Source organism: Callorhinchus milii, unplaced genomic scaffold, assembly GCF_018977255.1.
Source record: "Callorhinchus milii isolate IMCB2004 unplaced genomic scaffold, IMCB_Cmil_1.0 Scaffold5, whole genome shotgun sequence".
Classification (NCBI taxonomy): Eukaryota; Metazoa; Chordata; class Chondrichthyes; order Chimaeriformes; family Callorhinchidae; genus Callorhinchus; species Callorhinchus milii.
In genome coordinates this window covers 21,125,354-21,197,442 of record NW_024704746.1, presented here as the reverse complement: position 1 = coordinate 21,197,442, position 72,089 = coordinate 21,125,354, and the positions used below count along the sequence as shown (strand labels likewise).

The window sequence follows — 72,089 nt, the reverse complement described above, 5'->3', positions numbered from 1 at the left end:
GGAAGACAGTACCTTTGGGGAGAAAAGGGAAGAAACTTAACAACCAAAAGGTTCCCAATGGTGGGCTTCCTACCTTTTGATTTACATTTTAACTTATTTTATTTGGTCCCAAAGGTGAAAGGTGTTATTTTCGGAGAATTACAGAAAGGGCAATATATGAACGTAGTTATACAGGCACAGCAGAGTAAAACTGTCTGTGCTTTACCATGAAACAGAGGATTACCCTGAACCGTTGTATCTTTCCTATTTTTGTGGCCTCAATTTATTGTTAGTGGTGCCGATGGCCTTTTGTTGTGAACCAGAACTCAGTACGAACTGGGCTGAAACTCTCCCAAACTCATTTCATTATAGCCATCAGAGAGAAGAGATATTGTCCCAGAGGTGAAATTGCCAGTACTGCTCCCGGCTACGCTGCCAGACCTTCACAAATTACTCTCTTTAAAAATCTCAATATTTTCTAAATCTTTCAACAATTTCTAAATCCCCGCATTAAAAAAAAAGAGGATTTCCCATTTCAGAGCATTTGCACAAAAAAAAATCCCATAAATATTGAACCTTTCTGGTCAAGTGGCAGTGCATAAAATAGACTCGCAAATCTTTGCAGAGGAGCAGTTCACTTGTTCAGCCTCATTTGACATTTTGTCAGGGGCATAGGACAAATGGAGCCAGGGAATACACCGCAGAAAAACGTCTTTCAATGGGTATTTTGGAATCGTATGTAATTTGCTTTAAAGATTCACAAAAAAAAGCTTGTAATTGTCGTTGCCCTTGCCCCAATAGATGAAAGAATTCAACTAAATGAGAAGAGGCATTCAGCAAATCGAGCTTTCCTATGGCTTGCATCTCTCCCAATCAAACTATTTTCTTCCTCCCTCTTTGCCTTTCAACAAGCATGTGTCCTTTGCGCTATAATAATAATACTGATCCTTGCATTTGATATAGCACCTTATCATGTCTTTGAGACGCGTCAAGGTCTCTATCGAATCAGGGATCTCTCTATTCCAAATAAATCTGAACGTAAAAAGAACACAGTTCACTGACTGGTCCTACTGTGGAATTCTTAAAACATTTGGGTTAAATAGGCAATACTCCACTTGATAACTTATCCTGTATCAGCTAAGTCCACCTTCGTCCCATTCAGCTGCTTTGGCAGTTTCTTTTGAAATAGCAATATTTCACTATTACGTTCTACCTCTGATGTAAATGATCCTGGTCTTTCACCCTCAGTGCCACGTTTGGCCCACAAAATATACAGTCAATTCACTTTATGGGTATATTCTGTGGAGTGCTTTGAGACGTCTCGAAGATGTGATAAGGCGCTTTATCAAATGCAAGAATTATTATTATAAAATTCCACCTACATTTTGGTAGTCTCTCTTGATCAACAAATTATTCGCCTTGTTAAAGTCAGAAGACAAATGCAGGAAGGGGCATAACTCAGATTCAGGTTTAACATATGTATTTGGCATTTTTAAATGTTACATTATTGTATTAAAGGGAGGTGATATTACCATGTTAGTGCATCTTTTAAGAAACCTGGTTGTAATTTGATGGAGAGCTGAGATTCTGAATAGCCAAATTGCAACAAAACGGGTGCTTTTATTCCTCCTCACAACACCGACAATTCGAGACGGTATCATTCGAACTGAAATTTTCCATAGCTCTCTTCTCCTGACTTTTCCAAGGACTCAGCTTCCACCACCCTCACCCTTCGTTTATTAGGGCACCTGTTAATTGTCAGAACACCAAGTTTGCAGCCCAGTCATTAGCACAGGGGAGTCACTTTAAAGAGTTAATGAAATAGATAATCTTCATTGCCTTAGGACAGGCAGTGGAGAATTATTTGATCCATAAAGGATCACTCTGCTGGAAGCCCTATCAGTCTCTTCAGCGTGAAATTACACCACAGCAGGGGATCTGTTCTCAGTCTTGTAAAGACATTACAGAGCAGCATTCTCACATAATGGTTCCAACTCAATGTAGCAAACCCCCAGCTTCAGTGCCCTAGTTAGTGAAATTATTGCAGTTGTGTACCTGTTAAGTCTCATTGACACCACAAGTGCCCACATCAAGAATGAGCTCAGAATGACACTGTGATCCCAGTGATGCCCGTTTTGTGTCAATGTAGTTATTGCCATAAGTGCTGTCGAGGTCATTTCACGATTGTTTTCATAAAATCCACAGCTGTTGTTCCTCAAGCTCAATGGTCAAAACTTGACGGAGTAAAGCTCCAGCCTAAAGCCTCCTCAGATTTATTCAAATTAAGAACACAATATTGACACACATCCGTGTTAAACCAGATCTATGGTGAATATGATTTATTCAGCAGGTTTATTGCATTTAATTCTATCTACATTATGCACCAAGTCAAAGACAATAATTTGCTCCCTTGTGGAACTATGTGGCATATGAAATGTTTCTCTATCAACGTGTGTGTGTGTATACAATACACACTGAATAAGAGGAAACTATTTAAATGGCTTGACTTTATTACTTTGTAATTGAGCTTTATCTACTGTACATCTATAGTAATAATTGAATTTGATATAGTGTATGTAGTTCTCAAAGTGCTTCAAGTAATCGCAAAGTAAAAAACATTGATTACAATTAATATTTGGCCTTTTGTATCCATGTCGCATTGGCTATAGGTAATAGTTGAGTGTCTAGTCTGTAAACTTTTTTTTATCTTTCCTGGTAGAATACTACACTTAAAATGCTAGAATAATACGGCATTTAAGCCTTTCACATTCTTTGAGTGGTTTGGAAAGGAAAAAAGCTGACTCCCTACCAACCTGCTCGCTCCCTCTGTTCAGTGGGCTCCGGACTGCTCCAGGTCTCCCGCCCGACCCGCCCTACCGTCGGTGGCTGGGCTTTCAGCCTCTCTGCCCCCACACTCTGGAACTCCATCCCACGGTCCCTTCGCCTCGCTTCCTCCCTTGCCTCCTTCAAGGCCGGCCTCAAGATCCTTCTCTTCGACCGTGCCTTTGGTCTCCCTCCCATCTCTCTGCCTTCCCTCACCTCTACACCACCCCTACTCCATGCTCGGAGCCCCGACAACTGATTGTTCAGCGCTTTGGGACGTCCTCCCGACGTGAAAGGCGCTCTATAAATGTAACTTTGTTGTTGTAAATGGAAGTATTACACAATTTATTAGATGCAGGATATCCTTATTTGCTTAGATCCTATCACAATATTACTTTACTTTATGTGGATTACCAAAATAATTTACTGAACTGAATGAAATAAAGAACCATGTTTTCCCCCCAAATGCTGAAAACCAAATGCCATTAAAGATAATGTTACACCATTCTCCAAGAGGATTTTGGTTGAAATGTAACGAATGAGTTAACCAGTAATGTTTGCTGTATACAGCCCTGGTGATTGAGTTTATGCACTCACACACTGCGCCATGAAATGATGCGCTGCTGATTTGTTGGTTTGATTGCACATGTGTCAAGTTTCTGGTCTGGGTCCATGCATGTTTGAAAGGACAGATAAAATAAATGCCCTGACAATAAATTGTCAAGGAGATCCTTGCATTAATCTTTATACTCTGATGATTCAATACTCAATTGCAGTGAGACCCTAGAATTAGGGACATGGCAGTATCAAATTCCATTCTTGTCCAGCACTGTCTAATCTTGTCTGGGTCTGTGAGAGATTATGGAAGGGGTGACATCTCCTTCACTTCCTGCATTGTATCCAGGGCCAGAAGGGCAATTGGGATACGTTAGCCAATCCTAACTGAGGAAGACATCAGGAACCCAGGTGAGTTTGGGGAGGGAAGGTGAACTAAAGCGAGAAAGAGAATGCAGAACAAAACTTTCTTCAAAAAGACTGACAGTCAATTGGCCTTCTGAAGCATAATAATGTCATTTACCGATTAGAGCATGTCTGCTATGGAACTTGTTCTAACAAAGGGAATGTTTATTACACTTTTAAATTAAATTAATGCTGTGAGTATATTGGGTTGCAGGCCCATATCCTGACATTTGAAGAAAAGAATTTATCTGTGGGACTGTGGGTCAATGCAAAACACTTACTTAATTCCTATTTCAGTGCTCCAGCAGACATAGTTTTTTTCCTTGACAGCCCTCCTTGTTTTATCTATTGTATGTTTCTAAGCACTCTTTGATGCTTATCAGTGCCGTAATGCTGTTTGAGGGATTTGGTAAATGACAGGCTGAAGAATGCAGTAGAGAATTGCCACGCTGAATGACAAAAAGGATGTTCGAAACAGGATTAATATCATATTCTTACAGTGCTTGACAGCTTGTGAATAGAGGGAGAATTCCTCAATGGTCCACATTGGCCTGGTTTCCTTTCTTCTCACTTTTCTTAGCTTAAATCCACTGCAAGTACTTTAGAATTTAACTGTGTGGCGTTATTATAGAGTTGTGCATTGAGTACAGTGCTAAAGCTAGTTTGTGAAATGAATGGGCCATCACTTCTCTGCTGTTCTAGTTCCTTATCCTTTTCCAACCCTGTGCTGCTAACTTTCCTCTCAATCATCCTGGGATTTTGAACGTAATTGAACGTTTACGTTTTAAAAAATAAAAAGTAGAGTCTGGTGGAGCTACCGTTATTGTCGTGACGCCCGACAAACTTTGAACTGCATTTTCTCTTTTTAAAGTGCAGGAACTCTCTTTGTTAAACGGCACAATTACCCTTAATTCTCTCCATATCGTGTGTCGTGTCTGTCGGATGTTGGTATGATTTCAAATGTGCGTAAGACACAGCAAACTTTCTTGCTTTGTAATTGAGTTTATTGTTGTTCCCTAACACCCACCCCACCCCCCCACCCTCCCCTATCTTAACTCTCAATGCCACAAGCCTAATCTGTCCAAGATGACAGGCTGGAGACTGGCGTCCAGGTCTCTGCTAATCCCACTGTGAGACTGGTCACTTGAAGATTTACATGTTCAGACCCTTGGGGGTGACTTTCTCTCCTGCAGGTATAAAGTGAAGTTCTATGCTTTGTGGTATGAAAAATGGACATTATTCAGTGACTTGAGGCAGATATTCCACATCTAACATGAATAGCTGGATTGCAATGCAATGTGAACATCCCATGCAGTCATGCTGCCAGGTCATTGTAATTCATATCTTACCCTGTGCCCATGGGCACAATGTTTGGGTCTTTTCGTTGCTAACTTGTCATGTACAATGGAGAGATATGCAATACAGTTATCTTTATGTGAAGAAGGGTTTATGACCAGCTGATCTTTGACTTGTGACTGTGGATGACCTGCCTGTGGCCCCTGAGGATTTCTGTATGAGCAGAGGTACATTTGATTCAGATCTTTGGGGCATTGGGTCTAACAAAATTAGATCCACATTATAGACATCCGCAAGTGTGGCTACACCATTTATTGCACATAGCACTAATATACATTTCATTTGCTGCGTTATTGTCAAAATCCTCTCAAACAAACTTTTTGCTGGAAGATATTGAGCACTCTTGTCTACTTTCTAGTGATCAGTTCAAAAGTAGCATTGGCTATGGAAGCAGTTGTCTCCAAAGGTGCCTAGAAATGGGGGAGAGGAATCCAATGGATGGGAAAAGAGAAATTCTGAAATCCGGGTTGCAATGAGTTCACACATCTCGTCTGATTTAAAATGTTACTTTTGCAAAGCTATAAAATCTTACCATCTTTAAAAATGAGCTTTGTTTAAATTTTTTCTCTCTCTATTGGTTATATAATTCCTTCAAAAATGATAATAATGATCATAATAAATTGGTCACTCGGTCCACCACTCTTTGTGGGATGCTGCTGTGTGCAATTGGCTGCTGAGTTTTGCCCACAAAATGTATAATTAATTCAGTTTATTGGATGATTCTGTGAAGCGCTTTGAGACATCTCGAAGACGTCATAAGGTAACAACAAGATTACAAAGGCACTGTATCAAATGCAAGGATTATTATTATATATTATTACTCTTAGTTTTTTTTGTCCAAATGATGAATGTCATTGATATTATCAGCCTGGATCAAGCCTGGAGGAGTTTCTGAGCCTGACACTGTGAGCAAGTTGCATTAACATGAGCACAGTTGAAAATGACAAGATCGCTGAAGCACAGCAGGTTAATGACTGTGTCTTGGCTCACATTAATTGATCTCCTTCGCACTTTCAGGCTCAATTACTCCCAGGCAGTTCCTTCGGTGATGTTCTTCTGATTTTTTTCTCTTAATTGGTCAGAATGAAAGCGATTTAAGATAATCCATTAGATTGCATTCCACAAGGTGTGTGTGGTGGAGAGATTGGCATTTGCGGCAGTTGGAGGAGCATTTGTTGGGGAATGCGTTAGTGTTTATAGGTATATCTTGCCCCTAGTTCTCTGATTTCCCTCTGTGACTCGAGTCTTAGATCTTCCTCAATGACTCATTTTACAAGATTACAATTCTCACTCGAGGCTCTGGGTTTTCAGTTGTCTGGCGACTCTCTTTCTCAATCTCAGTTCTTGTTTTCACTCTCCGTCTCAGCACTTTTTCTCATTTTCTGAGTCTCAATCTCAGCTCTTTCCTTAGCTTTTGCTTTCAGCCCTGAGCTTTCAGTACTTGCTCCCTTTCAGCAGCGAGTTTATTTATGCTAAGAGAAATCCTGGCTTTACTTGGGTTTGAGATTGGAAAATCGAGCATCAGTGCGATTAAGAAGGCTTATCTGTTCCTCTTCTGTTGCTCTGCTCCTCTGTCTCCACAAACAGAGTGCTGGCAGTCAGTAACTTTGTATTGGTTTGGGAAGGTGCATGAAGAAGGGAGTTTTACCTTTGCCAAGAATATTTTTCAAGATGTGTTCATACTGGCACACACATTGTTACACTCCAGCTCCAAAAAACATTGTGCTATAAGATAAATGAATAATTCAAATTCATCCCTTTTTATGTCCTGTAAAAAGATGGACTTATTGATCCTTGTTTACATTTTTTTTAAAAAATTGTGGGCTTCACTGTTTTCTCTGATTCTTTCGTATTTAACAACTTCTATTCAACTATTGCTACTAAAATAGTTGAAGTACTTGGGTTCGTGGTTTCTCAATATCTGTCGCATATTGATACCACATCTGGGATTCAGATAATGATGATAATCATTAGTCCTGTAAGAGTCCTGTAGCTCAGTGGTTAGAGCACTCGCTTTGCAAGCGAGAAACCTGAGTTCAATTCCAGGCAGGGCGAAACCTTGGGCAAGTTTCCTTACTCCACACGCCTAATAATAATCCCTCCAAAAAAAAAAAAAAAAACAATAATAAATTGGTCATTTTCAATCTACGACTGTTTGCGGGACAATTGGCTGCCGCGTTCGCCCACAAATATATAGTCAATTCACTTTACAGTGCGTTCTGTGAAGCGCTTTGGGACGTCCTCCCGACGTGAAAAGCGCTATATCAAATGCAAGGATTATTATTATTATTATTAATAATAATAATAATAATCCTTGCATTTAATATAGCGCTTTTCACGTCTTCGACACGTCTCAAAGCGCTTCACAGAATATACTGTAAAGTGAATTGACTGTATATTTGTGGGCGAAATACAGCAGCCAATTGCACACAGCAGCGTCCCACAAACAGTCATTGATTGAATGACCGAATTATTATTTTTTTAAGGATTATTATCCCTGGAAAAGCGATCCACTAATCGACTAACCACCAGGTTCCTATTTACTGCTGAGTAAACAGAGGCGTGTGGTGTAAGGAAACTTGGCCAACATTTCACTCTGCTGGGAATAGAACCCAGGTCTCTCGCTTGCGAAGCGAGTGCTCTAACTACTGAGCTACAGGACTAAATATCTGGAATGTTAACAGTATCGGGTCTTTCAGTTGGATAGGAGATACGGAGGCACTCACTTTTTATTTTAATGCTTTGTACCGTGACAGGCCTATATAATGAAGGAAACATTGATATTAAACAATCTCTGAATGTCTGCCACATCACTTTTGTTTTCAAACCCACTGGCACCAAATCCGCATTCTCGCAAATCAGATGTAAATACAATACAATTTTCAAAAATTGTAGAAACTATGACAGATCCATTAAGACACTTACTGAGCTCATTATTCTTTCTGAAACATCTGCGCTGTGTGAAATGAGTTTATGGACATCTTAATCTAACTCTGGAATGGACAGCACAAAACTGCCCAGAATTGGCAATCTCACTCGGGGGCATTGATGGAGATGGGCTTGGCTGAAGGATTGGGTGTGTTTATGTATAGTAGAAGATTGTGGCAGTTGTTAAAAAGTTAGAATGAGATTTACTCTGTGTCTAAAAATGATGTAAAATGATCAATTAATTTGGAGGATTATTGGCCTGTACACCAAGAGAAAACTCCTTTCCCTTTTGGAACAGTGTCATGGAATCTTTAAAGACCACTTGAACAGCATTTCAGCTTAACATCTCATCACAATGATGCCACCTGCAACAATGCAGTGATCCCCCATTGATTCACTGGAATGTAAGCTAATACTATTAGCTCAAGTCCTGACGTAGGGTTGAACTCAAAACCTGCTGTCACAAAGGCAATTGTCCAAGACAACTGAGCCAAATGAAGGACTCACTGAGATGGTGAGGTTACAGAGAATGAACGTTCAGTGTTGTCAGTGTGACGGATGACCACTGATGCCATTTGTACATTAAATGGCCCATGCCACTTGACGGTATATTTTGTATAAACCACCACTTCCTGACACATATCCTCCAGTTACTCACCTCATCAGAAAAGAGAATACGCTTTTTTTAATAGCGCTGTAATCATTGCCTCGGGGACTTATGCTTCACTTAATAGCTCAGTGATTCATCACTGGTGCTTACTGGTATGTCCACAGGTTTAGTTTCATCTCATCTGCCAGATCATTTGATCCCTGTTTCATCGAGGATGCAATGATTATTCTTTCCTATCTAGTCTACTTTCATTGTCGGTAACCTGCGTTTGGGGTCCAGTAATTACAGGCTAACTGCTGGTTGTCAAAGGGATACTACCCAGCTAATTTGTCCGGTCTATGCCTCATTATGCTGACACTGACAGCAGGTGCTTTGCATTGTGTAAAGCTGCAGGCAATACCTGCTACTTCTCACAGGCAAGTGGGAGCTGAAACAAAAAAAATTCCTCGTCTCAAAGAGGTCCATTGCCTGTAAATAGTAATCACAAGGAGCCTGGGGTGACTTTGCTGGAAGGGTATTCCCTTGGTACAGGTGACAGATAGCAGAAAGGATTGGACAGCACAGGGATCCAGAGCCAAGGCTATTTAACTTGTGACTAAGTTGGCTGAGAGTAAATTTGTCCCATTAACAATATATATGCTGTACAATAGCTTTTTTGTAGCACTAAAATTCTTGAAAACTGGGACCCATTTTTAGGCGTCAGTGAGTGTCCTAGTCACGTCGAAAATGCCAACGCAACTCCCAACCAAAACTATTAATACCCTCCCTTTTTTTGAAAAGAGATAGATTTTGTTGGGAACAGTATTAGAGGCTGTCGAGACAGATTAAGATGGAATGGTATTCCAAAAGACACGTTGGTTTCTGTTTTGTTGGGGCTTGAAAAGAGGGAAGAATACTAGTTGCAGAATAAAGCAGGAAGGTAATATAAGGATGAGTGAATTATCTGTAGATTTCCCTTTGAGGTTTAGAGAGTATCTATGCAGAACTTTCTCCTTTGGAGATGGTGAGTGACTGAGTCCACGGTAGGATAGGCTTTCTGTGGATTAGAGAAAATAAGACTTGATGGGCTAAGTAGCCTCTCATGTTTTTTTTCAGTATTTTATAAAAAGCAAAACATTACCACAATTGTCATCAGTTTGGTACAATTTATTGTGCAGTATCGTTGTTTTGTAGGGTGAATTATTTTGAGTTGAACTGTAGGTGGTGATGAGATCACGGAGGAAACAAAATGTTTTAAAGGACTGGAATGAACATCAAACAAAAGAGCCGGTCATTAAGCTAAAATATTTAGTGTTTGTGTCAATTGAATTGTACAGCTGTGTGTGCCAATTCATCTCTCTTGTCTGTGGATCTTAGTAACTTTCCTGCTTTAGTTTCCTTGACAACAGGACAAGAAACTTTAAAAACTCCAATTCAGAGACACGTGGCCAAATTTTATTTTCCACCACTGCTGTTGTGTAAAAGGTTAAATGCACATTCAAGAGGTGTAGCAGTAAGTGCAAGGGACATTTTCCACAGAGGTGAATGGGTAGATGTGCTAGAACATGCCAAGAGGAAAATTAGAAGTTCTAGGTGACTCCTTGAAAAAGAGTTGTCTGAGGGAACCTAAACAATATATGGATGATATTTAATGGGATAGGAAAATAATGAGATATTTCCAGATTGACCAAAACAGCAGGGCAGGAGGACACAGGGCAGGGAAGGTTAATGTACAAATCTAAAACAGACCGTCAGTTTTTTTTTNGCATTCGATAACCAGATTACAAGGAAGAGTGGTGGAGCCCAGGACTTAAGGAGATTTAAAAGAACTACTTGATGCTTTTAATAGGAAGACATTACGGTTGGTGGAAGGATGAGATCAAAAGGACTGAGACATCCTTCAACCAAAGTTTAAAACATTGTAATTGTTCTTCCTATTCACATCAGTACAGTCTCTAGTCTGGTCACCAGCCTCACTCCTTGGGTGCAGATCCACAGGTTCTGTTTGCTCCCAGTATCCCAATTAAGGGCATTATTCATGTGTGAGATTTGGCAGTGAATGTTGATAGGCCATTTGACCGCAAAGGGGATCACAGCTGAGCCTGACCCCTCCTGATCCAGCTGTGACACATACATGGCACAAGTAAAGGATGCTTTAGAGGGACTAGGAACAGGAACCCCAGCTGATTATCCCCTCCCCATCCCTGGTTAATCCTGAGCCAATTCACCCGTTTCAAGTGAATGGCATTAAAGAGTTACAGATCAGCTATAATCGAAGAAAATGGCAGAGTGTGCTGAGCGGCCTTCTCCTATTCCTCCGCAGCCCCAGTTGCGAGTACAACAACTTGCATTTATATAGCGCCCGCCGTTCATTCCGAACAACATCCTGGAGCATTGAAGCTAGCAAACTCAGTACAAGTCAGGATTCAAAACTGTGATCTCCTCGCCGTTAAGCAACAATTCTACGTGGGCTATTCCAACAGGAGAAGAAATGGGCCTGGGACACATAATTAACAGCAAATGGAAAATTCATGTATCATCTTAGAAATTCAGGGCTTGTGAAAGCCTCCAAGAATCTATCTCTAGTGTTTACTGTTTGTATTAAGGTGAACGGGTCTGCGGAAAATCAAAGCATAGATGTTAAATTGAACAATCTATTGATTTTAGGAGGTTAGGCAAGGAAACACCTCGTTTAAATTGTGCCGCTGTTTTTGTGTGATCTATACTGCAGGGTGCAAAGAGTTAAACGCTTGCTAATAGTTCAGAGCTTATACCTGAGGCTTTAGATATTACCTTGTGGAAAGTTAATAATTTAAGTCTTCAGAGAGAGCTTAGACATTAAGGAGACTGAAATAAGTTGAGGTGCGATCACGGGGCTGTGAAAAAGGGGATCAGTACAGCTTTCGAGCGGCAGATAAAACCTCGTTATTTTCATCCTCTTAATCCTGACCTCTGCAAATCTCATTCAGACTAGTGGGAGGCGAAAAAAAAGGAAATTATGTTAAGGTAATCTACAGCCAAGGTACACTGCCCTCCTAGGGGTGCACCTGGTCAATCCCACCCTCCGCAGAATCAATTTCTGAGCCACATTGAAAAGAGTTGGATTGAGTGGCTCAGGTATTCCAGCAAACAGCCCTCTCCTAATTGGCCCCCTTCCATCCCAAAACTAATTTAGTGTTATTTCTGCTCCTGCTTCCAATCCACCGGATGCTCTTTTTCCTTATTGTTAGTCCTTAATGCAATTTAGTCCAGTCTCTCAAACACTTCTGCCTGGGAAGTGGCTTTAGAGTTGAGAAAGGGAAATTGAAGTGTTTAATGAGGCTTTGGAAGTTCTTAGGTTTCAATGTGCATGAAGATTGGATTCTTTCGTGCGATTGAGGGGATAATGTGTATACCTGACAAGCTTTCTTTTTTCTTGAAAAAAAAGAAAATGTTAGAGTGGTGGGAAAAGGATAGTATCTCTTTGCCCTGGTTTGGGTAGAGGAGACTTAGCAGGTTGCTAGGGGCACACTACATGTCAGCGTTTTTGTGTGAAAATACTGGAGGTGCCAACTTTGTGTTTAAAAAAAAAAGCAACTGAGAAAAAGAGAGATTTTGGAGTCAAATCCTTTTGGTCACACACACACTGCTGCTGGGGCCTGTTTCATACTCATTATATCACAGATTTGCAATTTATACAGCGATAGAGAGAGAAAGGCCATCGAGAGAAAGGGGTCAGTCAGCACTTAAGTAGACCTTTCCTTTATTTGTTAATCTTGTGACAGTAGACAAATAATGGTGAAAAAATATTGTGGTTCACCCCACGCCCCCACCACCCTCTCCCTCTTCTTCAGCTCCCCTCTCGACTCTGTAACCCCTCCTCGCTCCCTCCCTTCACCCTGACCATTTACCCCCCGATGCTCGGCTCCCGACCCAACTGTCCAGCGCCTTGGGATGTCCTCCCGACGCGAAAGGCGCTCTATAAATGAAATCTTGTTGTTGTTGTTCCTAGGAGGAGAAGGGTTTGAAATGCTTGTGTACAGATAACGAGTTTAGGAGATACATTCGAGTTAGAGCCAGGAATCAAAATACTTTATCCTTTTTTTTTGCTTCTGAACCATCTTTAGATCACAGCTTCTGTAATATTTGATATAGTGCTTTTCACATCTTCTCGACATCTCAAGGCGTTTCACAGAATAGACTGTAAAGTGAATTGACTGTATATTTGTGGGCGAAATGCGGCAGCCAATTGCGCACAGCAATGTCCCACAAACAGTCATGGATTGAAAATGAACAATTTATTATTGTTTTGTTATTTTGGAGGGATTATTATTAGGCGTGTGGAGTAAGGAAACTTGCCCAAGGTTTCGCTCTGCCAGGAATTGAACCCAGGTGTCTCGCTTGCAAAGCAAGTGCTCTAACCACTGAGCTACCAGACTCCACAAATAAAATATTTACTCATCCACTAACTCACAGGACCACCGACCTACCCTCCTCTAGACAAATTTATACTCTGTTATTCTTATAGTGTTCATATTTTGATCTATAATATTTTGCCCACAAGATACACAGTCAATCACGTTACTGTATATTCTGTGAAACGCATTGGGATGTCTCGAAGACGTGATAAAGCGCGATTTCAAGTGCAAGGGTTATTATTATTACGGTTATTCAGGAATGGGTTGGCTACCTACACCGTTGTGTAAACTTGGAGTCCTCTGTATAAACCACAAAGTGACATTCAAATCTCAGCTGTGCATTTAGATGAAGGAATAAAACCACCAATAATACATTTACAAATCAGTCAAGCTTTTTACAATATTTCATAACAATTTCTGTTGCTTTTATATACATATTTGATTAGGCAGCAAGTACTGATGACTTTTGAAGAGTTATGAGGTCTATTATTTGATTATGTTACACAGTATTCTATGGCAATGAAGAGAGACTTAAACTTTCAAAATTCATCTTTATTTTAGTGTGAAAGAGAAACAACACGCAATAGCTATAGACTGCCACAACTGCTACATGTTATCATGTTACAATTTTGAAATAAATTTCATCTCAATTACTTACCTGCTGAAATAAATGAATTAATGATAGTGTGTGTGATTGTTTCTTGGATGTTAAATATGGTAAGAGTTTGCACAAATGCAGATGTGTTAAGGTGAAGCGTTTATTGGATTGTAACTTGTAATTTGATTATACAATCATGTGCATATTGAGCATCTGTAGAGCCTTGGATTCCATATCTACTCCCACTGTTTGTGGGGACGCTGCTGTGCGCAATTGGCTGCTGCGCTTCACCTACAAAATATACAGTCAATTCACTTTACAGTATATTCTGTGAAGCGGTTTGAGACGTCTCGTGATAAGGCGCTATATATCAAATGCAAGGGTTATTATACTCCACTCCCATCCCAGCAAAATAATATCAAAACTTTGACCATTAGAAATTTCAACCTTTACTCTTCAGGTTTTCGTTTGGATACTACAAACTGCTCTACTTGGCCATCACGCTTATTTTATTGGTTACTGATGGACACTGTGAATTGTGGAATGTCACAGAAAGCCATATATTTTTATTCTAATTAATATTTCATCAAATTTGTTGTTTGGTTTGAAGTCATTTCAACAACCGTAATAACTTGCATTTATATAGCGCCCTTCACCCACATCTTAGAGCACTTACGGAGATGGTGGTGTAAATTTTCCTATGTCCTCTCTTGTTAGTAGCCTCCGGTGTCCCTATACGCAGTGTCTGGCTCAGGCGGTGGACTCGAGACAGACTTCCACACCTGCGTCACCGTGTAAGATCCCACTGGGATACGTGCAGAAGTGGCCGGGTTTTAAATCCTTACTTCAGAAAAGAGTTTGAGCTTACTCAGCAATGCTTCACGCCTCACCACAAAGGCGCAGGTGAGATTAGGAACTCACACAATTGCGGCTACAAACTTGCATTCTGTTCCGTTGCACAGAGCTTAAGGGAGCATGTGCACTGCACCATCTATGTTGAGGCAACTTTCTAAAAAAATCCTTCATCGTAAGAGGTGAGCTCGGGTCATCTATTACAGGCTGTAATGCAAAACAATCATCATCACATACTCCAATATGGCAGAGCAATAGGGGGCCAGCTCTCCAGAAGGACATTGCAGAGTATGGTCAATAGACTGTAATGTAGAACAATCAACAGTGCACACTCCAATAACAGTCGAACAGTAGGGGTCCTTAACTCCAGTAGGACAGGACAAAATATTTTCCTGCATAAAAGAGCTCTTATTGTGATGTAACGTGGACACAATATTGGGCAAAAATACCCAAAGAATAAGGAGCTGCTGTTTTTTAATCTCATTTTTTCTATGTAACATAAAGCAAGTGTTAATTGCAACCATGGCAACCTTTGACACTCTTTTGGAATGACAGTTGTGTGGATTCACCCACTGGGAATTAGATTGAGATTGCCTCACCTCATTTCACTTTGGACCCTTAACAGACATAGAAAGGAGAGTTTTGTTCCAAATGTCTGGACTGGATTTCAAGTGATTGGGGAGGAAGCTGTCTTGCTGCGTCGCTAAAACTAGGGATCTTGTCTTTGTAATGGGGAAATCCAAATATACCAGAGAAATTATGACATTATTTAGAAAATGAGCATTCTTATAAACCGTTTTTCAGTGAACTTTAATTCAGTATTGCCCTTCCAAACTCTGAGAGAGTGAAAGAAAAAAGAATCACCTATTTGCTTGGGATATTGTGTCGTTTATTCCAGATTTTAAAGCAGTAAGTCAGTTTTTTTGGCCAGTGGTGATTAATTTCCTTCTTCCACCTCAAGTTGTATTATTACACAGTTGATAGTAAATTCGAAGATTCCCACTGCACCAGTTACAAATTTCTTTTCTTCAACATTTGGATTTGGGTAATTTACAGAAGAGCCAAATTCAGAGCAAAGCTTTTCCTTGTCATGATAGGGATACATTTCATATCAAAACCAAACCCTATGAAACTTCACGTCTTCCAAAGCAAACCCATATAACACCGCAATAAATAATTTTCTGACATATTCACGGAAAATGTTTGTACTGAGCTGAGTAATCTGGAAATTCTACACTGTTCATTTGGTTTCTTTTGAGATCAGGAACTTTTACTGAATTGAAATCTTGTGGAGATGGCTCACATTGTGCTGGTTCTCCTATTGATTTAACAGGAAGTGTGCAGTCAAATGGTATTGTGCCAAAAATAATGTTAATTTATTTCCACTCAGTGATGAGCATCAGCAATGTGTGCAATATCTCTGATCAACGTTTTGAAGCAAAATGAAACATCTTAACGTACATTTTGCTTTTACTAAACTTGTCGTTCCTTAAATTACAGAGAGCTACACAATAGTATTTTGTTGTTGTTTCGATTCCAATGACAGTAACTGATCCTGTAAAACTGCAGGGCTATTTCTGTGCCTCTGACATAAGACTTCACAGACTTATTATTGTGTGACTGAATGTCCAGAGATAACCAGATCAGGACAATCATGAGAATGTAGATACTGTGTCGCAAACCAATCTTTCCACTCAGTTTATATATTTAATTTACAAGAATGCTCTGTGCTTCACAATTGTACTTTGTGGATACAAGAAAAACATTTATTGAAATACTGTGTGGGTACAGTAGATAATATACATCATGAGAATGTAGGAGCGGAGAGGTTATGTACAGAAGTCCTTCGGTGCAATGGTTCTGCCAGGACTTTCCCAACACTTCAGTACTAAACAGACCCCCATTGATATCCATGATATTGTGTAGGATTGATTGGTATCAGCAGATTCTCAGTCGTAGCTGGAACAAATGATGTTGCTCAAGTGTCCCAGATTGCTGAGTGCGATGCAAATAGTTTTTTTCTGTGTGGTTATGTGGATAGTGCTGGATTAGATGGGCTGATTGTTTTGCTCAATATTATGCTATGGTACACCCGGTAACTGCAAATGGAACTGCGCACTTGGTCACACACCCTCCCCCTACCCCACTACCCCCACCCCGCTCGGTGTCTGAACCCACCACCAGGAAGTGCTCCAAGACGGTATCCTACGTGAAGGATGCTTATATTGTTGTCATCATCATTTACATTTCTAAATAGATGCCGATATATTTTAGAATTTCCCACTGGAATGGAGAGTTCCTATTTTACTACGACACTGGAAAGTGCACTGCTACATGTTACTTTGATCTTACAGCAGTTGATCTGGTTTTACTTTTTAAAAATGTAAATATGTGTAAAAGGAAACTAACCACCTGATTGTGAATGTTATATAAAGGGAGTTATCTGCACATTTTACTGCTCCCACTTTGCATTCTTTGGAACTTCTGATTTAAAAAAAAATGCTTTCCTTCCAGCAGTATTATAGATATGGGTTGGTACCCACAACCCACTGTCTTGAAGAACAAACAGTCTCAGGGATATGTTCTAACAAAATGTGAATTCCCAAGGTCTGCCTCTAAAAACAAAATCAAAGGAAGGCGGAATAATACCTGGAGGTCGCTAGATTTTGCCCTTTAGATAACATTTCAAATGATATGGCAATTCGGATGAATAGTTTCCCCTTTTTAAAAAAATTAAACAAGCATTTTTTAGTGCCTACAATAAAACATGTCCACAAAATTTGTCTCGACGTTTGTTGCTTTTTTTACATTTTGTTTTTTTTTCTACATAACAAACACACAGACACACACTGTGATCTTACATGGCTCCATAGAGCGGTTGAGACATTCACATACTCTGCCTCAAGAAACAGAGCCTACGAGGGAACAATTACCAACCGAACTTCTGGAGTTCATTATTGGATCGTGTGACTTATACATTACTTACACACTAACAGAAATCTTTTTTTCTTCTTTAAGGTTTTTTTTTAAGTGACCTTCACAAAGTGCAGTTTATCTAATTAGCTGCAGAAGCTTTTTATAATGAAACATTTTACAAGGCCACGTAGCACAATACAATGAAAGGAAATCACTTGTCTTATTTTTATTTTAAATAATTGCTTTGCACTTTCCCTTTTTGCGAGAGGTAAGCTTCTTCATTGGTGATACATACTACAGTTCATTTACTAAACTGTCACTGGTAACTTAGGTATTTACAAATTCAAGCATTTCAAGATAAAGCACCCAGAGTCATCAGCATTTTTGAATTAAATGTAGCCCAGTGTTGCTTGGGTGGAATTTATTAATGCAAAGCTTGACTATTATTTGCTTATTGTTCTCTTCTGATGCATAACATCATCTGGTGCATTGACAAACAAGTAAGATTAGAATTTACATAGTGGAAGTGCATCTTTCGAAACCCTATTGTTAGACACTTCAGCAATCAGAGGAAATGAGAACCTCATCCCCTATAAAAATTAAAGACATTTCTTAATTTCATTGAAAATGGTAACATTTACAGAGAATCCTAACTCGGGATGGAGGTGAGATATTTCATCAGAATCAATGACCTCACCAGACAATAATTACACGCTCCTCATCTGATCCTATTTCTAGGGATTGTAAACCCAGACAGGACCAGAAGAAATTGCACTGTTCAATGCGGATTTGATATTTGCTACACACTTGGTGTGATGGGGGATCTGCGTCATATATGAATCTGCTATCTACTTTCCTGCCCACGTGAAATCCACAGCAGTTTAGAAATTCATAAACAGTTTTTTCTTCTGCAAAGCTATCTTAATCTTTACCTCAAACTCGGTTGGATACACATGGCCTTCCCCATTGCCTTGGACCCATTTTGTTCCAAAGAGCAGATGTTCCAAGAACAATAATCCAGCGCTCTGGGACACTACCCTGTGTGAAGGGCGCTATATAAATGCAAGGTGTTGTTGTAATTAATGGTCAATTTGGCCATCTGATTGGCCTCCAACCACAATTTTGGGGTCTAATTGAGGTGACGCCTGCAAACTGGGCCGTGGCTCATAGCAACCTGCTGCAGCACTTCTATTCTGAAACAGAAAAGCACGTATTATTTTCCAAATCTAGTTAAGACTTTACATAGCAGATTAGTGCTGAAGGTAGAAGAGGGCACATCGGTGACTTGTCTGTCATTGATTCTGCAGGACAATGAATGGATAGAGATATTCATGCAACTAAACTTGTGTATAGATTTATATATTTATATATATATATATGTTACAGACGCGTTGTGGATCCTGAAAATTCACTCCAAGGTTTGTTGCCAGTATAGATCTAGCTTCAAATGTGATGGGGGAGCGTGAGAGTGAGAGCTTAAATGCATCTGCACAAGGTTTTGCCGTTGATGGACGTTGTACATACAATTGCAGACAAAACCAAATCTATCGCTGAGGTCTCTGGGTTCTTTGAATCCTCTATTGTTGAACACACTACAGAACTGTGGGAATCAATGGGGAACAAAAGAACGGGAAACATTCTTGTGGCCGTCTGGGAATGGCGACATTGACTTAACGCACGGCTCATTGACACAACAAGACAAGACCATTGGGTTTACTGCTCTGATACAACTCTGCCTACTTCCGCCTCTCAAAGTCTATCCTGTTGATCAGATCACACCCACTAGCTTTCTGTAATATGTTAATAACATTTGATTTGTCTCTACAGCAATGCGTTTTATGTAAACCTTTCCTTTAATTAATTGCAACTTCTTATTGTGTGAGCTAACTGATGTTATACAACTCCCCCATCCCTCCCCATCCCCTAATATTAACTAAAATATCAACCTCAGCAAATGAATAGAAAAAAGGATGCATTTGAGAACTCTGTGCTGTTTCTTCCTATCGATGTTGGAGTGATCCAAAGTGCAGTGGTTTATGTGGCATCGTCGCTATTTATTGTTAAACTTATTTATTCAACTATTTATTGTTTCTTGTACTCCCATCTGGGCAACATCAACATTTGAGACTTTAAGGCCATGATGCATTAACTTTCATAATAGAGGCATCGGATAGTGCTGCATGTTATGAAGGCAATACCTAGCACATTGCTTTAAAATAGGCCTTTTTTTGTGTTTAGTATTAAATATTGTCAGTATTTAGCACTCCCAAATAAACCAGGGTGTATATACACACAAACACAGAAGACGTCACCTTCGTTCCCATCAATGTGATCAAGATCCCAACTCCCATGCTAAAGGTGAAACTTACTAACACATTGTCCTCTTGGTGGAAGCAATTGACGAGCAATTCTTACTTGTCAAAAACCCCAATAATGTTATAGTGACTAACTAGCTTTTTTGGGGGTAAGAAAAAAATCTTAATTTTTCACAAAGGCTTTTTTTACCCCCTGCCCCTCTCATCTTTATTGCCAATTCATTGTTAATTGTCTACTTTTAATAGCAGGCAATAAGGGATGGGGATGTTGTTTCAAGTGACACCCAAGTGAACAGAGTAGAAGTGCGAAAGGATTGCGGAGTCTAGGCTGAGCCTCAGAACTCCAGGTAGAGTGGAGAGTGAGGTGGAGGGAAGCATCCCAATTTCTCTGAAAGGCGAAGAGGAGGGAAATTAGCAATGAGCCCCCTTTGGGAATCTGGGACCCACCTGCTGGGGGCGCCATCTGAACAGGAGAGTGGAGGGGAAATCAATTAGAATGGTTTTAATGGGCCAAAGAAAAAGGAAATGTGAATATGGCTTAAACGTGCAAAGCCTCAAAGCCTCTCTCTCCGCGGTTTAACCGATTAAACGTTTTGCTACGGCATGGGAATGGTTTTACTTGACGAGATTCATTCAATTTATTCTTACACCAAAGTGGAGATCTTCTAACTGCCCTTCACCTTGAGTGAGGTGGCTGCTTACTTTATCATCATATCTCAATGTATACTTTATCTGAAGTCCTACTCTGAGCCTTTGAAATAGGTTACAAACAAGGGCTCTGTTTTGAGCACAGTAACCTCTCGGCAAAGGTGTAAAATACAGGAATGACGCATCTGCTCAGTTGACTGGTTCGCAGGTTTATGTCCTTAGTTTAAAAGTTCTGAACAAATACAGTTCCACATGCTGCTCTGGGACTCATAAATTTCCATCGGAATCCGAATTGTTAGCATCTGCTGCTTTCAAATGCATCCTCCAAAGCAGGTGGCTCCTACAATCGCCTCTTTCTTGCTTGTAAATCCTTATTGAACCTTGATTACTTACCAGGGAAGATGTATTGGTGTTTAGTATATACAGACTTTATAAGACTTTTAGATTTGTATTGGAGATTGGTACCAATCTGTGTTTCACAATCAGATAATCACTGTCCATATGAACCAGTGAAACTGTTCCCTGTGAAAACAATGGCCTGAAGAGTCAGGAACACTGAGGGTATAATAAAAATCAAGAGCCAGCCTTTTTCTCACTGAGAGAACTTTCAAGAATCTTTCTCATGTCACCTGTGTGCCTTTACTGTAATAGCCTTTACTCACTCACTCCTCCCTAACTCTTTGCAGCAGTTTTTTCAGGGGAACTGATATTAGATTGGAATGAATAATTCATTCATTCACTCATTCATTCATTCATTAGTGTAGATTCCCTGTGCAAACACAACATTTGGTCTGCCTGACTCTTCTATTGAATACAGGGAATAGCTATGCAATCAAATACATTTTCTGCGTGTGTATTTTTTAAACGTTGTTGGTTCTTTTTAAAAAAAAGTGTCAACATTTAACTGTGTGGGGCCTGAACTGAAAATCAATGACGCGAGTGTGAGATGTAGGCAAGTGAGTGTTCATTCAAATCCAACGCAGCGCCTCCTACTGGTGGCTGTGGAGCCCAGTCGCTGTCAAGCAGCAGGTCAGTTGGGCAGGCTGTCAAGTCCCAGGGAGGCTGCGTGCTGCTTGGCTCGGAGCCGCAGGTTCTCGATGCTCGTGGTTTTGCTGTTGAGGTTGGGCAGGGTGCTGGAAGCTTGCAGGATAGGGCTGGACCAAACTTGCTGAGCGTGCGACAGGGACTGGTAGTAGGACTGGCAATGGAGAGAGCTGATGGGAGCCATGTTCATGTTCATGCCCAGGTAAGGCATGGCCGGTGGGGTCCCCATGTCGAAGGAAGAGTAGTGGACGAGGTTGTTGGTGGCCGCCATGTGCTGGCGAAACTGCTCCTGGAGTCGGAAGAGACTCAGGGGAGACGAGGAGTAGGAGTGGGTTTGCACCATGTTACTGCCGCTGCTGGATGCAGGTGTTCCTACTGTGGTGTTTGGCGAATCTGTATTTTTTTAATAAAGAAAGATAGAAATAATTATTTGGTCACTCAATCCAGCGCTGTTTGAGGGACATTGCTGTGCACAATTGGCTGCTGCATTTTGCCCACAAAATATACAGTCAATTCACTTTACAGTATATTCTGTGAAATACTTCCAGACATCTCAACGATGTGATAAGGTGCTATATCAAATTCAAGGATTATTTATCGGGGACACATCGTGTATATGTTACGGTCAGGAGGATTTTAATTTTTCTGGTGTCGCGGTTCGATTTGATCAAAACTAAAATCATGGCAAATCCGTTTTTCCTATGAATTTCCAAATTCCCAGACGTTGCTCGAAATAACATTCCAAATTGTCAACGTTAATTAGGACCAGAATAGTCTGCCCCCACCCCCATATAACAAATAGCAGGGTTTGTTATTTAGATTTACCGGTATTTGTCTGTAAAAGGTGCGTGGCCTTACACACTCAGAGAATGCTAAATACTGTACTTGACCTTTAGTGCACATTGTGCAGATTGATGCTCTGACAACCACTATTGTTCCGCCAATTGAAGGGTTCTTCCCACCATCTTTGTTGAAAGAGCGGGTGTAATTCCTTTACTGCTGTAATCCCCCCCCCCCCCCCACTCCCACCACTCCCCTGAAGGATGCAGGGCACTTCCCTGCCTAAACTATTCAGAGGACTGAGGTTTTCCTCATCCTTCCCGTGAATCCTGAAGGTGGAGGGCGATTCTCTTGCTCTCTCGTTGAGAAGAATGGGGCTTAATCTTAGCCCTGATCCTCATTTTTAACCCTACACCTATCAGAGTGAGAAAGAGAGAGAGAAATAGAGAGAGATCCATCCTAAACATCTGTAACAGCTTGAAACCCATTTCCTTAAGCAAAGTCAGGTTTCTCTGGGACAATGTCACCAATCTCTCCGTCAGGTAAAGAACTCTTCATTTACCATTTGACAGCTGGACAAAAATGGTCACATTCTAAGAAGTTCAGGAAACTTAGACGATAGAGTGTTTTGAGGAACAGGAAATGATAAAAAATTCAGCTAGGTTTTCAGCTAGACACAGGTAGGATCAGCCAGACACAGGTAGGATCAGCCAGACACAGGTAGGATCAGCCAGACACAGGTAGGATCTGGAGCATCAAAGAAGAATATCACTGAAACCTAAATCAAAGTTTTCACCAGCGAAAGGGTTTTTAAATGGTTCCACTCTAAGTTCCTTAGTGACCTGCAATTAATTCAAACACTCCTCTTGTAAATGCACCTGGTGACCACAGAATCACATTAGCTTGTAGTCAAACAAAGGCCTCCTCAGCACTGACAGAATCCTGGTTTCATTCATCTGTGTTTGAAACCCGATGAGCTGTCAGAAAACTAATCACTGGAAATATGATCTTTATCTGATCAAAACCAATCTGACACCGACGCCAGGCGATTGAGTGGAAAATCCTATCCAAACTTCCCCCCCACCCAACTTCCTTTAGAGGGCTGTTTAACTATTGAAGTGCCAATCTTTTCAAATGTTTGCCCACGAGAGACTAACAGAGGCTGTGGGTTGGAACAACGCAGCACAAATTCCAGAGATGCAGTGATCCAACTGGAATGCACTAAGATGGATCAATATTGTTTCCGGGCTTTTGATGGTCTCAGAGTCTGACTCACATTAACCACTCCTCAAGGTCGGGTATTATTCTCCTGCTCATTTTCTTTACTATTTCCTTATTTTTGTGTTCCTCGTGTCAAGCTGGCTCAGTTGGTGACCCTCTAACCTCTGGGTCAGAAGTCCCAGCTCAAACACAGGTTGAATCATTGCACATGCAGTTTGTTTCCGATCTTCTGAACCTACCTGATTTGGGGCTGCCACGTTTACAGGTTGCTGACTTGCTTTCGGGGCTGATGTTTTTTTCATGCTTTAATTCATCTGTTGGCGACTTAAACTCTCGCTCCCTATCGATCTGTTCCTCCGCTGACGACTCACTGTCTGATTGCTCTGCCGAGGTGACGTTCAACTCAACGTGGCTGGGTTCGCTCCTGGGTTGGCTGTGCCCCTCGATGGCTTCTGAGCAGGTTTGGGTTTCAGTGGCCGGTTTCTCAGATTTAGCTTCATCCTGGCTCATTTCAGCGTCTTTCTGCTTCTGGAGCTGCTCTTTCTGCAGGCTACGTTGCTTCTTTCGGAACTTGGCGCGTCTGTTTTTAAACCACACCTAAATTATACAGCAAACGGAATGACAGGAGTGAGCTGACGATTTGGTTCTTATTGTGTCAATATCAATAAATAATAATAATCCTTGCATTTGATACAGCGCCTTATCCCGTCTTTGAGACGCCTCGATGATATATTATGAATAGATAGCTTAACTTAGATAGGTAGGACATATTAGAAAACTCGCTAAACAGATAACAACAACAACAAGATTATATTTGTATAGCACCTTTCACGTCGGGAGGACGTCCCAAGGCACTGGATAAGGATATCGATAGCATAGAACAATAGATTATGGATTGATAGACAGACAGATGGATTATTGACATACCAACCACATTGTGCTTCACCCCACTCCTTCCCTTGCCTCCTTCAAGGCCCGTCTCAAGACCCTCCTCTTCGACCATGCCTTGAGTCACCCTCCTACCCCTGCCCTCCCTGCACTGCGTAAGTGTAATTTATTGCTGTTGATATAGCTAGAGAGGATTGTAGATAGCTGGTCTGAGGACCAAACAGAAGTCCTTGACATAGGTTGTATGTTTGTGTGTGTGTGGGCGGGGGGGTTCATGTACCTGCACTCTAGCTTCAGGCAGGTTAGTGCACATGGCCAGCCTCTCCCTCATCACCACATCTGGATAGTGAGTTTTCTGGAAAGTCTTCTCGAGGGCTTCCAACTGTTGGGCAGTGAAGGCTGTCCGACTTCGACGCTGCTTACGGTGCTGGGAACCGTACCTCGCCTCGAGGATAATGTCTTGAAATGCACAGCCGTTGGAAAGGAAAAACACATCTAGTTTAATTATTGGGAAAACAAAAACCTCGCTTCTGGGAACGCGTTTGTCTATGCATGTCATTTTCCCCTGCAAATCATTTGCTATTTGGCTCCCATTTCTGTTACTCTTACTCCTGTTGCCATTATTCCAACCCAAACTGTGATATTTAGTGTGTTGCTGGAGCTTTCACAGCCAATTTCTTGCAAGTCACCCTGGCTGGAGTGAAACACACGTTTGTGCGCCTTCTTGGCTCTTGTTGTGAACATCACTGCCACCAATCAGGCTTAAGTGAGATTGATACAAGGCCCCAGCTCTTAAAAACACACTGTTATTGACCATTTAACATTTCATTCAAAATATTCTACAAAATATTCGGAAAAGATGTCAATGCTAATATGAATTTTGGCTGCAACAGTTTGAGATTAAAAAGAAATATTGATGTTCGGAGTTATTCATTTAAAATGTCGATTTCGCAATAACCTAAACAAAGTGAGTTTAGAATAAGAATAATAATCCGATGTACAGAGTTGAAAAGTGCTGTAAGTATCTTACCAGCGAGTCTCTCGGCCAGGGTCAGGGCATGGACAGATGGTCTGTAATCAGGAGCATGCTGAGCTTGTTGTGCTGCCTGCTGGTGCAGATTGTACATTGCGCTCAGAGAGTTCATAGCATGAAGAGAGTAACCATTGACTCCATAGTGCTGCATGGCTCCAAGCCCTGGAAGACATGGCAAATGTAAAAGGATGTCAACAATGGAATAGCATATTGGATTGGGTGTGTTAATAGACTTAATCGTATATACTTGACCCTCCTTCCCCTCTTTTCCCCTCTTTCAAGTGCTCTGCGAGCTACCCAGCGTGAGGGGCGCTTTATAAATGATGTTCTACATCACAACTGATGATCTTCCTCTTCGACCGCGCTTACAGTCACCTCTCACTCCGCCACCTGCCACCCTCCAGCTCGCCGTCAAGCTCCGCCACCGTTAAGCGCTCCGAGACGCTGTCCCACGAGTGAAGGACTCTTCCCCTCTCTCTCTCTCTCTCTCTCTCTCCCTCTCTCTCTCTCTCTATATATATATATCAAAGAACTTCCTATAAATGGACTGAAAGCAGTTTTACAAAGTGAGTTCAATTGTTTATGTCCGAGGAACATACTAATGATTGGCTACAACTTGTCGATGAAAAAAAATAAGAGTATGACCCAGTTAATACTTTTTCAAAACATAGGTCCTTTTTACTCAGCAGTCAGACTAGTTCAAGGTGCCAACTCCATGTAAATGAACAAAGCTGCTTTGAGAAGTATACAAGTCAAACCTGTAACCTAGATTATCAAAACATCTCAAGTGCAGGTTGAGACTGAAAATTGGGAAGTCTCCGAGGAAGAGATAACTATTAAATTGAAGTACAGACACAACCTTAGGCAAGTTTCCTTATTCCACACGCCTTATAATAATCCCTCCAAAACAATAATAAATTGGTCATTTTCAATCCACGACTGTTTGTGGGACATTGCTGTGTGCAATTGGCTGCCGCGTTCGCCCACAAATATACAGTCAATTTACTTTACAGTCCATTCTGTGAAGCGCTTTGAGACATCTAGAAGACATGAAAAGCGCTATATCAAATGCAAGGATTATTATTATTATTATGATGGACATTGTGCAGAGAGAAAGAGGGCAGTGTGGAGCTGGTTAAACACTGCACAGTTTACAACAAACTATGTTAAACTTATTATTAGGGTTCAGTTTCCCAGGAGGGCATAGACCAGTTTTGGAAGGTAATGATAATCTGGGCATTTTGTTGCACTGAAGTGCTGGGCTTTGGACTTCATGATCACAGCTCTGTCATTGACCATTGACAAAGTCTGGAGGACTTCATGTTACACAGAGGAAATGCGACCAACAATTGGAAAACAAATATATAAAAAACTGTCTTTAAACAAAAATCAAAAATGTTATGATCCACTGGATACTGTAAGATGACAGGAGCGAGTGGCCTTTGAGCTGAATGTCACACACAAATTTGAGGGATAATATTTTGAATGAACGTGAACATTATAATATTTGTCCAACAATTGATTAATTTATTGCTAATTCAAAGTTGCAAAGTCTCTCTTTGCTGGAATTCCCTGCACTCCACTGTGAGAGCAGACGGGCCAGCTCCAATTCACAATTAATCAGGAAATTTGGGGTAAAATAAATCTCCTTGAAGAGTGTGTTTGAAATCAGAAAGCTTTGCTGCAACCATCCCTTCAGGCTTTAAGAATATTTGTTTCAGTGATCACTGATAATATGCGTTTTTTTTTCTCGCGTTTTAGTTGCTTTCAAAAATACATAAATCAATTATAGAAAAGAACCTAGACAGCATTTTTTAAATTACAAATGCATTTGTCAAACAAAGGCTCTGTTTTTCAGGCTGTCGAATTCTGCTTACAGTGCTTGAAATAATCTTTATATTTCATTAAGCAGCCAAATATGTTGCACTCGCCCAGTGGCTGTATTGATGGGTCTCATTTGAGGCCAGCGGGAAACAGGACTCTCTTATTGCCATTCAGTTGGCATAGTCTTATAGCCAATAGTACTAATAGGCCGAGGATAGGGAGGGATTCAGATAGTTTAGCTTTGTTCACTATCAAGTGGGTCTCCATTATAGTAGTTTGAGATTAGGAGTTTCTTCTTTGTTTCACTGTTATCATTTTAAAATGACTTGACCTCTTTAAGTCTGCAATTTCACTTTATTTTTCATATTTGACTCTCACTCAGTTGTTTTGAATCGAACCATAAAGCACAGAGGTAGGTATTGAATATTAGTTATTTAACATTATCGCCTCACGCCAAGGCTATACACGAAGAGAAATATCAATCAGACTCTGCTGCTGGAAGCAATATTGTTGTGATTCCAACAGTATAAAGATGGTATAGGTTGCTCAGGTGGTTTATATAGAAAGTAGAAATACCTGCACAGGAATTAGAAGCTATAATCTAATGGGAGTTTCAGGTGGTTTAATAATGGATACCTAGGATGATTGTGAAACTCTAAGGTAATTATGAGTCTGAACTTGTTTATAAGGAGAGTAATGAGTACCTGTAAGTGATTACAAGACAGTAATCTCATTTATGCCATGCTCTGCGGAAGCAAACTTTAAGTGGTTTCCTGATCTCATCTGAACTCAAAAATGAAATTAATCTTTGAAAACCCTTCAAGGTATTTTTCTAAATAAAATGTACACTCTGTAGAGACATTTTTTGTTGTCTTTTCTCTTTGCTTGTGACAGATTTTATACTGGATGTCAATGCCAGTGTGATAACATCTTTACTGAACAATGATTGATTTGTTCCAAGAAAATATCCATCTGTATATCAATATAATAATAATATAATCCTTGCATTTGATACAGCGCTATTTATCAGGTCTTTGAGACAACTCAAAGCGCTTCACAGAATAGACTGTAAAATGAATTGACTGTATATTTGTGGGCGAAATGCGGCAGCCAATTGCGCACAGCAATGTCCCACAAACCGTTGTGGATTGAGTGACCAATTCATCCCTTTTTTTAAGGAATTATTACCTCTGGAAAAGCGATAAAATGATTATCTAAAATAAAGTGACTAGAGTCCTCAATTTGACAGAAGTAATTCATTGCCACTATGTAGGATGTTTATTTCAGACATTATATAGTTTGAATAAACATGTGAACAATTATTAATAAGAATCAACTTCTCAGCAAAATTGATTTCTATGGCAACTGACTCCGATGCAATTGGAGATTATATGATTATATATAGAATGAGTTGATCAAGTAATTTGAAGGATATATGGGCTTCTATGCTGCTAGGGAGAGGGGTAACAGACCTGAATTCAATGTGGAGAAGTGAGGATATATCAGTGTTTCAGACCTATCAGCTCTTCTCACCTAGAGAAGAGAGTAAAATGCTCTTTTTCCATTAGAGGATCGCAGACAAATCTTTAGGTATGTCCAATAACAGTTTGTAGGTGCATTATACCTCTTATAGATTATCTGAACACAGATGTACATCTACTTGATGAATCTCAAAGAATGATGATGTTCTTCTACAAGTGTACTTAGAACTCAACCCATCACCACAAATCGCACATTTTGAGGACATATGGGTTGCAAATGATCTTTTTGAAAGTACACTGACATTTCTTACAAATACAGCCAATTTGCCATGTCAACTCAGATTGATCAGGCAAGATCTCTCCCTCCGTAATTCTGTCATTTGTTAGATTATGTTCATACATTTACTCTTTCATTTTGCTTCTGATTTATCAATTCAACTTGCTTTGAGATATTAAGGTGAGGCTATTGCAGTTGTAGTTTTCAGGCTGGCTCTGTCACCATCTTGAAACACATTCACCTGTTTCCAAAATCTGTCAGAACCTCCCTATCATTTGTCCATTCCCTCAAAATATCAGTGTGTCACAAATCTCCTCCTTTGTCTCTTGAACTGCCTTCAAGTTTATTGTTTTTCATATAAGTGTACAACTACAAATCATAGCAACACAATATCCAAAAGTATATCATCCCAGCACAATATCGAAATATAGTTAGGCAACATCCCAATATATGACTAAGTTACATCTTAATGTGAAAACATATATTTCCTAGCAATCACACTATAAAATTACATATCCCCACCACTAGAACCATAAACTGTTTAATTTTTATATTGAACACTGTTGATGCCAAAGATCCTTATCATTACAATTCATTATTATAGATTGAATGCTGTAGGTCAATTGAAAGCAGGATAAATGTAATATGACCATTTGTCTGTTAGTGTAACCAAGGCCAGAGCTGTTTGAACATTGTGCTGTAGGGTTAATATGAGTCACACTCATTATTACAATGAAATATGCACCAATAGCAGAAAGTCTCAAGAAATCCATGTGTGAGATTTTACATATGAAATTAAATAATTAGATAACTTACCGCTCAATATTTGTCACTGAAATAAAAAATTGAGTTCAGATTATCCTGACATAATGTATTTATAATATATATAATACATACATACATATATATAAAGTATATATGTGTGTATGTGTTTGGTTAAACTTTGTATTATTTTCTCTTTATTTACAGGAACAATTAAAAACGACAGACTGCAAGATGCATTCAAATGAATAACAATTTATTATGTTGTGTGTAACTGGTGTACCTATTTGATGTACATTGCTCCCACTTTTGTCTTGAGTGTATCTTGAGTGTCCTTCTAGGCATTTCACCAGATGAAGCAGTAGCACTGGTGGATGGCTCCACAGTCAACTCGGGATAAGCAGGGGAATACAGAAAGCTTGCTGTAACTGAAACTATTTCTGATGGACCTGCGTCAGAGTCAGGTGCCTCTGATGATGTGGTTGCTGTGGGCTATGTCCTCAGAAGGAATTCCTATTGCTATTTATGTAGAACAATGTAATGGTAGAGAAGTGTTATTGACATGACTGCCAACTGATTACACCTGTATTATCCTTTCTATGGCACTGATGAAGTAAGTCTCTGGTGGAGGATTAACTCCTCATGAAATGTGTGGGCAAAGAACAGTGAGCGTCTAAGAGTTTTGGAAGCTCCTGTCATGGTTGTCTGGAACTTTCTCGAAGAGGGTTAAAGCCATCAATGCATCATGCAATTTTAACCTCAATACCTTGATAGCAGGAGTGTAAGGCATTTATGTGGAATGCTCCTACTCTGACTTTGTTTTGTGGTAAGTGAGATCTGCATTGCAGATGCTGTTACCTTGTCCTTAAGAAAATAGTGCAACCATTGAGAAACAAGCCAATGAATGTTTGTCTCCAAGACATGTTGTGGGACAGAACTTGCTAGGCCTCAGCCCTGCATCAGCAGCCCTGCCCCCAGCCACCGCTAACCCTTCTCGCTAGTGCTCAATGCTTCAAACCGGGCTTCCTCAGCAATATCAGAACCTCCAATAGTGTTGGTATGTGCTTCAATTAGGGTGTTGACAATTTAAATTTGTGTGTGTGGCACTTTTTTTCTGTGATAGATGCTCCATTGGATTCTCCTGTGAAGAAAGCAGATGGCACCTTATCAATGCAATTGTACATGTGTCCACTTGGCTACTGAATTGCTTTCCTACACTGCCCTAACACACTCGCAATCCTGTCATTACATGTAACTGGTGTGCTTGAGCAGTTGCTGTGTGTGAATATAGTCTTGTATATAATTCAAATCCGGATAACACGGTACCTGCCACAGCAAGGTCACCTTTCTCCATTCCTTCCCGAACCAGTTATATTGTGTTTTACGCTCCTCTTTTGCTTCCTAAATAATATGAGAACGTCTATGGTGCCGGTGCTTGATCCTTATAAGACATCAGTAGTTTGATATGCGCGGTAGCCACCTATTGCCATTTTTGCCTTGTGATGCATTATTTGTCCACATAAGAACAACAGTGATTTGAGATACAGTGAATTGACACATGCAAACTTCTAATGTTGGATGTTCACTCTCACCTAATAACAAGTTCATTTTAATTTGCTACAATCCTGCCATTTCAAATTTCTTACATTAACGTCTTGATTATTGCTATTATTTTTCTCTCAGTACAGTTTTTTCATGACGCGTTGTTGACAACTTAAACTTTCCCTAACATGCATATATGTACACTGTTGTCCCACTGCAAAACAATGTTTAGCTTTTACCTTGGTCCTTTTCTTTAGCTTGTGCAGGTTCATCATTTCTCCTGCCAGGTCCTCCAAATAGTCCACAGAGGGTTGGTGTTGCCAATCGCGTAGTATTCCGCTTGGTGCCTCCTTTGTTTGGTGGGTGAAGGATGGGTTGAAGCTGACTTCTCCCATTTAAAAAAAAGTTATATCTATCGAGACTTCTGGGAACTCATTGATATTTCCAAATTTGAAACCCAGACACTTCATTGTTGAATCTCACAATTTGTAGTTATAGCTGTGAATTTTGTCGGTTGAAAATCAGTTCTTAGAGTCATGAAGTGTTCATTATTGAATGTTAGTCATCATTTCCTCATTTCCATAAATACTGTATCAACAAAATTACAATTCTCATAAACTGCATTTAAGAACAGCTGGTCCTAATCTGATTCCTATGCACAGTTTCCGAGTTAATTAATGAAGCAAAAAATAAAGACTGCCTATCACTTATTTAAAATAAACCAAAAAAGGAAACTCGGGCCAAAGGAAAGTTGAGGTGAAGCCTGATGAAAGCGACAGCAAGATTAACCCTATTTTTATATTTGTTTACGCTCATTTTCCGGCTCACCCGTATTTCAGTGAACCAATCTTAGCAACAATCTGTAATGTTTTATCATAACTTTTATTTCAGTCTAATTGGGCCTAAATTAGCTACTTCATCGAGACCATAGCTTAGCTTGATGGGACGAGGGAAAATGTTACGTTGGTTGCCCTTGGGTTGATATGATGCATGTTTTAGGACAAAGCAGAAGAAACTTCTTCGTGTCTCATCATTCTAGACTCGTCCTCAGAAGACTGAATGCTGACAGCGAGTGATATAATTGAGAAAGAGTTCCCAGTAATAATTACCCTCAAACTGAACTAAAAATTCAACATCAGATTAATAAAGGCCTCATTCACTTTACGGTACATTCCGTGAAGCGCTTTGAGACATCTCAAAGACGTGATAAGGCGCCATATGAAATGCAAGATTATTATTATGCATTAAAATGATTACAGATTTATTGAAAACTTATCGCAAGATAGGCCACTTTGCTCTTTTCTAGTCCTGTCCTCCGTGTGTTTTTCTAAACCCGTATTTGCTTCATTAAGTGGTTAACTTTATTAACCTTCATTCGAAAATGATGCGGCATTACTTCCTATTTCTTCCAGAGTGGAGTCATTAGAGATTAATCTTCCACTGCTTTATTGCATAAGAGCTGAGTGTACACCAGTGCGACACTATTGTATTACAAGTGAACAGAGACACGAGTATAAAGGAGCACAACATTGAGGTATAGAGAGCAGTGTAAGGAACACCAGTCTATTTAATCGATGCTTGTTTGCAAACTCTGGGTAAATGTGCAGCACCAAGTGGCATTTGCTATGAAGATCAATAGGAGTGAGATGAACACGCAGGAAATCCACTACTTTACAAAGCTTCCACGAAGTCTACCAGTCCCCCCCCCACCTCCAAAAAAAAAACTTTCTCTGATTTGTCCTCATTTAGCTTCTTTTTCCTTTCTCTCTGTCTCTCTCTCTCTCTCTCTCTCTCTAACTGGAAGTGACCTGCAGGGCGACTGCAGTGCTCCGGCAACAGTGTTATCTATTATTATCAAATTATCTGTAAGGAAAAAAGCCATTAATTATAAACCACGCGATTACAGGGAGGTAATTGGTATAATTATCTCCCTCCTCGTTAATGTTCTGTGACTGATGCGTTTTTTTTTTTGGTCGAATCTAATCAGCCGATTTGTTTCGTGTTAAGAGACATAAATCCGGTTAAACTCAAACTTTAATTGCATAATTACTGAAGGATATCTCTGTCTCTGCTCTATTGATATTGATTCACTCCGCACCTCCTCCCAACACTCGCGTTCATTCATAACAGCTCTCGAACTGCTGTTGGGTTCCTGCGACGCTGTGTTGGGTGACTGAGTGTTGCTGTGGTTATGTAACCTGGAGATGTCTGTACAGGCGCATTGCTAAATAAATGGTCTAATTTATAACATAACACCCCTCTAGATTACTGCAGCGCAGATCCGTGCCTTAAACTGCTTCTTTTTTTTTTATTGATTCAGTAAATCTGCATATAAATGTCGCCTTTGCTGTGCACCTCTCCTGGGATTCGAGAGACTGAGCAAATTTCCTCTAATCCCAGCAGTGAAATGCTGAACACCAGTGATGTCAAATAACTGTAATAGATTGTTAGAAGGGTTTCCGAACACGTTTCCCCCGGAATCGGGATGAGATCGGACGCGCGGGAGCATTCACACACCGAAAGTGTAATTCGGAGCGACTTATTATTAAACGCAGAGAAATCATTTTACTTCATTGTGTTCCCATTGGGGGTTAACAGTTCAGAGAGACGTGTAAAGGTGAGTAAATGATTAGCACTTTGTTTTTTTTTTCTTATTTACGATGCAAGAGGTGGATTGAAAGCCAAAGTAATCATGTGTGTATATTATATATATATAATATACATATATTATTATATATATAATATATATATATATAATATACATATATATAATATATATATAATATATATATATAATATATATATATAATATATATATAATATATATAATAATATACATATGTTATTATATATTATATATATAATATATATATAGTGGGTCTCTATATATGTGTGGCGGAGTATGGGATAAAGTGATTGATAGAGACAGCGGCTGAGTGTCAGAGGGAAGAGACACAGACACTGGATGGTTGTGGGTGGGATGAGAGGGACATTATTGAAGGCGAAAAGATGATGAAGATTTGTACTTGTTAACGCGTACACTTATTACTTTGACAACTACTATCCCGGGAATTGTTCTGACACCCAGATTGCCCAGGGAGGGAGCCAGGCACCGGGAGACACAAGCTGGACAGCAGGAGAGCTTCCCCAAGTTCATTTATATCACGACCCACATCCAAACCAACACAAAAATGCCTGCAGTTACTCCAAAAATTACCACCTTTCCCCCCCAAAAAAAATGAGGCGCACAGCTGGTATCAGAACCAATTAAAATCTGAATACTCGTTTTGATTTTTTTAAAAAAAAAACTGCTTCATGCTTTTGCTAAATACTTTGCAAAGAAAACAACGCCTTAATATTGAGTAAACATTGTGGAGCCTCGAAAACAATTAAGCTATTTTGTGACACGACCTCCTCTTTTCGTTGTAAACAGTCCTACAATCCCCTCCTCGGCCTCTGGAAACTGTAAGAACGATTAGTGCAATCATTAAACTGGATTTGGATTTGTCTTTTAAAGAAAAACGGTTTGTCCTTTTTTTAATACATTGTGGAGAAATTAAAATTATTATCCCCTCCTCCCCCCATCTACCCCCCACACACTTCTTATTCATTATGATCTATGTATGTCCATTATGTACCAGTTTCCCCCCCCCCCCCACCCCAGTTGTTCCTTTCGGTTCGGTGTTAAAAGTTTGGCACTTAAGGTCTCTATGCTGCGGGACATGATTATATATTTATTACTGTCATTTACATCTGCAAAGAAAATCTAACGGCAGCAATGATCTGGAACCAAATATACAGTATTCCTAATCGAACTGCATAAATCAAAGAGAGAGAGAGAGAGAGAGAGAGAGAGAGAGATAAATAGAAAAAGACGGTCAGAGGGACAGAGAGTAAGTAACACGTTTGTTTCTTACTCGGAACTCTCCTAAAAGCGACAAAAATGACAAGAGTTAATTTGCAATCGGTTGGGTTCGCCTTCCTGACCACAGTTTGAATGTACTGATGAGAAGCGCTTTCTCTCCTTCGATGGATCAGCAAATCCATTCGAGGATCTTCGGTCCAACTTTTTTTTGAAATAAAAAAATATATATTTATATGGTTTTTCATCTAATTCCTTGATTTAATATTCCCGCGTGCATTATGGATGGATCACTACCACAGTTGCATTTAAGCACCAAATATATATATACATATATAAATATTTTAGAAATAAATATATAATAGCATAAACTTATCAAGTTTTTTTTCCAAAAAAGGCACTTAATCGATTCCAATATATTTCCCATATTTTGTGCACCTAATTGGAACATTGGTAACTTTATTTTAAATAATTAAGTTGTGATAATTAAATAATTTCAGGTGTTGCTTCGGGGCAGACAATATTCAAATGTACTAATTATAGTTAATTGAGATGTTTCCTCGCTGTCATTGTACGCTAAAGACTATATAATTGTCGACAGTTGCTCCCAGTAAAATTCAAAGCAATTATACCCAAATGCAAAATTAAAGCCTCGTGCAAAAAAAACTTAATTATTTCTTAATTGTTGTTAATTATTAAATAAAGTCAAATGGGCCTTGATTACATGTTAAGACAAATATGAGTTGGAAAACGAAACCAGTTTTAAAATTGTGATTTATAGAATTGCACTTGAGTTGGGAGGATTTAATTCAAAATGCTCGGATTTATCATTTATATGGGCTCACGTGGTCCCTGGGTCTTTGTATATTGAGAAGAAACTAATTATTTATGGACACTTGCTAAACAGTTTTAAAAATTCAGTGAAATGAGATTTACAGCGGAGCCCAGGAATGTTGATTACCTCGACAGAGGCGATTCCTAAACATTTACTTTGCCACAAAGTAGGCCAGCGTTCAGCAGTCACCTCTGCATCGGGATCATTGCCGTAGGGGCGAGTTTGGCAAGATTTATTAGATATTCCTTAAAATATGCATCCTGATCCCCATTTGGCTCAGGACCTAATAGAAGTGGAAATAGCTTTCGACTGCAATGCGGTTCATTCATCATCCTATCTGACACCAGGTTGATTTTTCTCTCTTATTTGCCGATTTATATATATATATATATATATAAAAATTCATACCCAGAAGATACATCAGTTTTTGTCCTTCTCGAGAAACCTGCTTCGCTCTCTCTCTCTCTCTCTCTCTCTCTCGAATTTACTATCAGTTGTACTACCTCTATTCGGATCTTTCCGCACTCCTCATCATTCCTTAATCCAGATTCAAGTTTTCTCTGGTCATTTTCGTCCATCTGTGTATCTTACAGTACACATACCTGATCATTTCAGTGTATGTCTGCAGTTGTGAAGAACGTTCCTCTCTATTTATGTATGTCCACATCCACTCTCCACCCCCCCCATTCATTATGATCTGTGTAAGTCCTTTGTGTACAAAACATGTTGTATACTCTATTTATATATACTGTGGACACATATCTATGTATACTTATCTGGCCTATAGAAATATAGTAGGTACCCATTGTATAATAGGTACCGAACTGTAGAGGTACCAATGAGCATCAAATAAAACTAATGGAAGAATATTAAAATATTGAAAGCTTATTTATATACGGCATATTTGCATTCATGTTCGTCAATCTATTATCCCTCCCCCCCCCCCCCCCCCCCCACACACACACACCTCTTAAACTCTTTTGCGTCTCAACTATTTAGTCAATCTGATCATTCTATTTGTTACAAAAAATATCCTGGGTTAACTTTTTAATTTCCCTCTAGTCTCTCCCCCTGAATATAGTTTATTCATCCTGAAATTGTACCTCCATTCAAGTTACCCCCCCCCCCCCCGCCCCCTTCAGTGATTTATCACACTATTGCTCTTCTACTTGTTTTCTTCTCCCTGTAGCGAACCTGTCTGGTCATTGTGAAACACGCACATACATACGGTGGTGCGGTGTTAAACTAACACAATATAATTGGGACAACTTATTTCATGTATTGCTTCAATGCTTCGAGACACTTTAAGGACGCGCTCGAAATGAAACGCGGGCCCGTGTATCACCACAGAAGGTTTTAGCAGATAATTAAAGTTGGCAGCGAATACTGGTTTAAGGCTTCAGTGTTTGGAAGTAAAATTAGACACTCGGCGTTACCACCTTCATCAGAACATAGCCCCGCTTGGGCTTTCGGGGAAATGCTCTCATACCCTTTGCAATCTGAGCAGCAATTTTATTTATCTCCCCCCCGTTATCTGTCCCACAGACACACCTCTCTGATTAGAGAAAGCAAGAGAAATAGATGGATGGATATTTGGACACACGCAGACACAGTTGGAATAGCCTCCCACACATCTCCCCACGCCAGCACAGGGAGGAGAGTGCGCAACACATACGTGTTGCTATTCTACTGTAAGACCCTCACGCTCACTCTGCCGTCCCAACTTAGTTTTCCAAACTGTTTCCTCATTCAGGTGGGATATCAGCAGTACCAGGTCTTCGCTATTCCGCAAGCACTTGGAACCGACCGAGAAGCGGCTGAATCCATCAGTCTGGGAACACATCTGGCACTTCGACTAATCTGGTGCTGTGCTGTGCAGAGATCCCATTCATTAAACAACAACAGTATACCTGAACAAGTTGGGGCACATTAATAATCCAAGTGAATTCAACCTCGAGTCGCCAGCAAACCTTTGCAAACCTGGGGAGGTTTGGCTCGCACCGTTTTGGGACAGTTCAATCATCGATTTTTATCATCTCCCCAATCCCAGCAAAACATTTGGTTTTAAAGTCAGTGCCAACGCGGAGAGAGAGAGAGAGAGAGACACACACACACACACAAATTAAATTGTATTGGAACATTGTCATGGGGACATTACTTTGGGGGCTGCTACTGGCGGATGTCTAAAATCTATGTGAACTTTTATGCCACGATCTGAGCATAAAGTCGCATTACTTCTTGAATACATTCCGCGGCTCGAAAGTTCACATTGGATCTTTCTGGAGGAAAAAAAAACAGGCGCGTTTGTGCCGAGTACAAAAGCCTCTTTATATATAATCATGAGCAGAATTCCTGGTCTTTTAACAAAAAAACATACTTTTGTTTAAACGTAAATAATAAAAATATCCAGAGGCAGGATTTTTTTTTTTTTTTTTGGGGGGGGGGGGGGGGGGGGCGGTAAGGAAGATTGGAAAAAGACTTGTTTAAAAAAAAAATCTATTTGCAACTCGTCAACGAAAAAGCAAGTCATAAAGTCAGAAGCTTGGAATCACACTAAATTCTCACCAGTGGCTGCTCTCTGACTGTCAATGTGAAACCTCTCTGGTGCACAGGTTCCCCGACTTGAGGTGAATGGATGCACACAGTCGCTCTGGAGCGGAGAGTCACACTGTGGAGCGACTGACACCCATCCACTTGGTGTTAAATCTTCCAAGTCATCAGGTTGTCGGGATCACTCCCCCGATCGAAAACAGGATCGACGTCTCTCGGGCGCACCGGTGTGTGTGTGTGTGTGTGTGTGTGTGGGAGTGTGGGGGTGACGCCGAATTGTGACTGATATCGGTTGATAATTCAAGATTTTTAAGGACATTTCCCCCCACTCCCCCCCCCCCAAAAAAAAAAGGCAACTGCAAGACCTTACCCAACACGAGGCACTATTAGAACTGTAACGCGAGCGCACATTCAACTTAACTTCTCCAATGTGCAAAGCAGCGAATAAATCTGCCCAACACAGTGGGAAATATTATAAGAAACAACCGAATTATATGCGCATAAAAAACATTAGCTAGCTCGTATGTATCTATCTATCTATGTATCTCTGCATCAACCTCCATATACTCCGAAAGAATAGGATAAGAGAACGCAGAGCAGCTGCTACTTGAAGAAAAAATAGGCATTTATATTTTAAGAGTCAAACTCAGGCTTACCTTTCTGTGGCTGAACCTCTTTTTTTTTGCAGTGGCCCAAATAAGGCGGATTACACTCCGTTTGTGAGCTCCTCAACCACACGGGAGAGAGGATAAGACGGAATACTCAGTCGTTCAAGTAAGACGATGCTGCCTTGCCTTTTTTTTTGTGTGTGTGTGTGTGTGTGTGGTGTTGTTTTGCTTCCTCTGTCTTCAGACACCTCTCGCCTTTTCTTTCTGTCTTCTCTGTCTCTCTTTTCTGTTTCTCTTTCTCACTCTCTCTCTCTCTCTCTCTAACACACACACACACACCCACACACACACAACACACACACTTGCACAGGAAAGTTGTAGCCAATGACAGGGTAGGTTGCCATCTGCTGGGAAGCAGCCTGATGCAGGATTTTAAAACACACTCACTGGCGTGTTTCAGGAGCCGAGAGCAAGTCTGCAAGATTTCAGTGGTCCTTCAGTCTGTCAATCAAAATATGCCCTTTTCTCTCTCTCGCTCTCTTTCTCTCTCTCTCTCTTCCCCCTTCTCACTTCTGCACAAACTTCTAGCTCAACAATCTGCGTCACACTCCCCATCCACACAGCTCAAAACAGCTTCAAACATCATTAAAACACATTCAGGAATCTCTACTCTAATATGTTTTGACACAACAGGAGCATTTTGCCCCCCTTTTCCTGACAGAACCAAATTGCATTAGTATTTAAGTGGGTAGCACCTACTGTATATGAATTGAATATATATATATATTTTTGCTGGAGCTATTTTTTTTGGTACAGAGTTGACTAACTCAACCGTTGATTTTATTTGCTTTTCAGATTTGTCATGCTTTTCGCAGCAGAATGGACGGCTCTAACTCTCTGGATATTGCTAATAGAGCCCAGGGTTCTTCCCATACAATCTCTCCCAGCCCTGACGGCTTAAGATGGGATTGGGGCAACACGACGCCATTCCACACACCAAAAAAAAAAACCCTGCCTTAAAATGACTACTGGTAAGAGGATTAAAACAATAATGCCCGTCTCTTCTTGATGTGTTAGATACCGTCTACCTCCAATAGTATTAAAAAAAACTTTACAGTCTATACTATACAGTGTATACCTTTTAATGCTTAAAGCAAATCTCTAAAACGAGGAAGAGCTGTAACCAGTTTCTAGTCAGTTTGTTTGACTGCTAGTTGTCATTGGTGGTGCTTCTATTTCATTTGCACATCTAACTTTGGTCAACTTGGCATTGTTTCGGTCTTGTGTTTATGCCCTTGTTTCCCTACTTTTGTTTTTGCACACCTTTTCTTCCAGGACTCGCTTGTCTCCGGGCTGCTGCTGTTGTTTGGAAGGCCTCTCTCCCAAACACTGGCTGCCTATATGTTTTAAGTTTCCACCCAGCAAGGCTTGCCTTGTCTCATGCCAACTGCGGGTCTACAGAATGAAAAGGGATTAACTTGTGAACTGCTGAAAGTAGAGACTTAAATGGGCGCAAAATCTCTCAAATGAGTCATTGTGGGCGCCGTTCTAAAGCAATTAAAGCGAGAATAAATTCCTCTCAGCTTTTCCTTAAAGCTAGCTTTCAGTGGGGCTTAACGCAGACTAACGTCCAGTCCATCAGAAGATTTCAAGTAAAATATTAAGAAGGGCTGTTTTCTCTCTCTGGTCCTTCTTCCATGCACCGTGTCTTTTCATTTTATTTCAGAACTCCACAAAACTCTCCTTTCTGTTTTACAAGTTTTTTTTTTACGCCTCGTCTTCCTTCCTTACTTCCTTCACACCCTTTTCTTTCTCCATCCCTCCCCTCCATCCCTCCCTCCCTCCCCTCCCTCCATCCCCCATTAACACGAAATACCCGGACAGTCCTCAGTTCAAGCTAAATAGGAAGGTGGTGATATTTCCCTGAGCGATAGGTAATCAATACGTGAGAAAAGGAAGAGGGAGTGAGTGAGACACACACAGAGAGAGAGAGAGAGAGAGAGAGAGAGAGAGAAGGAATGACTTGGATCATTTCAGAGTTAGATAACCAACCCACCGCCTCCCTCCCTGGTCTCCCCTAAAACAACTTAACATCAGAGAGTGGGGGGGGGAAGAAGCGTTTGGAGTGTCAGCTAATTAATAGATCTAATCACTTTTACTTCATGAATACATTACATTTCCAGCCCCTTTTGCTCTTTTCTACTTTCTTTTTGCATCTAACCCGTCCAAGGGTACCCAACAGCTGCTCATTTAAAGGCAATTAATCATTTTGATGTATCGTTTAAAATTGACTGGTTCCTGGGGACCTTTTCTGACAAGAATAACAAAGCAATTTGCCAGCAGCCATCTCCACGACATGTTATTAGCGCTGGCTTCATCTGAGCAGGGCTGTGAGAGAATTAGGCAGCAGTCTGTGTGAATAGACCTACCTGTTAGTGACGATCTCCTTTCCCTGTACCTGTACTTCACACGCGGACCAAAAGAAAATCGTTTTATTGATGACAAGAGCCGCCAATTCTCCTTTTAATCTCGCTTAAGAAAGTTTTAGGTGACTGGAATGTCATTTTCTTTCATTTTTTTTTAAACGAAACAAAACAAAAAAAAAAAAAACCCCTCCACCGCCCAAAGAAGGAGTTTAAGGTGGTTTGAATGTCACGAAGAGAATGAACAGAAACGCTGCCCCTACATCACCGCCTTTATTCACATCACTTATTTTTTCTAATCATTGATTCTTAATTAAAACCGAGAGCACTTTATCTTGAGGTTTTGGAAACCAAATGACTGCAAAGCGGAAACAAACATCGAAGCCAAACGTGTTCGGCTTTTATCAGAGAGCTGAACGCGTGGGATTTCACAGATTGCGCGTTTTGTTACACTATTTTAAGTTCGAATTGTTGAAGATTATATGATATCCCATTTCTCTTTGCAGACTCTATTCCAGCGTCGTCCGCACAAGTTAAAGATCATTTTAATTGTCAAGTCTCAAACGTTATGCAGTCGTGGCAATGAGATTTAACATGCTGTACTGAAACTGTGGCGTGAACATATGCGCAACTTTTAATTGCCCATGAATAAAATATTTGATCAATACTATTGAACAGACATTTTTCACTTTTCACTAAAATAGACAAAATGATTTCTTCTGCTGAATTCCCAGTGTTCATTAATCGTTCTCTGAAACAACCGTGCCCTATGCCAAACCCTCTCGGTGTTTGCATTTGTTCTCGATTTTATTTTGTGTATCTAAACGAAAGTCTTTCCTTAACTCTGCATATCATCACAGTGAAGTGTGCATCTATTTTCCTACAAACCCCCCCCCCCCCCCCCCAGCAGTCATTACACTTGAAAGCAACTACCTGTGAAGTGCTTTGACACGTTTCGATATAATAAAGGGCTATATTCTTTATTTAACTGGCTCACTCATTAGTTGTTCTATTTCTGCAGCCCTGATAGCTTAAAAGTAAAATAATTTCATATTTTAAAACCCCGTCTCAAGAAAAGCCGAATAAGAATGGAGCAACTTCTGAAACTCGAATCGAGAAGGCGATATGGGGAATATTGGGGACATCGCAGGTGAGAAATAAAATAAAACTGTCCCACCCATTTACCGGGAATACAAATATGCACACAGATATCCCGCTTTTTGTAATTGTAACCCACCCGAATACCAATAAGAATAAGTAAACCCTATTTTTTTTTATTAAAAAAAAGTCTCACTTAAGATTTGCGGTTTGGAGACTTGGAAACAAAAAAAAATCAATGCAGTATTCCCCTGCTCCGGTTTGTAATCTGCTCATTCTTTACGCCTTTGAGGCGTTTTCTCCGGTGAACTTTTAGCTTTGCTCATATTAATACACTTTCAAACACCTTCATCGACCAAATGGTAGCAATGGATATATTTATCGGTATACTTATAGATGTAGGTGTATACATATACTGCACACATAAACGGCCCAAGCAGTAGCAATACAAACCTGATATGAACTGGCTCCTGGCAATATCCTGACAGACTCAAATTGCAATGACAGTATAGTCGGTTTTTGATCTGTGCAAATCTGATTATGTGCAACTTTTATTGGTCTTTTCCGTCCATCTCCAGCGTTGAATACAAGTGTTTCACACACAATGCGAACAATGCCATCGTTTTAATTAGTTTCAATTGAACTGTACGACATCAATCACACTGTACTCACATATGTGGGCCATCTTGACTCAAATAGCCTCATATATACAGTATCATGGCTTCGGAATCTTAAAAATGAACGAACCGGTTTCTCAATTGAGTTTTCTTTTTTTTAAAAAAAAACTATTTGGGATCCGCGATGCAGCCATAGAGAGAGAGAGGAGAGAGAGAGAGTATAATTATCAATACAACGTCTTCAATTCATCCTTCAAAGTTTGAAAGTCGGACAATATATTATTCCAATCACAAAATAGTACAGAAAAAAAATAATTTGAGGAGTACTATATTCTTTAGTTATGTTCCAGTACTTGGTAGATATTAACACAAGTTAGGGGACTGGGAAGGCAATTTATGAAAGTCTACTTAACCGTAAGAGAAACCATTAAAAGGCTAAGTAACTTGAAGTGTACAGTTTAATAGTAATCCTATTATAATAATCCTTGGATTTGATATAGCGCCTGGTCTAGTCCAAACATCTCAACGTACCTTATTACGTTTTCTGTAAAGTGTAGTGACTGTATTTATCGGCAAAGTGGAAGCCAATTTGCGCAAAGCAAGGACCCACCAACAAATAATATGATAGTAGTGCTGCACTTCCATTTGATGTAAAGCGCGTTACCACGTCGTGGAGACGTCTCAAAGCGCTTCCCGTGATACTGTGTAAAGTGCTTTTTGACGGTGTATTTTTGTGGACGAAATGATGAAACAAGTACGATGTGAATGATGGCATGTTTTGATCTGGGGGGTCGCTGGCCAAGACACCGGGAGAAACTCCCTTCTCTTTTTCAGTAGCACCAGAGTCTCTTTAAACACCACATAACGGGACGGGACTCAGACGGGACCCAAAGACATGAACTACATCGTTAGCAAAGGCCGAACCGATATCCAAATCCCTGAAGTTTAGGCAATGAAAGAAACACTGCTGTACATACATATGCAAAGACCCATTTCACTGCTGCTGGTTATGTTGTCTCGCAGTTCCCTTTCGCTTGTGGTGGAACCTGCTCTTAAACAGACGATTTCTGACAACCTGAACATCTAACCACATTTGGAGAGAACGATTTACTTTACCCGACTAAAAGCTTGTTAATTTTTTTTTCTTCTTCTTCTTCTTCTTCTTCTCACTCCTTGCTAAAGACAATGCTGGGGCACAGCTACTCGTTTTGTACAGAAAAGAAGATTTTTTAAAAAAAAAAATGCAAACAAATCCAATGACAAGGGTATTTCCACAGGGATTAAGACAATTAAAATATTACGCAGAAGTACTGTTAGATATTCATGTCGGCCGGCGCCGAAGAGAAGCGAGTGAAGTTTTCAATGCATTTGCTCTCTCCCCCCCCCCACCCCCCACCCCCACACCTCCCCCCACCCCTCCAACTCACTCTCTACTCCCATCACTCAAACACAGCATAAATTCTCCACTTGTAAAGAGCCGCTATTAGGGCTTTAATACTGGCTAGACTCAGAACTGAAGATATGCATGTTGAATCGACTTAGGGATTTCCAAATCCTCTGCTTAACCCTTTTCAAAAGACCCAAAGATTTTCTGGAGAGAAAAAAAGTTCGTTGTGTACACAGAGGTGTGCACAGCTATGTTGTAAAATGAGTAAAAGTGCAACAACAACCCTTTCTTTCCTCCGTTTAGTTCAGAGTCAATTGACAAAGAACCAAGATATTTGGCCACTTTAAATTAAACATTCAAATGCTGTTCGGAACATACGAACAGGTGGAAGAGAGGAAATAATCTCACACCATGGTGTGGAATTCCACTCGTACCTTTCTTCGGGTTTAAATTTACTGTGAACACAGACAGCACTGCGCAACGTTGGAAAGGATGTCACTAATCAACAGCAATTCTCTGAATTAAAACTCCTGTAATATACTGAAGTGCACCCATCACCGGACACATCACTTGAAATGGGAACCTCTGGCGCTGAGGCTGTGACTGTTTGTTGTTCAACGTCACTAACTTTACTGGATGCTGTTTTCGGACCAGACTAATTATTAGACGGTTCTCCCCCTCCCCAACACTTGCAGTAGTAGTATATTCTGTCGAACTTCTGGGGTATTCAACATTCTGGTTATGTGTGTGTGTGTGTGTGTGTAAATGTGTGTCAATGAGAGCTGGTGTCCGCTTGACTGTGCATAAGTGTGTGTACATATGGGTGAATAGGTGCAGATCTGGGTATATCCATCTGTGTACGTGTTATTGTGTATCCGTGTGCGTGTGTGTCTGTGTGCGCGCACGCGTTTGTATGTCCAACTGTTCCTCAAGCTATGTATAATGTATGCATACTCGATTCGGTCGATGTTTATGTGTGTGCACTTATTCTGTGTGATTTTGTTTTTGTTTTCGTGTTGCGGTGTATTCTTGTTTGTATATGAGTGCATGTCTATATAAGGTTTGTGTGTATGTGCGTATGTCTACATGTGTGTGTGTGTGTGTGTGTGTGTGTAGGTGCGGATGTGTATCTGTACATTGGTTGTGCTTGTGTGTGTGTGTACATATATCTGGATGGTGTGTTTTGCATGTGTGTATGTGCGTGCATCTGTCTGGCTGTCTATTGCTGTGTGTATATGTGCCTGTATATTGATGTGTGTCTGTGTATTGATGTGTGTCTGCGTCTGTATGTGCGTGTGTATGTATGCCTATATTTAATGTGCTTTTGCGTGTGTATGTGTGCGTATGTATGGATTTTATGCGTTTCTGTCTTCTATCTGGAGAGCAGGCCATTTGTCTTGTGCGGAAAGTATTTTGAATTACTTTGAACTCTCGTCAGAATTCAAATAAGGTATTTAATCTGCATTGGAGTAAAGGAAGCGGCTCTCACCAGCCCATACTATGCTGTTGCAGGAAACTGGAAATCGCTGCTGACAATATCTATGGTATCGCTGAGGATTTGGGGGGGAATGTAAAGCAAATAATTTAGATGGAAGTTGGGAAGTTAAATCTCCCTCTCAGTAACTTGTCCGCTCATATATATATTTAACTTTCTGGAACATTTGGAAAATTGTAATTGAGAACGAAATGCTTTACCGCTGGTTTGGCATCTGAATACATGGACTATGCTCCGTTGAATTGGTGACTTTATTTCACTCGACATAATATCGTTAAATGTCAGATGAGAGCAGAATATTAAATGTGCTTACAGTGACAGTCTGAATATTATTGTAACGTGCGTGTCAATAGGGTACAGTCTTGTGTTTCTCGAACTGAGTCTGTCAGTTACATAATGTGCTTGAAAGCTTCCTCTATACCCACTGTGAGAAACATTGCCTCAAAATAGAATGGGTGGGGGGGGGGGGGGGGGGGGCGGTCTGTGGATGGAAATAAAGACTGGGCTCTTTGATACTGTATTAGCGAGTTGCTCTCTTTAACGTTTTTTTTTAAGACTCAATTGCAAAAAGAAAAAAGAAAAAGAAAAAAATCCCTGAAGATCCGAATGGTTTAAGAAAGGGGGGGGGGTGTCATCCTATAGCTTTTTTTAAAAAAAAAATAATATAAAAAAGCAACTTAACTGTGGAAGAAGAGAGAGAGAGGGGGGGTGGGGGGGGGGGGGGTGAATCCATATTGCCAGCTATTGAATCTGGCGGCAGGAGAATTTACATGCGGATTTGTGGTCAAGAGCAACCTAGGCAAGCCTCCCATATCCGTGGATTTGCACCTATCTGCCTCAAAGCAGCACAAGGAAGGTCTTTGTAAAACCCTAATCCTGAAGCAACACAGCTTTACCAACACGAAGGGATAAAAGGACGATAAAACCACAACGTTATGGTGGCAAATCTTCTCTAATCCTTCGATTTAGCAAAACAAAGCCTCTTGCTATAATCCGGTATTGCTTTAAAAAGCTCAGATTTTGTTTTGGTAAGAAGATGATCCAAACGACTAATTTTCTAAGAGACTAACGCACTCTGACAGCCTTAAAAAGACCCCCAAAAAAGAAGCAGAAGGAAAAAAAAATTAAAAAAAATAAATGCAAACCTCATTCTTTCACTGGGGTTTGAATCCAGCTTTTTGGAACTCTTGCAATAGGGAAATATCAACTTGTCAGCAGTGCGCTGCAAAGAAGTTTAAACGTCGGCTTCAGAGAGAGAGAGAAAAAAAAGCCCCTCTTTACCCCCCACCCCTGTCTCTCTCCCCCCCCCCCCCCCCAACTCAGCGCTGAGTGAAACCCACCGGCCTTAAACCCTTTTGATCATTTTTAAAGCGTCTTAAAAACTGTAACACATTATTCCCAAGAAACGCCAGGAAAAATCAATTATCTTAAATGAATGGGGTTACTTACGGCTGAGAATAAAAGCAAATAATACCATAAATAGTAATTGGATCTTTTCATTCTGGTTTCGAGTAGAGAGTTGCATATTGATAGATAGAAACGCGCACAATTCCACCTATGTGATGTTTGTGCCTTTTATAATGCTTAACTCTAACACGTTTACGGACACAGGCTTAGGTACCTATCACTCTACCTATTTTGTACTGTAACTCTATACCCTGTATATGTACATGCTCCGCATATGTATGTACAGGAACCACATACATTAAGTGCTGCATACATGTATGCACGCCAGTACTGTAGCTGTGTGTATGCAGTTTATACTTTATGCATATTGTATGTGCGTACCGTGTGTGTACTGTTTGTATTTTGATTATTGTACAGGAATGCACATATGCATTCTGTCTACCCATTGGCACACCAGCGTGGGATATGCAGAGTTATACTTATTACTCGTGTATATCTGTATCGACCATTCCTGCTTCCAGCTGCTGTCTCCGCGTCCACTCTGTCCAGATATCTCGGCAGTTGCGCCAGAAAATCACACAGCTGAATGTTCCATGCTTACTTTTTTTTAAAAAAAAGAGTGTTTTATAAAACGATTAGCCAGAAAGCAGAAGCAACGTAAGTAAAATACTAAACATATACAGTATTCCCTCTAATGGAATTTCCCATCGCATGTACCCCCCCCCCCCCACCCCCCCCCACTCCCCTCCACACACACACACAAACTACAACAAACACATCATACAACTAATAATTGATCATATAAACAGTATGTGCGCGCACACAGAGCCATACACACAGTTACACCTATTCGCACACAGTTGAACATTTGTATTGTCAACTGTTACAGTATTATGCAAAATGAATCTCATATAAACCACTTGTGCATGTCCGGTAGTAGTTTACAATACACCTGATCTAAAGGAATCTCTGGAGGAATAACTAAAGAAAGAAAGAAAGAAAGAAAGCAACAATAAGTGGTAAAAAGAGTTAGCAGAATACCAATGATCCCAGACTCTTAAAGCAGCCCAGACATTGTTATTATTGAGGTGCTTGTAAAGTCCTACTACATTATTTCTATCACCTTCTAGTCACTGAATGTTTATTTTATTTGGATTTTTTTTGAAACAATAATATTTATGTTCCACGATTCCAGTTGTGCTGCATCTTTATTATCGGCATTAAACACGGAAAACTTTTGAACGTTACTTTTTAAACAACTTGAAACTTAATACTGTACAGATCGGCAGTCGTCGGGTGTTTATCCTTTACGTTTCTTTATAAATATGACTCAAGGAAGCCTTGTGTGGTGGGGAAACCGGTTTGTTCAAGCACATTCAATCTCCAAGGAGCAGAGAGCTCTAACCCAGAGTGATAGCAGTTCCAAAACCTGACTGTAATCAATTGAACAGCAGCACAAAGAGGTTCGGAAGCTTCTGTTTACTAGAAAGGCTCACAGTTTGCCTCAGCCTCCCATCTGCTCGATATGCCCCCCCCCCTTTTTTTTTTACAGAGATGCCTCGTTGACATCCAAGTCCTTTCAGAATTGATGAATTTCTAACCTTGCAAATTCATCATTAAACTTCGCCGCCTTTCTATTTCTTTTTTTTCCCCATCTCTTTTCATCCCAAACTGCTGTATGCACTTTGTACTTGATGCCGGTAGCCCCCCCCCCCCCCCCACCCCCCCTTACATGTTATAAACTTGCCATCTCGATAAATATTACTGTCTTAACTCCTAATCGTGACTGTTTTTTTTCAGACTCCATCACAAACGATAGTGGTTAAATAAGAATCCTCCAAGATTGGCTGACGCTTCTATCTATCTATTTATGTCCAGGTAGAGTTTTCCAAAACCAACAGAAATAAGTGTAAACCATCAAAACTCCACATCAACTTTAAGCGAAAGAGAAATTAGATTCCGCTTTTTTTTTTTTGCCATTACAGCAATGCATTCATCAGTGATCCGAAACAAAATTCTGAATTTTCTGAATTGGAAAATGCTAAAAATGTAATCCCGGTGCAGATTCCTATTCTGTGTCCTATTCTTAGACAGAGAGAGGGAAGGGGTCGGTTGATAAAGTTACCCCATTGCTAAAGAAATACAAGTTGTTGATTAGATATTAGAAGTGATCGCTATTTATCAATTGTGGTCGTGAATGGGTACATAATCAGACACAGATATGGATTTACCCTCGGTGACACATGCATATACTACATATATATGTATTACATACATATATTATGCACACGCTCACATATATAACATACACGCTGAACATAAGATAATATATTCAGATAATATTTCTTTTACACACATACCTTCAGACAGACATACAAACGCACGCTCGCGTTTAGACAGTCAGAAACGTCACATGGAACAGGTTATTTGGAAGAACTTGTTTCTGGATTCTTTGACAACCACAATGCCTACTATAAAAGATAAATATGTGTGTAAATAAATACGCCATAATAACTTTTACTGCACGTTGTCTGCGAGTGTTATTAATCAAAGCGACAAATGCGAGAGTGAACGTGTCACGTTATCTGCAGCAGCTCAAGTAAATAGTGTGGGAATTATTCATGCGGGGGACATAATTAAAATAATTAAGATCCATTTAAGATTGGAACAGTATTGGGATACATCGTGAAGAGGAATTGGAAATAACGTTCAATATATTAATATTTCTGATCACTTTCTAATACTTGCATTATTGAGTTTTTTTTAAATATGTTACTAATACTATTTACTTGAGCTGCTCCAGATAACGCTACAAATCATTTAGGGTTTTTTTTTTTGGGGGGGGGGGGGGGGGGGGGGGATGTGGGGGGGAAAGAGAGACAAAGTTAACACCATGAAAAAATAATGCAATACTTTGAGTAAAATTATCTGTCGTCAAGTACGTTATGGTCAACTGCTAAATATTACAAAGGCAAACAATAACAAGCGACAGTAAAAATGGGAACAAATCTGAGTTAAGTAGAAACTTGTAGTCTTTTCTTTTGAGGGTATTGTAATTTGCTTTACTGTAGTACTGTACTTGTAACTCTATTCAAATCTTAATGGTTCTCTCGGGTTTTGCAACCCACGACTAATGTAGTACATATAGCGTAGCAAAATATATCACCTTTCTACTGTTCACATACCACAACGATTCAGTGTATTCGGTGTAATGTTCTTGAGAAAAGACAAATCTCGCAGGTGTCATCTTTAATACTCCGGGGAATGTCAATTCCCAGCAGAGCTCAACATTATCAGAGAAGCATTTCGGTGCTTTACATTAGAATTGCTTTAACGTTAACTACCTTGTGTCCTGGGACACCTCGCAGGACATCATTTAAACGTCGCAAAATTACATTTCAGTCCCCCCCCCTCCCCCCGTGGCGACTAACTTCGTATTTTATTTAACAGGAATAGAAACATAGGGAACACCAACAAGGACATAAGGTAGACAAATAAAACAACCGTGATCTTTCATCGTATCATTTTAATGTATTTTTGAATGCATGTACACAAGGCTGGGAGTACAATGGAGGATATTTAAAAAGAAACACGCATGTTACATACATTTTAAAAGTTACTTCACTTTTTCAGTTACTCATAGAGTTTGCCTAAAGGCACGACATTGTTGTACCATATGGTTAAACCATACTCATATTAATTGCATAATAATATGGTTTAAACAAACTATTGAAGCCCTTGTTGGGGCCTGACCTTTTTTGACTTGGTCAATCTCAACACTGGCATTGCAAACTAACCCTGAGCTCTTCACAGCCTCAGAACTTATACTTATACTGCTCTCGAGAAGGGGATGTCGATTCCCTCATCTATCTGACGCAACTATTTCAATTGAAAATAGGTTGATAGAACATATCAACAACTTACTTGGTTTGGTCAATGCATTGAGACTGCATCTCGAACAAGGTTTTAAAACAACAACAACAACAACAAGGTTACATTTGTATAGCCTAACCCTAACATTCCTCCTCCGCCGTTTCACATACGGATATGACGAGGGTACCATCTGTACTGTGCAGCAGAGAAGGGAGATACTGTACCATCGTGTGATGGAAGGATACGTTGTCCAGTTGTTTTATGGAGGATTAGGTTGGGTTAGTTGGATTCTCACAGTTGGGGAAAATGCTCAGATTATTTTTGCTACTTTCTGGATTTTTTCATTTTAATTAGAACTTGGGTTATCAGGAGACTGTTCCCCAGTGTTACAAGTACAAGATATGTAGCAGCTAAAATGTAAAAGTCAGACTGTTTGGGGGCAGGCTGACAACCTTCGGCTATACATACACAATATTTACATATCACAGTAAAACCATGTGAAGCGCTTTGAGACGCGTTGATAAGGCGCTATATCAAAAGCAAGGATTATTATCATATAGTTCTAATATTCTGATATAGATGGAAGAGAGGTATGAGTATTGAATGTTATGCGTGAAAAAAATCGTGTTTTTCTTTTGCTCGTTTCAGAACTGGGTTAAGATTCTCATCTTCACTCCTCTCAGTATGAAACAACAGCTTTAGTTCTGCAGCAGATGGATTACCATGAGCAAGTAGAATGGTTGAACTGCTCAAGTGCCTGTTGCTTACCACAAAATTAAAGTTAGAGATTTATGCTTAAAACTAAAGCTGTGTGGTATTGACCTCGGAAAGACTCGGTATAATCACTGATGTGTAAGGTGAACTCAGTTTAAGGATGGCATCCTGGATGGCACAATTATCCCATCCTAGCCTGGAATGGGGAGGGAAACCAACTAGGATTCCTACTTCTGATCACTATGTAATGATCCTGGTAGAAAGTGTTGACGTGTAGTTTTTATGTCTGAGCTTGTACACGAAATGCAAGTTGTTATTGTTGTTGGACTGGTGGAATACATAGATGCCTGAAAAGAGAAGAGTAGAAAAGGGCACAGAGACCCATCAAGTCCACTCCTGAGTATTGTACTCCCACCTACTCCAAATGTCTCCTGATGGAGACAACTATAAAAAAGGGGAAAAACATGGACCATGCGGGGAAGAAATACAGTACCCAGGACATTTTCTCCCCACTCACAAAAGTAGTCAAGCGAACTCCAGGAGGATAGCCGAACCACCACCACCAACCCTTACTTGTTAACCTCCCAAGTTCTGTTTACTTAACATCTCAGTGTGAATCACAGCCTTCCAGAGTGGAGAGATGGGGGGGGGAGGGGGGGGGAGAGGACTAAAAAAAATGGAAAATAACCCCGGAGAATTCTAATATAAAGACTGGTAAAACCTTGACAGCATGTTTTAAAGGTATCAATTTAACCTCATTTGTCTGCTGGCTTCACCTGAGCCATTCAGTTGAGATATTTGTAATTTAGTATAGTATTACCAATGATGGATATGCTAATGGAATTGCCATTTATGTTACAATCCACCGAGGACATTCTTTCCATGGAATCCAGCTCAAATCCCAGAAATAAAAAAGACAATGTTTAACCCAATCCATCATCCGGCTTCCTCCAAAGGTGGACTTTTTTTTTTAATCTGTTAAGAGCCACATTTAGAATGTCATACCATGGTGCAGAATATGTCAGGTGAGGAGACATATCACAGGCAGCGATGAACGGTCAATGAAAAGCATGGCCAGGTGCTTCACCAGTGATGAAGTTAACAGTCGCTTATGGCGATCAATGGGAATGAAGATCACATCATCTCAGGTCACTGAGTGATGTATTCTGTTTATGCCGCATGTTTAATAATCCTTGCATTTGATGTAGCATCTCATCACGTCTCCGAGACGTCTCAAGTCGCTTCACAGACTATACCGTAAAGTGAATTGGCGGTGTATTTGGTGGGCAAAACGCGTCGCTTGTATGTTTCACAAAAGGCATTTCCAAAATGATAACTGAGGCGACGTGAGGATTGCGAGATAGTGGCTTACTTGAGCAATCTGTCAATAAGTAATACCTCGTATTAGATTCCATGGGTTTATAGGTTAGAAATGTTTATATATAATAATATCATTAATATAAATAGTTTCACGTCGTTGCATCCTTTTACTGGGAATATGTTTCCAAAGGCATTGCAGTGCTATGACTTTTTCTTCTTTGAAAAATAGTATAATGCACATTAATAGTTAGGTCGTATTGGAACCTTTACTGGTTTCGCACTCACTCGTCTCGAAAGCGGATCTTTCGTGTCAGATGTTAGTGTGTGTGGTCCGCCTGTGTATGGAGGACTGGAAGGAGTGAGTTCCCACTGTGGTTTGAAGAATAGAACCATAGGACTGGGGCAACCAGACTGACTTTCCAGATGCTGTCTAAAAACATAAATAGAATAATAATTACACTGTCATTGATTCCCTGGATACCTGAATTGGATTACTATTACCAAATAAAATGCACTGTGCACATGATTCATTGACGCCCGCGTACAGAGTGGGGTGGAGGTGGGGGACAAAAGTAATAAGAGGTTGGCTGGCTGCAATTGAACTGAATACTTAAGCAGCTGTTTCCAGTCCTTACCCAGGATTGCGAGTTCTACATAAATGCCATGTGAGAATTGTGAGAGCCGCAAACTGCTTAAAATAATACTACTATTTGTCAACTCGGTGCTGGTTCTCGGCTGAAGCCAAAGAATTGATATGTCACGGATTACTGCCTTCTGCCTCTGCCCAGGACCCAAACGAGCCACAGGAGTGAAACTCTTCAAACCAGAGTCCCTTTAAATCTGGCGACCGGGGGATATGGTTCGCATTTTCTTTAGCGGGTGATAACAAGCGCCTTCCAGCACTTATGTTACACGAGTGACCGTGTTCTTTCTCCGGCCATTGGAACCAGCGGTCACCAGTGACCATACATCACTTTCCCTATTTGTCAGGGCGACCTCCCGAAGGTCTTTTTTTACGAGCTCCAAGTGTCACTAAGGAGCACCGAATGCACATGTACGTGTCAATAATCCAACCCCCAAGTCAAGTCAAATAGCCTCTGTGAAAGGGGGGGAGGGAGGGAGGGGATGGGATAAGCCCCCGCCCCTGGCTCATCAATAGCTGGAAGTTGGGAGGGGTGATAAGGTATCGATCAAAGGCGATGACATTTGTTGCAATTTCGGCTTCTTGATGTACGACCATCAAACCAAGAATAAAACCTCATTTTTAAACAGTATCATTGGTGACAGGAGGCTCTCCTGAATCTCGTAGACTGCTGAGTATTAGTGAGGGGAAATCGCTTAGAAGGTGACCAGGTGCCTTCAGGCTGTGCCTCTCTCTCTCTCTCGGTTCTGTTTCCCTGCAGCACACTCACTCACTCACTCATTCACTCACTCACTCACTCACTCAGTTCCTTGCAGATCTAACCGGCACTGATGCTATTATCAAATCCTTTTACTTCCTTCGAATTTCAGCGTCCAAATTAATATTTAATGCCCCTTATTTGATACTGACTCCTGGTTTTATCCAATGACTTAAGTACTTGATCGCCCTTTTTGTTATTCTCTGGTTCAGGATAAGCGCTTCGTCAAACGGGACAGCAAAAGAGATGGGAATAAATTATTTAGAACAATATCGTTCTAAAACTCGTGGAATTTTAGGTACAGTATTCGCACCGCGCCTGTTCACGAAAGCATAGGCAGTTGGGTTTAATCAATGCTCGTTTGCTAGCAGACAGCAATGTGGTAAAAACTTGGATTTTAAAACAATCTGAAATAAATCATTGCCTCGTTCTATAATGTGATTGGCATTTTGCATTTTGCTGAACGACAGTAAACATTCAACAACAATGCATACAATGAATTGAGACCATGGTAGCTCTGTATATTTTTTTCAGTTGATACCATGACATATAATAGCTGAGTTCGGTTACAGATAGATGATGGAAACTTGGGGGAAAAAAAGAGTTGTTTTCAATAAGCAGTTCAAGGTATGCAAACTTGTGTATTCAATAGAAACAATCTGTGCATAAATCTAACCCATACGTGCAAGGACAGGCAAAAAGGGAATATATTATTTGCATACAGATCCCTTCATTTGTTTAGGCTCTATAGATGTGGGAGGGGGAAACAGGCAGTCAATCCATCTAGTGTTGTACAGTTTCAAATTAAACTTTTGCATACTGTGCTTTATAACCAGGACGACAGAAAGATTGGGTCTACAGCTGTTTCAACAGTTAGAACTCATTTAACTTTATTATAATAGTTGATTTGGGGACTTTGCATTTATTGTTTCAAATTGAATTTCATATTTAATTTTTGTCTGAACTGGAAGCACTTCGATATAATTCACTACTCATCTCACCTCTCATCAAACATACAGTTAATATACAATGCAACGCTATCATTCTGTTTTCTAGAGATACCGGATACATTTGATGTTTCAAAATACTTTTTAATAGTTTGTATACAATGCATTAGTACGATTTAATGTGGTGATGTTGCAAATGGAGTGTTCCGAAATAAACTTTGTTTTAATTTTTTTTAAAAAAAGTCTGCTTCCTGGATGTGGCCCTCTGGTGAGAGTACTTCTACTCAGTTACATACTTATTTTTTGTTTTCCCATTTTAATAGTTAATAAAACACCATACCTCGTCCAGAAGATCTGTAGTGTGTACACACACACACACACACACACATATACACACACAAAAAAATCCACTCACCAGCAAAAGCACTTCATCATCTTAATGAGCTCACTGTTGTGTGAATCTGAATAAGATCGCTGTGGTTGAATATTAATTGTTGCAAGAGGCTTGGGATACTGGTTACAAATGGCCTGTCCTTGCACAGAAGCTCTTGGCCCGAGGGGTAGGAAAGCTGGGCAAACCTTCATTCAGCAGGGCAGAGGGGAGCCTTGCTGCCTCCTCTCCTCTCCTCTCCCTCCCCCCCTCAATATATCTGGAGTCAACCGTCACAAAAGAGACGAGTGGAAAGCTAAACGTGAAATTACAAGAAGAAAGAGGTGTCCTAGTGGGCCTTAATAGAATGGAACAGGTTGAAATGGGTTAATTAGCAGGATAATCACCCAACAAGGCTTAATTTCTTTTCAATGTTTCAATGAGGATCTCATTACAGAGCTTAATGTAACTTTACAATTCCAAGCATACAGCATGCGGATTGATTGCCAACACAGTTAGTATTTGCTGAGCGACGTGTCTCTGTGCAGCTGTGAGGCTTCGGGGTGGAGTGAAGGGCTACAGAACTAGGAAATCAAAATGTGTTGTTAAAACCTCCAGAACTACGGTTCCTAACCCTGAGCTTCTCTCCAGATCAGAAGATGCTAATGCTGTATAAACAGCCGAAGCTATTCTTTAAAGGAACAGGGGATTTTTTATATTAAAAAANGAGCCATCAGTGGATCTTATGGTCCACAAAATGTACATATTTCTAGATATTGGGGCTTGTGCAGTTTACGTGCCTGCATGTATGTGATGAATATGATGCATTATTTATTAATTTGATTTTTTTTTCTCACACTGGGCGCCCTGACCACCACTAACGTCACATCAACGTTTTATTTTGGAGGTTTATCCACGTTGAGAGCCCCGATGAGATTTTGCAAATGTGTCCCCTTAGAATTTCCTTTCCACCTTCGACAAGATCTCGAAGATAGATATTAAAATAAAAGCCTCCTGCGGGAATGATCTGGCAAGCGTTCGCTGTGAATGAACTGGATTATTATTATTATTAACTAATAATTTAAAAATAAATAAAAACATGAAACACGAAAACTATTAGAAATCAACCAATCTCAACACAGGTATTTTTTTCCCCCCCCCCCCCCCCCCAACTTTCATCCCTAGCGATCAAATCAATCAAATGAGGTACAGTAGCAGAGCGAATATTAGTATTAACATTAAGTAGTCACCATTGAAAGGGCAATCGATGAGGTGGACAAGAGACGATTGCTGTGGGAGGTGATGATCAGGAGAAATCTGGTCAACAGTGTGGGAGCAATTGGAAGAATACTTTGATGCAGTGAGTGGGGGGCTGACAAGCTGAACCCACCAGACAGCTAGTGAGGTGGACAGGTCTGAACACCAACCCACCCCCCCCCCCCCCCCCACCCCCACCCCCACCACTTCAAAAAAAAAATCAAACTAAACATAACCTGGTGCAGGCGAGGATTGCATCTGAACTCCCCCCCCCCCCCCCCCCCTCTCTCTCTCTCTCTCTCTCTCTCTGCACTATGTCAGCTTTTCCACTTATGAAACTATAAATCTTAACAGTTTATAGAATTATCGACTGGCCCGGGCAGATTGTTTTATTTTGCTTTAATCCGGCGTTAACCCCCTGCTTTACAAATTGCACTTTTAAAAAAAAAAAAGACGTGTTCTCAGTTAAATATCATCCCCTATTAACCCGCTGCCCTGACCGTTTATCACATCCCGCCTGGGGGGGTGGGGGGTGGGGGGGGGGGCGTCTGATCCCAGCCAGAGTGGTGTCACTCTTGATATGAACAGGTTGGGAGTCATTCAGACTCATCCCAGATGCAGATCCCTCTCCCCCCCCCCTCCCCCCCTCCCTCCCCACCTCCCCCCTCCCCCCCCCCCTCCCCACCCCCCCATCCCCATCCCCACTCATTTCACAAATAAAAGCAGCAGCACTTTGAAACTGGCAGACTTTTAAGCCTCAGCTGTAAGCTTTTCTTTCTTCAATAAACAGTCTCTTGCTGAGCCCAACTGGGCATGTAAAGAGCTGGGCTGAACTCTCAGCAGTGGGCTGATAGCCCAAGGCTACTGTCTGCCTCCCGAAAGGGCTCGGATACCTCCCCCCCCCCCCCTCCCCCCCTCCTCCTGCTTCCCATGTAGACGAGGTGGTGGGAAACGTCGCAGGAGAGAGGGATAAGTGCGCCCAAAGCAGCATCTGTCCTAACTCGGTCCTATATTTATATTAAGAAATACCCAAAGGTGTGTGTGTGTGTGTGTGTGTCTGTGTGTGTGTGTATATCTGTGTGTGTGTGTATTTGTGTGTGTGTGTATTTGTGTGTGTGTGTATATCTGTGTGTGTGTGTATATCTGTATGTGTGTGTATTTGTGTGTGTGTGTGTGTGTATCTGTGTGTGTGTGTGTGTGTATCTGTGTGTGTGTGTGTGTATCTGTGTGTGTGTGTGTGTCCGTGTGTGTGTGTGTGTGTGTGTGTATCTGTGTGTGTGTGTATCTGTGTGTGTGTGTATCTGTGTGTGTGTGTGTGTGTGTGTCTGTGTGTGTGTGTATCTGTGTGTGTGTGTATCTGTGTGTGTATGTATCTGTGTGTGTGTGTATCTGTGTGTGTGTGTGTGTGTGTCTGTGTGTGTGTATCTGTGTGTGTGTGTATCTGTGTGTGTGTGTATCTGTGTGTGTGTATCTGTGTGTGTGTGTATCTGTGTGTGTGTGTGTGTATCTGTGTGTGTGTATCTGTGTGTGTCTATCTGTGTGTGTGTGTGTGTGTGTCTGTGTGTGTGTCTGTGTGTGTGTGTATCTGTGTGTGTGTGTCTGTGTCTGTGTGTGTGTGTCTGTGTGTGTGTGTGTAGGTGAGAGGAGAAGAGGAGAGTGTCTCAAATAGTTTGAGGAAACAATCTCAGGTTGAGGGATGTACATGGGGAGACAACGTTCAGACACAGCTCCACAATAAATAAATAAGAATTAAATGTATATATATATATATATAAATAAATAAATAAACAAACAAATAAACAAATAAATAAAGCGATTGACAACAGTGCAGACAGTGGGAAGGGAGGTTTCGAAAACGACGGCCGCCTGAATGCACAGGACAGACAGAGATTCAGCAGTGATGCTGCATTCAGCACAGAGCAGATTTACATACATTTAGAGGAAATCGTGCATTAGAATTTTTTCCCTGTGCTTTAAAGTCTTTCTTAGACAAATTGGCTTTCAACCCTTCGCAATGTATAGATCCCCAAATAAAAAGTAAGGCAGAGTTGTGCAGCAGTTGAAAGGGCAATATGTATAGATACACTCACACACACACATATATATATATATAGCAGTAGGAAGGGTGGGCGATACGTTTTAGCATTCAATTATATTTTACAAAAGCCGATTTATCAGTGATATTTTTGCCTTTCTGTTATTACCGATTTCTAATAAATCGCAGTTTATAATAAAAAACAGCAATACCTTGTTAAAGTGTTGTTCTAAGGAAGAATTATATATTTACGTGTGTGTGTGTGGGGGGGGGGGGGGGGAGTTAAATATTAAAAAAGGTAACTGAAGTTTTATAACCAAATTAAACCACCGGCACTGATTTTTAAAATCCCAAATACATTATTGGACTGGAAGCGAATTGTCTGTCCATTGACTGACTGTGTGTCTCTGGGTCTGATTAGCTCTGGGTCCCATTGAGAAAACTGGCCAGAGAGAGAGATGCTGTCTTGCTATTATGCATTCGGTGTATTCTGTGCTGTGCAGTGTTTTTTTTTTGCTGTGTTTCATGACTGTGTGTATTTTCTTCCCTTTCGTTTCATGTCCAGCTTGACATGTGCTGCCTATAAGCTATTGCCCTTTCGCATTGCGGTGGTACCTCCAGCATCAGATATGCAAAGATTTCATCTTAGCCGATCAATGGCACAAAATGTGCCTCAATGACAAGCCGGACACATCTGTGATGGATCAGAACAGGCCCTGGTTGGGCTGAGCTTTGGAAAAGTCAAGGACATTTGACGCATTTGTCAAAGTCCTTATTGGCCTCTGACCTTCAAGGTTCCCAAAGTATTGATTTCCAGCGTCTGGACTCAATTGGCCTAAAGACATCTGAGGAAAAAAGCAGGGGCTGCCGGACTGGGAGGACTTTATAAAAAGGTTGGATCGATGACAAATTATTTAGCCTGGTTAAAAAAATAGAGAGAAATAAACCCTTAAGCTGTGCATGAAACTTAAGCAATAATAGGGTCGAAGGAAGAGTTTCTTAAAAGGGCAATGACTGACTCTTTTAACATGAATTCCAGGGGACATTAAGCTTATCTCTTTTATCAATGGCAGATGGAAGATTAAGTTGCTATCCACCTCTTTATGTGGATATATGCAGTCGAAACTGTTCCCATACAATCTTCCGGAAAATATTTCCGGCTTTAGGAGCAGCTTCAAGAGCAGTGGCTTTCTACAAAAAGCATAGGCTCAAATGGCAATTTTCTTTGTAATTTATCACCCAGCTTCAGGATACCAGGCCCGAACACCTCTCGACAGGGAAAACTGGCGTGTGAGCTTCTCCCAAGACACCACAAAGCCAACTGTGGCCAGTTCAGGAGGGACTGAAACTGTCACATAGGGCTCACCTTCTGATATTTACTGCTTCCCTCCAGGGAGATGCCACAGTCTCTGTCCAGCATGTCTGCTGTTAGCAAAGGAGTCATTTCCAATAATAGTTTGTTTGATCTATAGGGATTGATACGCGTTATAATTTATACAAGAATACAGTGCATGGGAGCCCTGCAAGCCAAAGCCCTAACAGGTAGGGTGGTATTAGCTGGACAAGTAATGGGAAGCTTGACACACAGGTGCTGTTTAAACTCCGGCAGTAACCCAATGTGTCATCAGGGACTTCCAAGCATTGGCCCCAATCCTCACCTAATATTCTCTGGAATTAGGTAAACAGAGTCCATCCTTCCAGGGAGTGAGTGTGTGTGTGTGTTCCATTTCAGATACATTCCACGTGTAGGTGGCATACATAATAATAATAATTTGATCACTCAATCCACTACTGTTTCCGGGACACTGCTGTGCACCATTGGCTGCCGCGTTTTGCCCACAAAGTATACAATCAATTCACTTTACAGTATATTCTGTGAAGCGCTTTGAGACGTCTCAAAGATGTGATAAGGTATTATATCAATTGCAAGGATTATTATTATTATTATATGTGGAACTCTTAATCTGGTTCGGATACTCTTAAGCATGGTGAAGGGGGTTCTGCCTGTGTTAGATACCCATCTGACCAAAACAAAATACAAGACCAGACAAGAATAAATTATTCTTTTACCTGGAAAAAAAACATTTCCAAGACTGACATTTTTCAACTTCACGAGCCCAATAACCCTTCCTATATAAATGCACCATCATTTGGAGAAACCAGAGGTGTTTCAAAATGGAGTGTTTCAGTTTGCTCTGCCCATTATCTCCACATTGAAGGCTTGTAATAATGATGATCACTATTTCAAATTGATCGACTATCAGTCATGGATGTAGTCAGAACACACCTTGCTGACTGGAAATTAGCAGCTGCTCACCTCACCACCACCACCACCCCCCACCTCCCCCTGCTTCCCCATCCAATGCAACCCACTAATCACATCAAACCATATAAAATGCTGACAGGAATTACTCTCCTCTTCACTAGCTCAGTTTCCCATGTTATTGATGAATTTAATGAGAGATCAAATTTAATCTCTTTCCACGCTATGATGGATCAGTCAGTTGCTTCTCAAAACACTCCCAGTGACAGTAATCTGCATAATCTTTTTTTCAAATTTGCTCCATTTTGTCCGATTATTCTCTTTTCATCACTTTAGGATGGTCACAAACTGATTTTCTGCCTGTAAGTGCCCGGTACTTTAAATATATTTCTGAGACTTTGAATCATTAATATCTTAAGAAGATTATTATTGTCCATTAATTGATTGAGTGTGTTTGTCATCTCGGATATTTCTTCTCCAAGAAATGGAACTCTTTCATGTATTTGTACATTCTCACCCGAGATTATTCATATTTCAAAGTATCTGTTACTTAATGGAAGCATACAGGTGAGAAAATATTACATTATCTAAATAAATCCCTGCAAAAAAATGCAGTTAACAGCATTTGGTTTAAACACTGATAACAATTTATTTTCCTGGTTTCATGGTCAAAGTTCTGAAAATGCACATTCACTTCACTCTAGTCAATCAATTATAAACCCATCCCTAATCTCCTCTCTTGCCCCCCTTCCCCCCCCCTCCACTCCCACCCACCCCTCAACACACACATACTAAAGAGAGCAGCATGGATGAATAGGCTATGGATCAATTACATCATTTGTCAAACAAATCATTAAAGAGCCAAATTCTGTGTTGGGAATTATAATACCCTTTTGAATTAAAATAGGGGCAGAATATATCTCAGTGTATTAATGAATTTTAATAAGACAGTGTCAGTGAATCACCTTGATTGGCTTGCAGAGTGGTGGAACCATTGGTCAGTGGAGGGGATGTGTGGCCAAGCTGCAAACAGGAAGATTTTGGCAATGCTCTCATGCATTTCATGCTGAGCTGTGTTGGCCCACTCGGAATCTCCCAGGGAGTTCTTCGTACTTACCATCCACCTAGTGAGCGCTCAACCCCGCGCTTGTCAGATGTCAAATGACTAACTAGTGACTGTCCTCCTTGGGGGAAGGTAAGTCGGGTCTCCTTGGAAATAAACTCCCCAAAGCAACTTGGCAATGAAGTGTCAGATTTGAGCCAGCCCTCTATGATGGACTCGGTGGTTCTTGAGCCAGGCAGGTCCACAGTACTTCAGGGCATTGCTGATGATAGCACAGCCAGTCTGGCTCATCGGCAAGATTTGGAAGGGCAGATGAGTCACTGGGGCAGGTACTCTTCCCTCTCATGTCCCTTTAACCCTGCAAGCCCTCAGTAATTGACACTGTACGTTGGATTTTGGCACTCTGGTATTTAGTGGTTGTATGTTGAAGGATATGTTTCCCTTCCATGTGATCATCCAATCACAAAAGAACCAATTCAAGCAACCATATTTCGAGACATTTAAGTTGGAGTGTGTTAAAGATGGGTATTCTTGCATTGAAGTAACCTCTATTTCTGTGGAAGGCCTTTGCAGTGCAATGCCTTTTGGGCCCAGCAACCTCCCTCAGCGCTGGTTTCACTAGAACAAGCTTCTCAGGGGGCGGATTAACTCCTATTCCCAGGATGATCATAAATTAATTTTTTATTATATCAGTAGAAGGATTTTCACATCTTTCCGTGAGGTTTAATGCGTCCAGTGGCACTCTGAAGGCATTTTGAAGAAAGCATTTGACAAATCACTCTCTAAATAAAGAAGCAGATTTAGCAACAGGAAGAAAAAGAAAATATGGAAATAGACTTTATATCAACTTATGGCAGAAACATCAAGGTCTCTATTACCAGGGGCAAATATAGACCATTTTATTTATTTCACCCACAAATATACAGTCAATTCACTTTACAGCATATTCTGTGAAGCGCTTTGAAGATGTGAAAAGCGCTATATCAAATGCAAGGATTATTATTATTATTTATTGGAATAAGACTTGCCACATATTTCCGCTCAGGACAATTCAGTCAAATCAGGACCTGTCCCTCTGTTTAGAAATAAAGAAGGCTTTTCAAACTCTTCAAAAAAAAATCTGATGGATGACAGTACAGCCGAACAGATTTTTATTTAAAATTTTGCCTCTAGTATCAGTTTCAGACACACCCATATTAGATTGAACATGGTTTAGATACAGGATAAACAGAGTGGTTGTAGGTGTTGATACCCTTTTCACAATGTCAATGAATAAGTAGACAAGTGATGGGACCTATGATTGATACAACTGTCACTGTGTAACTGCAACATTACTCACATGAAAAAAACTTCATTAACTATCCTTCATGTCTCTATATTTAAAAGTAGAATCAAAATTTACACGATTATAATTGCTCTTGATATCTCTTGGCCTAGAAAATGAACAGTTACTACACCTAAAGTATAATTTCTGAAGCGCTTTGAAATATCCTCCTTACATGAAAGGTGCCACATCAAGTGTAAGGATTAATATTATTAATTATAATAACCAAAGTTAAGTGAATTTGTATCAATAATTGAACCCTTCTGGTACAGCCTGACAATTAAACTCACACTGTAATTAATTTATCAAAACTAGAAGATAGTTAACCCTTCAAAACAATTGTTAGTTAGGTGTGGAGAGGAGATTAATGTTCTGGTAGCACACCAGCCAATTGGGGATGAGAAATGTATCTGGGATTGTTTCCTGGAGGTGGAGTTCTCACTTTGTAAAATAGCTTCATGGTGTTTACACGTGGCAATTTGCTGTTTCACACAGATACAGCACAGCAATACGTTGGTTCAGGTATTACTGTCATTGCCAACCCTAAGGTGGTCATTACAGGCCTGAGTGAAGTGAGGGATGGTAATGAGACCCTGAGGGCTGGTAATGACCATAATGCCGGAATGAAATGACGTTATTACTATTCTTATCAATCTCAGTACTGTACAATGCAGGTAATATTCTGTGCTCTCTCTTTTTCTCTTAGTGCTCAGTTAGTCCGAGTGGAGCTCTCCTCTCTGTTCATTGTCTGCGGTGTGACAAGTCTCTCTCTAACCAAATTGAAGTCTCGTTATTTCAAACAGGTTTGGTAAGAAGACAAAAATAAAACAAGCCTAATAATAATTATCAGTAAAATGACTGTAAAATAAGATGAGCATATCAAAGGCTACCTTCTTTAATAACTCCAAATAACACACTTCATTTACAAACATAAACCCTGGGTTTGGTAATCAGATTTGATCCACTCTGGAGCAAATAAGTGGTAAGGATGAATGGATAGAAAAGTAGAAAATACTTTACAAATCAACCCTGAGTGCCACTGTTATCACCTTCAGAGTTCCATAAGGACTATGTCTTGGTGGATTGGGTTGTCCTCTTTGACAGCCTCGAGGGAAGTCAATCTTTTTGGCCCTGAATTCATGAGTCTAAAACATTTCTCAAAGTATAAAGAGCAAAGGATAGTAATTTCATCTGTGTAAATTTTCAAATTTTCCTTTGAAGATTCTTAAAAATTAGATCATTTCTGTTATGAATAGCTGATTCCCATAAGAACCACATTTTAGGTCATCATAAAGAATGCAGGGGCTATAGGGGCAGTTTATTCATTTCGGTAGAGATACGTTCCAGCTTTGTGATTGTATTCGGATTGTAATTCAAGTGATCTAAATAGGGTGATCACGATGGGGAAAAACAAGGTTCCACGACACAAAAGAAAAAATATTCTATCTTCTCCCTTGATGGCTCCGTTAGTAAACACACTGCCCAGTGAGGAAATGAACCATAGAAAACTGGAAACATCTGTTTCATGTCAAAGTAGCTGGTCTCAGTTGAAAACGGCAACAGAGGTTGTAAAATTAGCCACAGCATCTCTGGAGAAAAATCAGCTAAAGTACCTGTTCCTCATTGGTATCCAGTGATCTTTACTGGAAAATACATGTTATTGACTGCTGAGAAATAAAATTTGGCTAAACTGAGATATTCCCTATGGTTGAATAACTTTCAAACAGAATGACCCCTGGGGGAAGATATTGTATGTAACTTGCACCTTCAGAACTGTACCACAGAAACATTGGCAGAAATGGGAAAGAGTTGATATTAAATGATGAGGTCAACAACTGCTTTAAGATAGTTGACCCCACTGGCAATTACATTTAACCACAATTACTGCTTGTATATTACTCTTCTCAGAAATATTTTAAAATCCTGATTCAAGTGTAATCCTGATTCCAAGAAAGCACTCCATACAACCTAGCGTGTTTGTCAGATTCGAGTGCATTCTAGTTTTTGTTTGAACTTGCCCAGGTCACTTTGGGAAACATCTTGCTTGAGTGGGAGTTGAGCCATCATGCTACATTATCATGGGGATGTGAATCCCTTTGGTATGATGGCCAGCAGGTTCTGCCATTTCTTTAAGCCATTCTGAAAGAAACAACATTCTTTGTAAGATCACAATCCTCAGTAAAGTGTGAAAGTCAACACAACAGGCTTGTAAAAGTGGCAGGGAAATGAAGGAAACAAGAGAAAAAGGCTGTCAGCACTGTGGGCTGTCAGGATCCATATGGATCATCTCAAGCTTTTATTGATAAAACTAAAAACAAGGAGAGATGGAAAGATATATAAACAGCAGAAAGAAAGAGAAACTACCATCAATAGAGTCTAATTTTATGAGAGTAACAAAAGGGTACCGTAACTAGCAAATCTGGCAGTGCACTGCTGAACTGATAGAACTTTGATCTGAGGCCAAGTTGCACCAATCTCCTGTTGCACCTCAGGAGCCTCTTTTTGTAACAAGGTAGATTCACAGACATCGGAAGTGATAAAGGCGTCCAAACAGAGTTCTAGAAGATTTGTATCAGACTCAACCATGCAGGATTTTCTATTTACAAACTTCTTGTGACTCCTACAAATTAGATCCCAAAATGTTGAGAGATCTATAAATGATGAAAGCAAATCATTTGAACAGTATTTTACTAATAGAAACTTGGTTCAAGACTCTGAAACTTAGATGGAAAGAAAGTAATAATAATAATAATCCTTGCATTTGACATTACGACTTATCACATGGTTGAGACGTCTCAAAACGCTTCACAGAATACACTGTAAAGTGAATTGAAGGTATATTTTGTAAGAGAGGGAGAGAGAGAAAGAGAGAGCATGGGAGGAGCACAAGAGAGCTGAAGAGAGGGAGAGGAGAGTTTGTAGGTATACCAGTCATATTGCATTGGTACATGGTCTATAGGTAAGATATTAGCATTATAAACCTGCAGGTATGTTAGTGATTTTATCCTGATTACACTTGTCTTGCAAGTGTTTGCTAATGACGTCACATTAACGTACTGAAAGTGCAAGTTACTATGGCAGTAATGCCGATTATAGTTAGTGAGTGCAAGTTCACAACAAAAACACTACCATAATTTGGCATAAATTGGAATTTTTTTAAGACACTACCCAGTGTTTTTAAGACACTACTGCCAGTCATTTCAGTGGTTGAGGCAATTTTAACGAGTCAAGAAACAAGCTTTCAGATATTTGCTTTGTCCTTGTTACTAACAGATTATAGATCTGATTCCTAGATAAACAGCTTATAAAACACATGGTTTTAAGGAAACCTATAAAGCATAGCACAGCTACTTTATAAAAGCTGTGGTATAACCTATTGGATGATCAGTTGTCTTACCCTGATGATCAGAGCTCCCTTTCAATCACAGTCTGTATATTGGCATTATGGACAAATTTTGCTCAGAAGACCAACAGCTTACTGATCAGAGATTTGTGTCCCATTGGAAATGAATGGGGGGAATTCTTACATGAGGTAAACTAGCTCTTAATTGTAACAGGCTCCAAAAAAGAGTATTTTTTGTACTTTTTTTGTTCATCAAAGGATGTTAGTGCTGGGAAATGGAACACGTTCCCATGTTCGGAGCCTAGCGTGATCTTCAAATGTAGAACTTAGGATCAGTGTCCAATATACAGTATACGCAACAACAACAATATTAAAATAACATTTATATAGATGTGTGTCACATCGTAGTGACGTCCCAAACCACAATCATTCAATGTGATCAGCACTTCAGTGCATCTACCGAACTGTATGACTGCAAGTGCAGTGACTATTCGCCAGCTTCTGTAGAGGGCCCCTGTTGCTTACTCTCTCTCTCCCTCTCTCTTTCTCTCTCTCTCTCTCATAAATTCCTCATATACATCATCCGTCTTTTAAGCTTGTATTCATCGTGTTATTGCCATTATCAGCCAGTGCCAGAATTCAACATTGTTGGACTAAATACTTGCTATGAAGTTCTCCGTGACTTTGGGCTCCTGAAAAACACACATGGGAGAAAAAAGGAGAGGTCATGACAGTTTACAGTTTTGTAATGCCACTGTAAGACAAACAGAAAAACCCCTCTTCTTGAAAAAAAGATTTTAATTCCCTGTTTTTCTTGAGGATACATAGATAGCACTTTCTTAAGCAGGGGCAGAATGAAATCAAGAAGCCTCATCTTTAATTTAGGTAAAAATTCTGACATTGTGTTGACAGGTTAAGATGTCCACATGGGTTAGCATAAGTAAAAAAAAGGACTCCATTTATCTAAATGTATGAAGAGGCTATGATTGTAATCCCCAAGATGGACCTTCTCAGTTGACCGGTAATGTTAATATTTGTTCTGGAGTTGAAATGTGTTGACTAGGACAAGTTTTATGGTCTATAGATTCACTACTAGCACTGTGTAGTGTGGCTGGAAAAAGAACATGGAGTAAAATTACAACTGATGTTTAACCCTCTCCCACCTGCAAATGTGGGTTTCCAACTCGTGGAATGAAATGCAAGTGCATTAGAATCCGATTGTCAATATCTTTTTCAAAATGTTCTTCATTTCCTCATCTCATTCCTTTTTAGGTCAATTCCACTGCTCGTTGGTGAAGATCGAGGAAGGTAGTCTGGTTCCCAGAGATCTCAATCAATGCCGTTATCAGGCAAGTGAACATGGTTTAGCAAGGCTCATCATCTTTGTGGGAAAACATTTTGCCTCTGCTCTCTCACATCAGTGTCTGACAACATAAAGTAAATTAAGAACTCTTCAGCCTTGAAAAGAAACGTACTCGGAGGTAAATAAGATGCCAAATGGGATTGAGAACTCTGGCTGATTTTCCCTCTCCTAGCCCAGGGTACTAAGGCTAATTATTGCACGCCATCACGGTTGCAATCTTCTTATCTATTATGGCTCAGTGCTGCGTGCTAGATGAGGTGATGCCTGATTTACAGATCATTGAGGAACCTGAGTAACTTTCTTTTAAAGGAATAACAAAACTTTAAAAGGGTACTGAAGATGAGACTCAACATTTGAAGGGGGTCTTGATTGTGAAACTTCCTGTAAAGTAGGTTGTAATTAAGGGATCCCCAATTCCTGTAATTGATAGGAATATTAATGGCGAGACTTGTTCTTTAGTGGGACATTTTTAAATGATAAATTCCCCTTTAAAGGGTTCCCATAGTGAGACTCTGTCTATTACATTGTACGTTATTAAATGCACTCGGTGTCCTTCATTGAGTCAGCGCATCCCTGAACTTTCAGCATTATCTTATTCAAGTACATTATAAAAAAAATACACATTACATCAGTGGCAAAATGTTAATATAGAAACTCGGAATATGTGAAACCTTTCGGAAAGCATGATTACTTTGTACATCGCATTAAAGAAGGTGGCCTCTGTAGACTACATTTAGCAACAGTCAAAGAAATCAAATCTATCAAAAGACTCCCCAGTGTTTCATGGAAATAGGACAGTGAGGTGACAGTCACATTAGTATTTTCTAAGAGGAACGCACTCAAAACTCAGACTCGAAAATGTACTCGGTCAGACTCAGATATAGCCACACGTGTACTCACTTTAAATAATGGCGCACACATATAAAGGTACTCCAAACAGCAACGTAAACACGGAATACTCAAAACAATTACCACACAATAAGAAAGGAATCTCAGATTCACACTGAAAGCATCCATTCGAGACAACACACACATTCACATGTCCCTAAGCACTCCAGCTCAGGAAACTCAGCACTAATTTTAACTGATTTTTAATTATTTTTACAGAGGACTGGTGTCCAGATTTGACATTCCACTGAGGACGACTTTATACACAGTCTCCTTCACCATCATTCTCAGTCGAAGTCAGTTTGCTCAAGAATTTACCAACCACAACTATAATTATTTTTTACCATTAATAAACCACAGCCACATATGATACTGGAAAGTAATGCTGAAACACAGTCACGTAATACACAGCTGAGAAAAGGTTTCTAAAAAGGGACGTGCAACACCTAATTCTCAGCTAATGTTCGTATCTTTATTGAAATGACTACTTATGGAAAGAATTCATGGTAAATGATGCACTTAAGAGGAATGGAGTGTATTAATTAATCCTGGCATCACTAAGGTTGACAGCGTTGCTGGGTTGAAATGGGACTTAACCTTGGGTGAGACCAGTTAGATGTCCTTTCTTCTCTCGTCTTCTCAAATCTAAAAATTGTTAAGTGATCTTTGTGGCTCAGCTTTCCTCACAGATTAATGTAAGAAAGGCCTAATGCTTGCAAACGTGACTGCCTGTGACAGGCGTACAAACCTCTCAAAAGGAGGAATTTCCCAGATAAACACCCCTCCCCCTGCCCTTAAAAAAAATCTGCTTGCTGCTAAGACTCCCTTTAGAAGAGGCTACCCACTTAATCCTCAAATGCTTGATTACTGCAAAAAAAAGTTTTTTTTCGAGCTGGTCAGAAGGTATTGGCAAGAAGCGAATGTGGATCAGTTTCAGAGGCCATTCGATATTGAACCCTACAGGTGGTCTTATGCTCTGGCATTGTCTAGTGCAGACTTCGCTCAAGGAACCTCTGAGATTTTGTTTGCTGAAGTTCGCCAGAATGAGCAGAAAACCTCTGAAAACAAGAGCTTGAAACACGTAGCTTCAGATTTGAAACCAAAAGTTCCCTGAATCCCCTCCCCACTTCTCCAAACCCTCTCCCCCACCCCCCCACGCTAGGAAGTCTTTACTTTACTGTTAAAGAGAGATTAACTGAACTGCTTTTGAAAATTAAGCTTCTTTAACCCAAACGTCTTACAGCAAAGTACCTCTGACTGTCAATAATTGTAATGTGGGATCTGAAACATTCTAAAAATGTAGAGCGTTTACACAGTGGAAGCTTTCTTTTTTGTATTTCTTTCCCTGGTTTGGGTGTCACCTACAATATGGAAATATAGAGTGGGGGGGAGGGGGGCAAAGAACACGTCTTTTCTTTTTTGCCCATTATTTAAAGGGCCATTATCCTCATGCTGGGGAGTGTACAGACAGACTCAACTGCTGAAACGACCTACTCTGAAAGACTAAATAGCACACAACAGCAGATGCATAATAGCAACAAATGTGATTGGCAATGCAATGACATCATTGTGCTCGCCTCTGTTTACATGATAGAGAGTTGATTGAGGCATTCAAGGGAGATAGATGGGTGTTCGGTAAGAAAGAATATTAAGGTATATGAAGTAAAGGCAAGGAAGTGTTTAATAATAATCATCCTTGCATTTGATATTTTGTGGAGTCCTGTAGCTCAGTGATTAGAGAGCTCGCCCCACAAGCCAGGGACCTGGGTTTGATTCCCGGCAGGGTGAAACCTTGGGCGAGTTTCCTTACTCCACATGCCTCTGTTTACCTAGCAGTAAGTTGCTGGTTACTAGTCGATTGGTGGATTGCTTTTCCGAGGATAATAATGCCTTCAATTTTTTTTTTAAATTGTTCACTGATTCCACGACTATTTGTGGGGACACTGCTGTGTGCAATTGGCTGCTGCCTTTTGCCCAAAAAATATACAGTCAATTCACTTTACAGTATATTCTGTGAAGTGTTTGAAACATCTCAAAGATGTGATAGATCACTATATGAAATGCAATGATCATTATGATTATAGCACCTTATCACATCTTCGAGACGTCTCAAAGCCCTTCACAGAATCGACCGAAAAATGAATTGATTGTGCATTTTGTGGACGAAAAGTGTTCAGTCTGTTGGAGAGGTGTTGTTTTGAGCCTTGACTTTAAATTCTTTCAGTGTCTTTGCACACAAGATTTAGTTGCAGTACATTTGTAATCAAGGAACAAAGAGAAACACTAACACAAGAGATCTACGCAAAATAATAATAATAATAATAATCCTTGCATTTGATATAGCGCTTTTCACGTCGGGAGGACATCCCAAAGCGCTTCACAGAACACACTGTAAAGTGAATTGACTGTATATTTGTGGGCGAACGCGGCAGCC

At 40.2% G+C, this 72,089-nt stretch overlaps 1 protein-coding gene and 1 long non-coding RNA gene across 3 annotated transcripts; one reads left to right on the top strand and one right to left on the bottom strand.

The window, feature by feature from the left end:
- Positions 1 to 21,391: 21,391 nt before the first annotated feature.
- dmbx1b (diencephalon/mesencephalon homeobox 1b) lies at positions 21,392 to 25,478 on the bottom strand. Of its 2 annotated transcripts, none has more exons than XM_007887042.1 (4): positions 25,325 to 25,478; positions 24,575 to 24,789; positions 23,646 to 24,003; positions 21,392 to 21,798 (listed from the first exon to the last, which is right to left on the bottom strand). In XM_007887042.1, the coding sequence occupies exons 1-4, from the start codon at positions 25,476 to 25,478 to the stop codon at positions 21,392 to 21,394; spliced, it is 1,134 nt and encodes a 377-aa protein (XP_007885233.1). The 2 variants fall into 2 exon arrangements, with proteins under 2 accessions (XP_007885233.1, XP_007885234.1); XM_007887043.1 differs by having other exon boundaries at positions 24,575 to 24,753.
- A 14,158-nt stretch (positions 25,479 to 39,636) lies between these two features.
- LOC103174598 lies at positions 39,637 to 42,161 on the top strand. The gene is made up of 3 exons (XR_487359.2): positions 39,637 to 39,812; positions 39,924 to 40,099; positions 41,998 to 42,161. It is a non-coding gene; the product is annotated as an uncharacterized LOC103174598 (long non-coding RNA).
- Positions 42,162 to 72,089: the final 29,928 nt, after the last annotated feature.

Bases quoted from the DNA above. Each gene is read 5' to 3' on its own strand.
- dmbx1b (XM_007887042.1), bottom strand. From the start codon at position 25,478: ATGCAGCACTATGGAGTCAATGGTTACTCTCTTCATGCTATGAACTCT. The intron at 24,790-25,324 runs GTAAGATACTTA...TAATTAAACTAG, and splicing joins CCTGGCCGAGAGACTCGCTG to ATGTGTTTTTCCTTTCCAAC. The intron at 24,004-24,574 runs GTACATGAACCC...TGTATAATTTAG, and splicing joins TGCCTGAAGCTAGAGTGCAG to GTGTGGTTTAAAAACAGACG.